This window comes from Typha angustifolia, chromosome 1 (genome assembly GCF_048772165.1).
Source record: "Typha angustifolia cultivar Huaian chromosome 1, ASM4877216v1, whole genome shotgun sequence".
Classification (NCBI taxonomy): domain Eukaryota; kingdom Viridiplantae; phylum Streptophyta; class Magnoliopsida; order Poales; family Typhaceae; genus Typha; species Typha angustifolia.
The window spans coordinates 9,830,377-9,894,387 of record NC_133239.1 but is presented as its reverse complement, the minus strand read 5'-3'; the positions used below and the strand labels follow the sequence as shown (position 1 = coordinate 9,894,387).

Genomic DNA, 64,011 nt, shown 5'->3' with positions numbered 1-64,011 from the left:
AGTCTAACAAGTAAGTGGCCTGATTGCAAATCTGTTTGAACTCCTCCAAGTAAGCTTGTACTGTCGATGACTAAGCCAGCTTAGTCAACATGGTCTGAAAGTCCTTGTATTAGGTTGAACCAAACCGAGCATAAATTGCATCCGTGAAGTCTTGCCAAGACTCGAACAATAGAGTTTGCTCAGTCGACTAGTACCACTTAATTGCCACGCCATCCGGATGAAATGATGCGAGCTAGATCTTCTAGTGGTTCGGTGTGCCATAGAATGTGAAGAATTGCTCCGCTAGATAGGTCCAGTCCAATGGGTCTCCTTCTAAAAATTTTGGAAAATTGACAATCCAAGCTTGAATATCAAAATGTGGCTTATCATCTCAGGCCAACTGACCTCATGATCAAGGCCGACCACATGGGTCATAGGCTCACGGGTCTAGCTCATGTCGTGCCCAGGCTACATGTAGGATTAGCTCAGTCCATTGGTGCGGGCTCACTAGATTGTTCTACCAGCCATCCTCAGGCTTATACTCGGGGCTTGGGGTCATGCACATAGGCCTCAACCTAGTTCGCATGAGGAAGTAGAACCAATTCGAGAAAATTTGGCTCCTCAATATTTGTGCACTTCATCTTCTTCATGCAAGTGCTCTAATCCTAACCCTAACCCTAAGGCTAAATTTACATTTTAGCTTAGAGGTGCTACCATAGGCCACTATAGCCATGGTGGCAGCTGGGCAGGGTAAGGGGCCAGTGACAATCATCATTTAGCGACCACGTGATGGCGAGCGGCGGCGGAAGGCCAAAATTGAACTTAGGCTCGAGTTGGTATCGTGGCAGCCAAGGCGTATTGCTGGCTAGTCCACCAACCTCTAGCAGCTATGGAAGGGACCCTCGGTTCCATTGTTGGAGAGCCGAGTCTGCAGGAAGCACCGACAAGGCCATCCCAACAAAGGGAAAGCTCCACCATGGTGGTAGCTATCAGATTCGACCGCCCGACGGCCACCACTAGCTAGTAGTTCACCCAAGGAAGCCAGTCATGGTCGTTGGTCGTTGACTCATCTAGAAGCACCAGACTTGTAGCCACCCACCACAAGTTTGTTGTAGCATAAACTACTCTCATCGACGTTCTTCCGATTAGTGATGGCGTGAATTGAGGCCTTGGCTAGGGTGCAGGTGGTCCAAGAAAGGTACCGGACGTGGCGACTTGGGCCGGGACCACCTAGATCGCCGCTGGTGAAAATCTAGGGTTTTTAGCCGTAGCTTCCACCACAGATAGGGAGGATGACCCCACGACCACTTCTAGTGGCTCGTTCGGCATTGTAGTGCTTGCTGGGATGGTCTATGGTGGTGGGGGCCTCCATCGAGGCTAGAGGAGGGATTGAGGTCGTGGTTTGGCTTGGCTTGTCCCCTCCTTCACAGCTTGAATATATTTCTCGTCGTAGGGGTTGAATTTCATTGTAGCCGACGGTGCTAGCTATGCGGGGTGATTGTGCTGGGCTAGGAGAATAGCCGTCAAGGCTTGGATCGCTTTCTCGATCCTCTTGGAGCTCTCCATAGCTTTCATCAATGATTTTATCAATGCCTTTGTCCACGTAAGTGGTTCGTCGTTGGCGGTTGCTAGTGGTGGTGGCACTAGGAAATCACCCATAGGAATCGAGGTGAGTTCCGAGTCCTCCATGACTGCTCTTTCGTCATTCATCTTCTTCGATCTCGTACTAACCATTAGTCGAGGAACATTGTCTCTGATACTAATGTACGAACCAAATCTAGACCGAATTGGACGTAAAAAAATTATGATATTTTTCTTATGATGGCAGCCTTGGAAGTTAGAATTCTAATAATTTTGGTTTTACGTAAATTTGAGATTGGGGTACAAAATTAAAATAAAAGAGTAAAGAAAGGTCAGAATGAGGTAGAATTTTAATTATCTAACGTTATAGTGATTGTTGGAGGGTGATGGATGACCAAAGATGATGGTGGACGACCGTAGAGTAGGGTGACTCATGCAGAAAGATGATGGCTATGATTTGGAAGCTTGGGAGATTCTACGGCTATAATATATTCCTACGAAGATAAAAACAATCTAATGACTGAAATAAAAGATAAAGACGAGATAATAAAATAACTAAACTAAATAATCGATTCCACGATAATTATCAACTCATGGTCATTCCTATTTATAAGAGTAGAATCTTAGTGGATCGATCCACGTGTAGACTACCTGTTTTATTTAAAATTCAAAATAATAAGTAAATCTAATTAAATAAATCGACTCGACTCGCCTCAACTAACTCGAGTAACTTAATCCATACGGTCAAATTGTATCATGAATCATACCTGTCTTGTAACATCACATTCATAGATGAAATACTCGACAGATTCTTCTTTTAATTTGCACATAGGACATAGGAGAATCAAGAATAAGTATGTTCCATACATAGATAATTGGAGGCTGAAGGGTTATAATGCATATTGTTAGACAATATTTGTAAGCAGATTTGAGATAAAAGTGACGACGATTAGAAGGGGTCCAAAACCCAAAAGGTATCTTCAATATTTTCTCTAAACATTGCAAGTCTAATATTAGATATGAGCATAATTGCAGCCTGTGTTTGATTAGATGGCTCCTCCTCCTCCCTCGTCGCCCAGCCACCACCACTGCTAACATCTCTACCTTCTACTCTGGCGTCCATCAAATTTAGGCACAGAGACTTTTGTGCAATCTTAGTTTTTTTTAATGTCTGAGCTCCTGCTTAGAAAGCTCTTTGCATTTGTGAATTTGCCTTCTTCTTTTTTTTGACTTAATTGATTGAGCTTGGGTCATTTCAAATACAAAGTCATACTTGATTTAGTCTGATCAAAGTAGGGTGTAATCAGCTTGGCTCGGATTAAGCTTAAATTAAAATTAATTTCGAGATCAATCTTAAATTAAAATTATTTCAATTTGAGTCTATTTTAAACTCGAGCTCAAACGAACAATTCAATTAGTAATTTCAAGTCTTATCAATTCAAGCTATTTTTGAGCCTAAGCAAACTTGAATTGATATAGACTTGAAACCACACTACTAGTCGAAGGAGACTAATAGTGCAAGGTGGAGCAGTGTGTCAGCATGGAAGAAAGTGTCGACAAGGGCTCGAGGTAGAGCAGCGTGTCGAGGTGCCACAGTGCGAAGTTAATTGGAGAACAATGGAAGAGTAGAGGCCGATGCCGTCCGCTAGCGGTAGGTTTGGAAATTGAGACTTGGGAGAGTTCTAACCTAGGGAGAGAAGCTAATGGTTCATACTACTCATATTTAATAGTGTATATATACTCATATTTAATAGTGTATATATACGTACATATAATTTTATTTCAAGTCGGTTCGAGATCAAACTAGGTTCAAATTTAATTTCGAGTCTGATTTTAATGCTAAACTCGACTCAACTTATTCTTGAGTCAAGCTTAATCAAGTCTTATTGTGCCGAACTAAGCCGGCTTGATTATTTTAACAGCCTAAATTAAAGCAATCTCGATGAGGCTTAAAATTTTTGACAACTCTGCCTACGATAAAAGGCATGAGTTTAATTCCTCCCATAAATATAGGAGCTAATATGTGATAACTTTTTACATTCTCATACTCAGCTGGACTTAGCTCCTCTGAACAATTAATCATGGATATATGATGTTGTTGTTCATTGCATGCAAATCAGCAAATTAAAAGCAGAGGAGGCAACGCCATTATTCTTGTGTAAAGAATTGCTACACAATATAAATAAGAGCTAGATAAGTTTGATGACCAATATCTACTATATATCCACCCATCCTTGTATGTTATACATTACAGTGGTCAAGTTAGAAGGATCTAGAGTTACAAATTCTCCATCTCGGACATAGGTGGTTTCTTTCAAAATTGTACATTCTTTCAAAGGAACATCAGGATTAGACACAGGAAAGTAGGCATCATAACCAGAGAAGACAAGTATGGAGAGCCAGAGATATCAACATTAGGCATGGTCGAGCTGAACCCTGGCGGATTTAACCCACCGAAACCACCGGTAAGGCCGGGCGGTGTCGGCATTGTTGTTGGTGTTGTCGTAGTTGGTGGTGGTGGTGATATTGTTGTTGTCATCTGCATCGGCGGCGGCGGTGGCGGCGGTGGCGGTGGCGGTGGCGGTGGCGGTGGCGACTGTGTGTTAGTTTTAGGTGCGTTAGTAGAACCTCCTGCAGTGCTGCAGCTAAGGAGTGTTAACACTTTCAATAGCATTACCTGGTAAAACTTGTTAATATATAGGCAAATAATGAGTGGAAAATTTAAGAAAAGGAAAGAACTCTCTCTATATATATATCTCTTGTCATCCACCTATCCAATAGATTTACCAAGATATAGTTACATCAGTTTATTTTTCGTATATATACCTTATTTTTTTTACGAATAATTTTATTTTTATCCTCTGAATTATTACTATTTTTATAATAATTTTTTGTAATATAATAACTCTATAACATAACGGAAGGGATCAAGTAAGATATTTCTAATGATTTATGAGTTATTATACTAAAGAAATGTAGAGATTATTTAAAAAATTTATGATAGTTCTGAGAGTAGAAAGAAAATTTGTGTGTTTATCCTTCCAAAATTAATTAACAGGTAAATTTTGACTTATATAAATAAAAGCCAGAAGTAGGAATAATAAATAAAGGATCCAACTAGGATTTATCCTGTATAGTGCTTTTGGTTGAAGGATTAAATAATAATGTGATAATATTTCTAGCTTATTTTAAGGGATAATATATCTCTCAGGATTACTAATCTTATATTATAATTTTAACCTACTGTTTAGTTTATATAAGACTATATATGTGATATTTAAAACTATTATTGATTATCTCAAATTTAAATTATATCATTAAATATCATTACATTACATTATATTAACTATAATTAGTCATGTTCAATTTAAAACAATCAGAATTAAAATAAAAAGAAATACAAAATAGTAGAATAAGTTATATAAAAATGTTTAATAGAAATTTTAACTTTTAATATAAAAATATTATATAAAGTACATAAATAAAAAAATAAAAATAAAATTTGTGTAATTAAGATTGTTAGTTATATATATATATATAAATTAAATTTATTTCCTCTTATTGGATAACTAATTCAATCTCATCTTTATTCCCTTAAATTAAACATACGCATGAATTATAACTTTAGATTTTCTATTTGAAACTAATAATAACTATCCTTATCATTAGCCTCCTACCATCGTCAAGAATAATTAAATCTTTATATATCTCATTAACGATTAACTAATGATTATAAATTAGTCTAAACTAAATAATATTTAAGTGCTGAAGTTTAATAATATATATAAGAGTAAAATAGAATCTAAGTCAATCCATGTAGAGAAAAAGGCATACCTTAGAGATGAAGGGAATGTGCATGTCCCATAACCTATAACAAATAAAAAAAAAGAAATTAAAAACCATAAATCAAAGTAAAAAGAAACTAAAAATTAATCCTAACATGAACTACAAGTAAAATAAAATAAAATAAAATAAAAAATAAAAAGCATTTGAAGGTACAATTCCACCTGGAAATGGAGAAGAATAAAGGAGTAGGGAGAGGGGTATTTCTGTCATTTGCACTCCGTCACCTTTGTGAGAGGGTATTATTGTCATTTTGGAGAATATGCTACTTAGAGTTCTCCTACGTCGGGTGTTAAAAGAGAAGCAAAGCTACGAAATTTACATTTTTGCCACTTTGCTTGTGATATAATATCATAGCATAATTAGCATTAAAGCATATAATTAGAGAGTTATTTTCACCAATCTAGTATACTTGATAACAAAGAATATTACTCTTTTTCTATGGTTCTCAAATTATTTATTAAAATACTATAATTGATGCTATATAAGCTCCACATCAGTGAGATAATAAATAGGCTTATTGAGATAGTATTTTATGTAGCAATATATTTTAAGGAGAAATTATTATTATAAAAGATCATACAACTTATTTCTCTAAAACTATAGTAATCTAGTAAATAATTTAAAAACTATAATAAAATGCAAATAAGTTTGGAAAATAACACAAGATTGATAAATAAAGAAACTATATAATAGACTCCTCTCTTCATCTCCTTCAAAAAATCTTCTCTTATACAATTCATCTCAATCTCCTTTCTTCTCCATTCTCTACTCCAAAATTCAAAGAACCTCCCACTTTAGTTTTTCTATTCATTCTTTAGAGAAAGAATCTCACTTTAGCTCCTTTTTTTTAATACAAAAAATATTATATAGAAATAAGAAAAATATTTCAATAATATAGAGAATGGAATAGAGAATCTTGGATTATTATTATTAAACATAGTTCTCTAAAATAAATAAATAAAATTTTAAATTAAAATTTTTAAATGTAGTAACATGTCAAGAAAAGCTGATGCAAATGCTATTCAGAGGGTAAATTAATTGTAAGCTTTTATTCTGAGTCATTTAATATATATATATATATATATATATATATACTCAAACAAAGTTCAGGGGCAAAATTGTAACTTGAATGAAGAAAGAAAGAGATAATGATACCAAGACTTTTCCAGTTATTGCCTATTTTTATATACATCCAAATTAACTTCTAACTGTATTAAAATAATTTATCAAATGACTATTTACTCTTAATTTTAGTTTTTTATTTCTCTACAATGAGAATAAAATAGTTTTTAGTTTTTAGAAGGCCTAAAATTAAATAGTAATTTATATATATTATTATTCTCATAGAAAAATCTAATCGATAGCGACCGTGACATGTAGGAGGTTGTCGTAATTAAGGGAGTTATTTTGTAAATAAATAAATGAAAATAAATTAGAGGTCTGTGAGTGAGCAATATTGGGTTCATATTTAATTATAAAAAAAGAAAACAAAAAAATACTGGAAAAAAGTTCAGTGGTAAAACCGTAATTTGAGTGAACATAAACACAGAGAGAGAGAGAGTGGGTAGGTAGTACAGAACTGGGGTCGGAGACGGTGACGGTGGCGGCGCCGGCGAAGTCGCAAGCGCCGGGGGCGGCTTTGGATCTCTGGAAGTAGCTGTTGAAGGCGTAGGAGGCATGGGCGGAGAGGGTGTCCGGGAGGTAGCAGAGCCCGCTCGGCTGGATGGGCGCACAGTCGGCGCCGCCGGGGCCGCACGCGTAGTCCAGCGCCGCTTGCAGCGCCGCCGTACTCTCGCCGCCCCGAGCGATGCACCACATCGCCCCCTCGCCCTCCCTTACAACCATCGCCGCCGCCACCACCACCAATCCCACGAAGAGCACCGCCGGTGATCCCATGCCAACGCGCACCGCCGAAGACGCCCCCACTCTCGACTCTCGAGTGAGGTTATGGAAGACGGAGGGAAGGAATAACGTTGGCTTTTTCTTTTTCTTTCCTTTTTCTTTTCTTTGGTCTAATTGGACGGAAATGCCCTTGGGTCTGGAGAGGTCTAGTACATGCATCGTACTGGCAGTAGATGGGATTAAGGGAAGGGTAGTTTGGGAAAAGAGGGAGGGTGGAGAGGATTGGATGGACGGCTGAGACACGCGGTGGGAGTAGCGAGACCGAGGGAGATGACACGTGGCATACGTGCATGGAGTTTCACTGATGGAGGATGGGTTAATTACACTTTGGTCCCTTGTGAACTATTATTTAACATTTTTAGTCGTCTAAAAAGTAAAATGGTTATTTTACAATCAACTACTTTATCTTTTTTTTTTAATAAAATAAAAGTAAAAAATAATCATTAGAGAACCTAAAAGTAATAATTACATGATATTTGTTTTACGAAAAGTTAAAATGAAAAATTAATGAAAAGGATATTAATTTGAAATAAATATGAAGGTCTATAAATTGGGTTAAGGAATTATTTCATTTATATTACTTTATTTGACTGTTTTCATTTATAATTTATATTTGACCTCTTAATTTTTTTTTAGGTACATAACTATATTAAAAATATTTTATTTGGCCCTTTCTTAGGTGGTCATTGTGTACCAAAAATAAAAGTTTAGGGGTCATTATGTATAAAAAAAAATTTTGGAGGTTATTAGTAGAAAAAATATGTTGGCATAAGATTTATTTGATTTTATAGCAGGAGTAAGAGTGTAATACATAAAAAAAATAATGAGTGTTAAATAGAAGTAAAAATATAATAAAAAATAATACTTAATATTTAAACAAAATAGTTAGTTAAATAGAAGCCGTATAAGGTATACTACTCATTGGATGTGTTTATAAGAATATTACAGTACATCTAAAGCATCTCTCTCTTGGCAATATCCCAAATTAAGGACTTTAGTGGTAGGTAGGGGTGTAATCCAGCCCAGATTAATCCAGCCGAGATTAAAAATAATTTCAGTTCAATCCAATTTTAAGCTAATTATTTCGATCTCCAGCTGAGCTTGAGCCTAAATAAGTCAATTAATAAATAATTTTAAATCTTAACTAATTTAAGTTAAATTTCGAGCACGATCAAAACTGATTTAAGCTTGAATCAAACTTAAAATATAAACTAACAGAAATATCTATGTATTATAAAAAAAATATGATAAAAATAAAATTTAGAACTAAACTCTATCAGATCAGAATCCAGTAAATCTTATAATATAACAAAATTATAAAATAATATAAAAAATATTATTTATAATATATATATATATTATAATTATTTCGAGTCTTACCAAGCTTGCTTGATTAATTTGACAGGGCTATTGGTAGGAAAGGATGCCCAATGTAGAAAATACATCTGCTGCAACTGATCAAACCTTCTTCTTTTCTCTCCTCCAGCACATTGATTCATTAAACTTCACCAAAACCCAAGCATCTGGAAGTAGGAACTGGGCCTTCCAGCTGAAACCAGCAGCAACAAGATGAAGTGGTCAGCCATAGGGAGGAAGTAAAAGGAAAGATGCTAAAAGGCAGGCCTCTTTTCTTCCAACCATCATCTCCAGAGGAGCCAAAGGTTCTCTTCTCATTACTTCTCTTGCACAAAAGACACAGCCTTTTTCCCTCTCCTCCATCAGCTGCTAGCTTTGGTACTGCAAGGCACATGGCAGTGTAGGTCAGCTTGTGTTTTAAAGAATGCCATCAAAATTTCAAATTGTCTTAAACAAGCTGCCACCCACCTGGCGACAATAGTATAACAGCTAATATTTCAACCAAATTGTACCAACTTCAAGGAGTGCCTCTTTGACTCTTCAAATTGATGGCACTACAATCAGCTGAGTGAAAACTATCTCTTTCACCTGTGGAATTACTTTTGTACTAGTTTAACTTATTTTAAACTTTCATAAAAGAAAACTTACATGGGTTTAAGTGATTGTGATGTTTAGTTACAATTATCAGATGATACTGTATAAATGTCTACTTCACATCCCTGTACAGGGGGTTAAAGTGCTGACATTTAAAAATAATATGCTAGATTGAAATCAAAATACTGGTAAACTGTAACTTACCCAACAATTTTAACCTACTGGGGGAGAGGGAGAAGGTGCAGAGTGGGCACATGCAACCAAACTGAGTTTGTCTACAGTGAGAGTTATTGGGTGATAGGCTTCCAGGAAATCTGAGTATAACTGTATATGAGAAATTGAATAAGGTTGTGATGCCTTCTATCCAGATCCAGTGATCCTCATGTCCCACTTATTTACTGGGAAACTTTTATAAGGAAAAGTGATCTGAATTCATCTTTTAAAAGTAAACCACTTGCACTCCACAAACTAAACACCTTCTCCTTTTAGCTGGCCTTCAGTCCTTAGGTGCTCAAGTATCTCACATTAACATATATGCACTCTCTACCCACAACTAAGATTCTCTATCTTCCTCTGCAACTTCCCCTGATCTCCTCCATTCACAAACAATGCCCATTGCCAACTCTGTCCTCATACTGACATTAACATCCTCACACTCTTTAACTTCTCAAGATGGGTCAAATATCCTTCACCTTAGCCTTCATCTCCCTCATTATACTCCCACTTGCTTCTCTTTCAACATCTCAGAGGCACTGCACATCTCCTGATCAGGTTAGAGCTGGCTACTGGTTCTCTAGCTCTAATCACTACTCCCCAGTTTCCAGCATCAACACCTCTCTTTACACTCATCTCTACTACTACTACATCACCATTGATCCTGTGGTCTCCACCGTCGCGCTCCCTCCACCTGATCAAGTTCCACTCTTCGCCACCTTCTCTGCAACCCTCAAGTCGAGCAATCCATCCCTCAAGACCCTCTTGTCCATTGCTACTGATGAACATCAAAGTAGTGCATCAAATGCTGCATTTTCCACCATGGCAGCTGATCCAAACCTTCGGGCAACATTCATCACTTCCACCATAGAATTAGCCAGGGCAAATGCGTTTGATGGATTGGATTTGGCGTGGCAGCTCCCGGCATCGTCTATCGACATGGCCAATTTTGGAATCTTGCTTGAAGAATGGAGAGCTCGTATCGATGAGGAAGCACAGAATGCATCACCGCCGCTCCTCCTAACAGCCACAGCATACTTTTCCAATCACCTGTTTGAGGGGCCAACGGACAATCTTGACTACCCAACAGATGCAATCTCAAAGAACCTTGATTGGCTCAATACTCTATCATTTGGTTTTCACAAGAACAGCAACATCACCACTGCTGATGCCCCACTTTCTGAAAAGGCCTCCCATTTCTCTGCAAGCTATGGCATTATATCTTGGCTGGATGCTGGAATCCCTCCATGCAAGTTGGTCATGGGTGTCCCACTATATGGAAGATCTTGGTTTCTAAAGAACAAAGTGAAGAATGGCATAGGTGCACCTGTTGTAGCCAGTGGACCTAAGCAGAAGATGAGCAACCAGACTGGGATGATGGCTTACTCTGAGATTGAAGAGCTTTTAACTGATACAAGTGTGGTTGTCACATACGATAACTCGACTGTATCTGCATATTTTTCCTCGAGCAATCTCTGGGTCAGCTTCAACAGTCTGCCTGTGGTGGAGGAGAAGATAAAATTTGCTCTGTACAATAGATTGCTGGGCTACTTCCTCTGGCCAATTAGTTTTGACAATTCAAACTGTACAGTATCAAAACAAGGTAAGAATCCTATAAATCTGAAACCGAGAGATGCTTCCTGTGCCTTTGGCATCTCTGCTAAGAACATCTGATTTCTCTTGCAGCATCAGATGTTTGGCTTAAGTATTATGATTCTCCATACTTCAAGGATGGTTATCTCTTCAGACAAGCAGCAGCTCCATTTGAACTGCCACCACTAGACGATTCCACCACCGCATCAGCAGCAGGATCTAGAGCAAAGCAAGCATCTTTAAAAGGTCTCAATCGTCACCTACATCTGTGTCTTCTGTTGTTTCTTTTCTTTTACCAAACAATTGTCTAAGTACCTCAAAAGTGTAAAAAGAAATCCATTTGATCGTAGGCATCTTGATTCAAAGCATATGGTGTGTTCAATATTTATCCTTTGTTATATTTGTTAGAGCAAAAATTTTCATTTTGACAATGCTGCAATATCACAGCTTCTCTGAGAAAAAGTTTATATATATATATATATATATATATATATATATATATATCAGTCAGCAATTTTACCAGTGAAGACGTAAGCTGGACAATTGCATCAGTGGATGTGCAAAATATGCACCAAGAGTAAAAACTGTGATAACTAAATATGGTAGCCTAACAAATTCCATGTAATAATTCTCGGGCAACTTTTGACGTCCATCAAGGATTGCGGCAAAAGGAATAATGCTTGTTCTTCTCTTTAAGACTTCAAAAGCTTGACCATATCGTGATGCCAGCCTCCTATCTCCATTCCAAACTCCAAAAAGATGATGAGCAATCAATCCAATGGAGGCCGCAGCTGCTACTGAATTACCAATCCAGAGAGTGTGAGCTAAGCACCAGATTACCTGGCCGACCATCTGAGAATGGAGTAGACTATATTTTAGTAAGTGTTGACTATATAAAATCAGCCAACTGAGGAAGTGTTGACTCAAATTTGTAAGAATAATATAACTTTGAACTTTAATTGCCAACATAGAAAAGGGAAACAGGGAATAATTAGAGGACCATATACCTGAGGATGTCTGGTGATTCGCATTATTCCAGTTTCCCACATATGCAGTTTAGGCTTGTCGACAGCTGCGACTTCTAATAGGTTAAATGTCGATGGGTACAATAAGAAAAAAGAGATGAATGATGAAAACCACACAAGCTCATGGATGCCAGGGATGCTCTGGACTTGCCATAGTTGAATACCATCATAACGGTGATTGATGAAGTAAACCTATAGCAATGGCCATAATTAATTGCCGAGAGGACAAATAGAAAAACCAAGCAGAAATTACATGCCATTTTCTCTACTATGTGCACAAAAATGAGGAGAAAACCTTACAATAGTACTAAATGCTAAAGGCAGGGAAATTCCTGCAAATAGAACACGGTAAGCCCGTTCCCCTATGAGTTTTTCACCAGCATCACGTAAACTTGCCATTCCACTATGAACAGTAGCGAAAATGAATATGAGGATCAACATTCCAACCTGCATAAAAAAGTCAGAAGAATCAGCATTTGAAGTTTTGAACATCCCAATAAAGCTGGAACAAATACAGCAAGATTTGTCTACTGCATAAAATAATTAGACTAGATAAGAAACAGTTTCCACCAAGAAACCGGTACACTTTCTCTGGAAAAAGGACACCAAGTTGGACTAGCATGGATATTTTAAGGTTCCATAAATATGGATTGTCTCCCACTATAAATGATGATGGTGCTCTATATAATGACAAGTAATTTTCGAATCTCTTCGGCATGAGAGCCAATTCATTGCTTGCGAATCAACCAACCATCTACCATCCTGATATCCAAGAATTGAAAACAGAGCAAAGAATTTAATTACTAAGCAATCCATTTTATGATGCTGTATCTCCTGATAAGGGCATTACGAGGAGAGAATTACAGGAAAAAAGAAGAAAAGAAAGACATCATTTCTACAGTTCTAGCCCATAATTTGAGATGATCAAGGTACAACCGTACATGTGACCAATCTGACGAAAGGGTTATGCCCTTGGTTGTCTACTAATAACAGAAATTGTTCTCTTGCAAGAGAAAGAGAAACAAACAGCTTAATTACCTGCACTTCATGGAGATGAAATTATTAAACTATTATATTATGTATCAATCAAAAGCTTCTCTAACAGTTGTTGCAAATAACTTTATACTGAAAGATTAGTGTTCTATGAAAGTTTATTTTGTAGGATCTTCATTTTTAGTTTTTGATAAATAAGACTAACATTAGTGTTCTATGAGTAACTTAATCATGGCTAGACTTGAATCAAATGAGTACATATTCTTTTCAGTGCAAGTGGATATTTATGTCAAGATGGATTGTCCCCCAACATTCCAATGTTTAGATGCGGATAGGGGTGGATTAACCTATTCTCAGTTCTCCACTAGTCATCCAGAGAACCGTAAATGACTGATTGGGTAAATAATCACCAATAGCTTAGGTGTGGACAATCTTCAACCTTCCACATTTACATGAATAAGACATTTTGCACCACACCTGAAATTGGTACTGCATCTTATATCAGAGTCATTCAAATTATTGCTACATTAGTTCACAACAAGCTTGACTACAAACTTGAGGCCAAACTTGACTTCATCAAAAATACCCTACAAACTTTTTACATCAATCTGAACAACTCAATTATGCAGTATGCACATTGCTCAATCTACTTGTTGCATAGAAAGAACATTTATTGTACCATAGTGCAACATCATCTTAGCCTCATGCATTATGCCAGACCTTATTGGTTCGAACAACTTATAAATGGCTGATCAGATAATTGTCCGATTGCAATGAGAATTGCAGAATGTGAAAGCAGTTAATTCCACATATATATTTTATTTTAAAATTTCTGTTTCTATCTGCAGTATCAGCTTTTCTGATCAAATAATTTTTATCTGATGGAGCTCCTAAAAATGACTATATGAACTACTAGAAGGCTCTGCCTTTTTGACATCCAAATCTTTTGCTTCCCACTTATCCTCCCTCTATCATGAATACATGAAAGCGGTGGAATAGTGGATATGACATGTCTATAGAAATTGTTAGTAGTACTAAATGACATGTGTGACTAATTTAAATAACCAACCCCAAATATGTTGGCCCATCAAGCTTCATCCTCATTGTCATACTATGTCTAAAGTAGTACAATTTTCTCCAAACTGCTAGTCATATTTTTAGATGTTAGCAGAAAATTTAACCATAGGAAACTTACAACTAACACATATATCAATTACTTATAAAGGATTTCATTTCAGATAGTCTGACTATAAGTTACTCCATACTGCCCTGCCTCTTCACAGTTAAATCTGAACCTGCTCAGGTAAGAGCATCAACAATAGTTTATTAGCACAGAAATTCAATACTGAGAAGATTAGTCACTTCTTACCCAAGACTATTGTTTCAGTTCACATCATCAATTTGTCAGGCTATGCAAATTTCAATATTTCACAAGCCCTCTCTCATGTTATAGATTAAAATTCTTTATCAGAATTCTGAATAAGTAAAAGTAGAAACTTCATGTTTAACCATCTGAATATAAACTTAAGCAGTTAAGCCATTATCAAGCAATTGCAGATGATTGTATAGTCATGCTTAGCTTAAATTAGAGGTCAACTCTTGTCAAAATTAATAAAAGAATATTGCTCAAAACAGAATGTACCACCAGACAACATGAGACAACTACTTCACATTCTGTTGAAAAAACCATCCACAGGATAGGTTTTCCATCCTTCCCTTTATTGCTCATGTCCAAAAGACTTTGCGATCATCTCTCCCAGAGATTATCATGGCTCTGGCAAACATTTGATGTTACTGTCCCATGAATAATTACATGTGATGATGTTGCAGTTAGTCATATATTCTTCTGCCTCACATCACTTGACCTTTGAACACTTGAAGTTGCACTAATTATCATTAATTTACATCTTTTACTCTATGAACTTAACTGTTTTAATAAAAAAAAAAGTGTTACCTGAAGTGGTTGGCTTATCACTGCACTGTCAGGTTCAGAGCAGACTAGATTAAAGAAAACAAACAACAAACAAAACTCACCAAGCATGATCCGTTCATATAACTATATAAAAGCCAATGTAATGCATCTTATCTTAGTTTCCAACACTCAATAAAATTCCCATAACAATGAGAGCAAGGATAACTCAACAATCTAATCGACATACAATTCAACAAATTAAATCCATCAAAGTCCCTAAAGATTGGAACTTTATGATAGAACTCACCTCGTGACTGCTCGAAACGCCCGAGACTGCATCCACAAATGCCGACCCGAATCCCGTGGAAGGATCAATCCACACAACATTCAACCCAAAGAGCACAGCGCCGAGAATTCCGGTGAAATAGACCCAAGAAGCGAGCTTTTGCTCCCCCAAATCGAACGCCGCCGAGTCCTCGCCGACGAGAGCGTCGTCGGCGACGGAATCCTCAGTTTCGGGATCACCTATGGACGTTCCTCTCGCGTGAATTCTACCGGAGACTAGAAGGGGTCTATCCGAGCTGGGCGCTACGTAATTCCTCCCAAGATTAGAGCTTTTGAAGGGCTTTGAGGTGCGGATAGCAGGGGGAGATCGGAAGGAGGAGATCGGGCGGTTGTGGAGTTTGGAGGGGAGAGAGAGAGATGAAGATAGGGAGAGGAGGAGCGAAGACGCCATTTCTTTTATTTTCTGAAGGAATTAGTGAGAGAAATACAAGAGAAGTGCAGAGAGCGAGCGAGAGAGGTAACGAGTAAAGATGAGGATTTTTTAAGGAATTATTTATTACTTTTTTAAAGAAAATGGATGCAAAATGGTATCTTGGTAGTGGGATGCTTTGCAAGGGGGGTTTTGGATGACTACTTATTTTATGTGGGTGAATTTTAATCGCCATATAATTGATGCATTAATTTTAATATGTATCTAATTAAGCACTAGATTGACCTGTGTAAGATTTGCTCGTATCGAATCCCAATTTGGCTCAATCAGGATGTGAAATTGACTCGATCGAGCCTAGCCGAGTTCGGGTCTAGTTCGACTAAGAGAATAAGAATAGGACTTTGGCGTATTTCATTATTCCTCCCTCTTAGTTTGAAAATACTAAAATACACTATGGAGATTAGAGAGTACCCTTTGCTTTTCAAGAAAAAACTAAATTAATTAGCTGCCCTAGTTATAGTAAGCACTATTGACGCTAGCAACCAAAATGTGCATCAAGGAGGCCGCCCAAGTGCAACTGAAAGCATATTTCTACTATAATTTGCGAGACTGTCAGTTAACTAATAATCCTCATTGTAGATATAAGCAATGAATAGGAAAATAAAAGAAGATAAAAAGGAAATGCAATTGTTAATGATCGCAGTGATAGCTCAAGGAGCCGGATATTAACCTTTCAAAATATTGACGAGAAGCAAAGAGTTGATTTCAAATATAAGATGGGTGATACCACAGTGACGAATGTAAAGGAGGGCCTCTCGGAGGCCGATTGCCTTTGTCGTAAGAGGAGAGTGGTAGACCTTATGCTGAATGCTCACAATAATTGAGGAACCTAGTAAGGTGTGCCAAATGAAGTCCACCCCACTAGGTTTGTTGAGAATAGAATAAGAGTCATTAGTATTGAGTTTGAGGAAACTAGAAGTAGATGGCTCCTCGCTGATGAGGCAAGGAGAGAGAGTAGGCCTGATAATAGAGGGGGAGAGAATCTCATAGTCTCGTAGGCTAGGATAAAAGATCTCTCCCAAACAACCATGAAGAGTTCCCAAGTTGAATTGAATGAAAACATTATTGCAATGTTTTTAGATGTGCTAAAACATTACGTTGATGGCCAAGAATAAGGAGCAACAATTAGCAAGCAGCAAGCTGGGCTCAAGGAGTTAGAATCCATCGATCCACACTAAGTATGACGACCCAATATCCCAAATTACTCTGAGTGTAGTTCACAAAGCCTGAGGAAAAGAGTAGAAAAAACATATATGGGATATTGATTCTTCGCAAAGACCACAAATGGGACAATCATGATTGGAACCTAGCCCTAACATAGCTAGATTTGTCCTTCGTGAGAGTACTTTCACTTAAGACATTATGTGCCTATTATTTTAAATCAGTTTGAGAACCATATATTAGACCCTAAATGAGACTGCCTAGTTGGTTGCACATTGTTCATGATATGGATGTCCACTTCTTTTCCGTTCACACTATAAATGACTAAAATTTGCCACAACTATAATATTATATTTCTACTTAATGAGTATAGCGTTTCTAGTTTGGTTTTGTCACCATGGTGAAACCTATTGCTAAAATGCATAGCATTCCCCAACTATAGGTAGAGGCAAGCATCCCACAACTAAGTTGAGTTTAGGTTGAGCTGCTCGGGTTGGATATTTGTCAAAGCACTCGCCAATCACTTTAGTTTGGTCGGGCTAGAATATTCTAGCCTGTTACCATCCATTAGCCTGGGGAATGTTGAGCTCGAATAGAATGTAATGAGCAAGGTGTATCTTAAATATTTTAGCAATATTACTATCCCTTCAGAATATGTTTATTACTTCTCATACAGAAATGTTAATATAGTACTTTTCGATTAACCAACTTTTTATGTGAGATTAAATAACCATAAAAAATAGGCGGGCAACAAGGGCTTTTAGAGCAAGCTACCAACTAGTGTAATGGGTCGGGTTATCGAGCTAGGTCGAGCAAGAAAAGACCTAACCTGTATCACTCATTGCTAAACCGCGCTAGGGCCAATGTTGGGCTTAGCCCAGCTCATTTCAGGCAGGTTTATATTGGGCTTAGGTGAGTTGAACCAGCTGGTCATATTAACTTATGCAATGATAACTATCAAGATATTACCACATGTGAATCACAATATTGCCATAGATTTTTTAACAAAATATTTAATATTATCTCAAGAGTCATTTAGTTACAGGATAAAATTGAAATAGAAATAAAATAGAAACTTATCACTAGATAAGAGAAGGTGGTATAAAATGAATATTTTTGTTTGGTTGAAAAAAGAAAAAAAAGTTTGTGCGGCGAAAGATCTTGAATTTGAATATACATGTAATGATGTATTGGATAACAATAAAGGATAAGAATGATATAAGAATAAATTTGGTTGTGATAATTAGAATAGAGAATAAAAAATAATTAAATTAACTTTTATTGCCCTATCCTTGGTTTAATATACATAGATCTTTATAATTTTATTTTACAACTATTATATTGCCTACTCATAGTTACTTTTGAAATCTCTGTCCAAGATTAATTTTAGTGATAAAATATACATACCAAGTATATTTTATTTTCATAGCATTATAATATTCTACATGAATATTAAAATGTGGCACAATACATACATCATCATATATAATATATAAATAAAAAATTATTTAATTGTAAATAAATAATTAGGTAAAAGAGGACAACCCACTCTCCCTTTGACAAGATTTTTCTAGGATAAAAGTGAGTTTCTCCCCTATAAACCCTCTTATCCTAGTTATCCAAATGCAAGTGACTTGATATGAACAGAAGTGTAATCAAGCCAAGCAATGTTTAAGCTTGGCTTGACATTAATTCCAAGTATGAATTGAGTATGTTTAATTTAAGTCTATTTTAAATCAAATTAGCCTGATTTAACTGTGATCAAACTTGACTTCAGCTAGATCCAAAAGTTTTCAATTGCAATAATGTAAAACTCTCTTTATATTATTATTATTATTATTTTCAATTCCTAACATTCAACCAAGCTGCTTATGTGAAAGAATAGTATTATGTCTGCTCTTCTTTTCTTTCTTTTATTTTGGATAAAAGTCTGTAAACATATTAATTTCATTAAAACTCAAAATTAGAATCCAAACTCGAAGGTTGATCAAGAGTGTAATCATATCCCTAAAAAAAAAATTTGATTAGCAAGAGATAGAAATAGCTGAGCCCTTATTTATTTTGAGTTTAGGATTCCTTTTTGAACTAGTTCAGAGATCTCCTAAATCGGTTAAGTAATAAACTATCTTTTTTATCTTTTTCATATCTAATTCTGTGTCAATTCTTCAACCTACTTTGACACAGAATGAGTTCAATATAGGGCATGAGGTTGGAATTCACAGTGAGCAACTCATCTGAACAGAGCCCTGCCATATCAATAGGTTTGTGTACTTGGTCCAGGCAATCCACCTTGATGTCAAGCTCAACTGAGAAATGGCAATCCAATAGCAAGTGCTCAACTACTCCCATCCTGGAGCTACAGATATATAATGCCACAGGAACGTTCTGACTCCAGGTATGGCGTCCTTCCAATGCCAAATTAACTTCCAAGGTTTCTATTTATAACATTTAAAGAATAGCTAGCTCATTTGCCATTGGATAGAGAAGTGAACACCAACTTCACTGAAAATACCCCTGTAGTAGCTGACTCGATACAGATGCAGAGAATGGCCTAACAGTGCCGGGCAAGGAAATGGTCTTAATAAAGTTACTGCTTTAATCTGAACTCGAAATGAGATCCTTAATCCAGAAAGGGGGAGCCATGAGCCAAGGAAGTTTCATTACCCGCTGGCCACAGGTAGACATGATCATCCGGTGGGCCGGGCCAGGTTCGGATTGAACTTTTCGGGCCAACCGGGCTTAAGTATTTGTCCATGGCTCGACCCACTAATCACTCGGGCCGAGCCGGGTTCGGGCCGGGCTAGAATAGTCTAGCCCATTACTGCCCATCGGCCCGTAAGAGATCAGGCTAGCTGATTGGGCCGGGTCGACCCGACCCACCAATCATTCGGCCTAACCCATATTTGAGCTATTTTTAGAATTTTTTTATACTATTAGCTTATTTTCTTAAAAAATATTTATGTTCCTCTATTTAAAAAAAATAATAATAAATTGAAAAAAAAATTAAATGTGTGCTTAAAAAAATGTAAAACGGCATAGTACAAAAATTTTAGTTGGTTTTTTACTGTAGTAGAACGGATAAATACTATAGCAGAACGGGTGAGCCTAGTTACGGGCCAAACGGGTGGGCTTCCGAGCTAGATCAGGCTAACAAAGGGCTAACCCGTGCTGCCTATGGGTAGTTCAAGCTCAAGCTGAGCCGGACCTAAACCGAGTTCGAGCCGAGCTTAGCTAAGTCCAAACCGGGCCGGATCAGGCCGGGCATAAGCGAGCTGAGCCGTTTGATCATGTCTAGCCACAGGCCACTTGGTGCAGTGATTTTAGAGGTGAAAATGGATCGGATATGGATCAGATAGTGCTCAATCCATATTCGGATCCATATAGTTTGAATACGGATGGACGAATAGCAAAATATTAAATTATATACTAACTAAACGGATAATTTTTGGATAGAGGATCGAATCTTAAGTGGACGTTGATAGAATTTTAAACAAATTATGATCTTTTATTTAGACATAATTAACATAAAAATATTAAGAGTTTCACAAAAAAATAATTTTTTTGTATATTAAATACATATAAAATTAAAAAAATTAATCTCTACAAATAATATATAACATATCATTAGTTATGATATTAATATTCACTATTTAAATAAGTAAACTAAAAATTATAAATCATTTAAAAAAAAATATACGAGTAAACGGATATCCAATATTCATATCCGAATCCATATATTATATCCAACTCGTATCCGAATCTGTATCTAAGTTTTTTCTTTTAAATTCTATTCGTATCCGAATCGGATAGAAATTTTTTATTTGAATCGAATTAGATAGTGGATCAGGTCAAAGTTAATCTGACCCGTTTACACCCCTAGGCAGCCGAGAAACATGTCCTTCGTGGCCGGCGTCTTCATCCTAAGTGCAGCAACGACATTGCTGCGATTGGGAGCCGTTTGATCAATGTCGATATCCAGCCTTGAGAAGTTGCAAGAAATGCCAATGAAAATGTTGATATCCCTCTTACAATGGCTTTGCCAAAGAGAAGAATACTACCATCCTCAGAACATAAGATGCGAGAAAGGGTGACTCCTCTTGTAGCTTTGATACCGCTAATTCTTCTGAGTTTCAAGTCCTTATCAATCATAAGAGAGAGAATGCTGAGGCCAAGCATGAAACATAAAAATATGAGAGAAATGGCACCTTTGTCTTAGGCTACAAGACAAGAGAATCATTTCTTATATTATCACTAGACATCAAACAAGAGAATATGACACTATATATATATATATATATATATATATATATATATATATTTCAAAAGTTCCAAATTAATGAAATCAAAGAAGACATCACAAGACCCCACATAGCCACATAGGACATAGAAGATGACATGACAAATAGATTTAAAAGGAACTTTTGGTAGATCCACAGCCTGTGGAAATAAGAGGAAGAAATAAGTGTTTGTTTCTTTTTCTTTTGCATGTATACCTTATTAAATTTCTTCCTGTGTGTTTACCTTCAAAACTTATTTTTTTAAGAATAATTACACCTAAACCTCCCGGAATATTGCTTATTTTCATATATCTACCCTCATATTTATTTTCATTGATGCATTGATGATTGACCCACTTAACTATGTAAAACCACTAAAATATCTTTTTCGTTAATATATGTGATTAATTTTAAATATTCTAAGGACTATTTTACTTTTATTTTAGAGGAAAAAAAAAGAAGATTAAGAGTAATATGACCGTTTAGTATTTTTTTTATTAATATTATCAAGGGGTGAGATATATTACATAGCTGTCGGGGGTGTAATTAGCTTTTTTTTTTTCTTTATGAGTATGCCTCAAAGCTATTAATCTTTAAAATTTTTATCAATTTAATTATCAAAAGATCAACTCGACATAAATATGTGTTTTTCTTTAGGGTTTTTCTATTTTTTTTTTCATCTATTATGTTACTAAGATTTTAGCATATATTTGTCAAAAAGTAACCTAAAAATATCCACATAAAAAGCGATTAATTTGAAGGATATACATGAAAACATGAAGTTTAGAAATATATATATATTCAAGTAAGTTACTTCAGAAGGTATACATACAAAATAAATAAATAAGAAGAATTGAGCTTTGGGAGTGGGTGTTACAAAAATCTATAGGATTTTTAATTGTGGGAAGAAAATATTTTACTTCTTTCAGTTTGGGCAAAATTCAAAGTGCATCATGGGCTCTCATTTATTACAGTTAACCTCTTGTAATTTTGACTTACAACATTTAGTTTTGTCTTGAAAGATAATGGTGAGAATGATTCTCTATTAAAGGTTGTGGAGTTTTTCATATTTTAGCTCTTCATCTTATCTCTTCTTATGATGTTCATAACCTCCAAAATTTAGAAATAAATGGGACTTTGGGTGAAAGAAGTAGAAAACTTATAGAATATCATATAATTAATTATTTTCAATTGATAATTATTAATTAAAAATGCTATATTTTTTATATTTGTTAGTGCTATTGTATAGGTATTAAGTTTGTGTTTACAAAACACTCTAAATCATATGTACAATCTTAGTTTATATGTTCATGGTCAAGGCATATTTCACTTAGATTAATAAAGTTTCGTAATAAAAAAATCAACGTCTTATAATTTAACAATAGAATAGTTATTCTTCAGAAGGCGGTCGAACGATAGAGCCACCATTCGGTTAGTTGCTAAGCAACGGTGAGGAACCCTAAGTTCAAAACCATAGTTCAAAGATTGATCGAATGGTGGAATTGGAAACCCTAATGGCATTGCTATGTTCTACTGGTGGCACTGGCCTAGAAATTTTCAAACAATATAAGGGCATTCTTAGGGGTTCATTATTTAGATCTCTCACCAAAAAGAAAACCCTATTAGCCTCCAAGAGAAGAGAAAAGTTGAGAAGCTTTGAAGACGATGACCTTGGGGAGTTGAATGTTGTTCTCACCACCACCAACACCTGAGTTGAACGAAGAATGCATGTAGCAAGGTTTTGCATACCATAGCGAATGCACTGTTGGGATCATCTAATAAAACATTGCATATAGGGTGCTTGTTCTCTTGATATTTGTAGTTGTATTTTCCTCCTAGAGAATAAACTATTGTAAGTAGTACATCCAATAGCACATAATAGTAGATAGCACCTGGGATAGAGTAGAAACTCACAATGATAAAATTGAATAACTAATCAATTACAAATAGGCAAAAACTATATAAGAGGTTTTCTATAGGGAAAGTTAATAGTGCAGCCAACCGACGAGCGAAAGCTAAAACAATTCATTCTCTCTCAATATAGAGAGAGTTTTGTGATAGTCTTACTATATCTTTCTAATTAGAAAAAAGAAACTACACAAAAATTATTGTTAAGAAAATCCAAGAGCACTTTAAATGTTCGTCTAACTACAAGAGGGTAAAATATAAAAAATTTCCCTTCTTCCTTATTTTTATAAACCTAAATCACTATATGAGTACAATTTCTAATGGATTGGTTATGTGATGGTAAACCCATGGCTAGCCTTTGTGCACAGTGCACATGGAGGGGGCAATGCATCCAGAAGATGGTCAAAATGAGATTCCTGGGGACCCCTTTTCCCTTAGAAAACCTCTTCAATGAGACACACTGTAAAACAAATTGCAATAAAGGGAGAGTGGGCTCCTCATTCCAAAACAATGCCATGAGAATCCACATGCACAGGATTAGCATCAAACTTTCACCCCATCTACATCTTTATAAATTAGGAGGTACTACCCTACTACAATTACCTCAAGTAATTCCCACCAACTTTACCCTTGCTTTGAGGAAAGATGTAGGGCAATTTTCTATTTGAGAGTGAATCTGAATGCTATGCAAATTGCCCTAAAAATATAACTCATTTGAAAAGGAGAGAAAGAGAGAGAGAGAGAGAGAGAGTGTGTGTGTGTGTGTGTGTGTATGTGTAAGAAAATGAGCACATAAAATGGCCCCCCTTAGTGAATATCTCACTTTTCAAATAAACCATATATGCAACAAAATAATTAAAGTCTTGGTTTAATGCTCCTATCCACTCCCACCAACCTTAGCATTTCTGTGCAGCTCAAGCAAAATCAAGGAAGAGTGACTATGAACATGGTTATAAGAAAATCCAATTGCAATGATGGAAGAGATAAACATTTAGGGACATGTAATCTTTCTCCACAATTGAGAAGTCCAACACAATGAACAGTGAGACTAAAATCCTAAGAAGAAAGATACAGAAGTGCTAGAGATGGCAACCAAAGCAGTTACATGTCTTTGGGGTGAATGAGCAGAAGCCAAAGGGCCTGTTTGGTATGTTGCAGTTGATGGCATAGCAACAAGGAGAAGGCAAGCAAAGTCTTCTTGGCCCTCCACAGCAAGTGCAGAGTGCGCATATCTGAAAGCTCCCCAGCCGCCGCCGGCCTTCGTCGATAAGCGTCGACATCGGCCTCATGATCGGCGCCGGTGCCGCCTCCTGTTCAAAATTCGGTTAGCCCCACGTTGGTACATATCACAGTGAGTGCATAAGTAGATGCTAACAGTGGAGAAGAAGACCCACTTGAGCTACAGTTGATGTGATGGTAGGAGGGAAAGCCATCAGAAGGAGGAGGAGAGTTAGTGTGTGAGTGAGATGCAGCATAGAGGTACTGGAAGCCATCTAAGAGAGTGAGAGGAGGTTAGAGATGGAGGAATGAGAGGATGAACTACTAAACTACTAGACTACTCTCTTGAGCAGTGTCCTTTTGCAGAGATCGGCAGAAGGGTAATGAGTTAATGACCAAGGGTGGCAGATGGCTATCTCTTGTATTCTTGTGTTAGGAGAACATGGAAGGTATTGGATGTGTGCATGACTGCTGCTACTACTAGTATTACTAGTTAGCCAGCATATTCTGATGGGAAGGGACCACAAAGGGAGGATGGGGGGAAACACCCAGGTCTGAGGAGATCTGACCTGAATCATATGAACTAGGTTCCATTGGACCAACACTCAGATCTTGTTTGTATTCTTGATTAGATTAATCACCGCAATCGATCTCCTCTTTTAAAGATAATTATACTTAACCCATATGAACAATCACGGTTTTTTTATATACACTCACCGACCTTTTTTAATATCAAACATAAAACTACAGAAATAAAATAAAATATACCCATAAACTTCTCAAGTAAGAAAAAAAGTAACTATACGAACTCTTGAACTAAGAATTTTCAGCGGAGAGTCAATGTGTGAAAAATGAAAGTTAAATAAGTATGTAAAACAGCGATAATTCATAAGAGAGCTAATTAACAATTTTTTCTCTTATAGTAGTGCACCTAAAACCTTCGAAAGGCCCCTTTTATTAGTTAGCCCTTAGATTTTTTTCTATGTGAGTATTGCATGATAAATTTCGGGTCCTCGAAGAACTAGTTTACTCTTATTTTAGGTGAAATAAAGAGAGAAAAATCAGAATAAAATGGTATTCTAATCTTTTCCATTTAACACCATAAGCGGGGTAAGAGATTTTTCATAATTAAGATGGTTAACATATATCTTAAAAAAGAATGAGAGGTGCATATAAAAATAAGTAATAGTTTAAGGGTTTTTAGCATAACTATATATATATATTTCATATTGAGGAGTTTGGGTTTGGCATCTTCACGAGTAGTCCAAACCTGACTGCGATTATTAATACCTTGCCTTTACTCTGGTAGATGGATTAGGAGTTGGTGAGCTCTTATAATTGAATTAGAAAATTAAGGCAATTTTTTTGGGAGGAATAGGAATCTCTATCTCTCCTGATCTCCCTTATCCTATTGCATAGTTTTTTGTACTAATTTGTACAACTCAATGATATTTTGAGATAAATAAGTCGCCAAAATGGTCCACCCATCAAAGTTATTACTAAATGTGGTATAGTTTAGTCGGCTCAGCTATTATGTCATAAATCGATCAAAAAATTACTATATAATTTAGTGCTTTTATGAACAGTGAAAATACCAAACAGTTTAGTGGTTCACATATAAAGTATTTTATAAAAGTAAAATGCTTAACAGATAGAAAACTCATCGTACTATATGAAACGGATGAATTATTTATTAACTAGTCTTTTAGGCAACTCATGATACGAGCAACTGACCAAATGATATCAAAAAATTTCTAAGGAGGTCTATTTAGGTCAAAAAGTCAAAAATTATTCTATCTTAGATAGTAGACTTATTGTACACAAGAGAGGTAGTGTTGGAAAATAAGAAAGCTAATAGAAGATAAAAAAGTGAATTGGGAATTTCAATCTGGAATATTGGAAGATACGTACAAAATACTTTTCAAAGGTTTAAACTAGGAGAAAGAGCATCAAATCCTTTGACTTTTGCATAGAAATCCTAGTCATGGAGGATACATTTAGGTCTGTCTGTCATCTGCGCAACTGTAAATGAGTGGAGTGGCATTAGAGAAGCTTTGGATATGGGGAGACTTGTCAAGGATGAGATTGATTGCATTGTTTTTGGTGGAATAACCAAAGACATGAAACTATAACAGGCATGCACTATATGACTATAATGAAATGTGTTTAATATAAATATTTATTAACTTTGAGTTAAATTTTAAGTGGAGATGACGCATTATTAATGATGAATTAATGGTGGAATTAATTTACCTCAAGAAGTACTTTATTATCATATATTCACTTATTCAAATTTATGAAGAGAAGTGAATAAAAATTAGCTCTAAAGTGGGTATCATGATAATGAAAAATAAAAAAAAGTAAGTTTAGTATTATATTTGATATTTGTAAAATGTTAGTATAGTATATAAGTGCTAAACCCCTTATGGGCTTTAGGCCCCAAAAGAAGTACCTATTTTGTAGATAAATAATATTATGTTACTTAACTCACACGCGGGTGCCACCGGCACTGCTCGGTTCGGTTCAAGTGCGCGGGTCAAGCCCAATTTTAATTTTATATGATACATGTTCGAATCTAGTCTGGTACGGGTTGGTTCGGTTGGATGAACTCGCCCGAAGTCAAAATAGTGTTCCTTCAATTAGAACAGTTAGTTGGTTGAACTCAAGGTGGTGCATCCCTTCACTTTGAAACTGTTATTCCGTTCAGACCCAAAATGGTGCATCCATTTGTGACCAGTCACATCCCTTCATCGAGCATGTTTAATCCTATAAATAGACTGTCAGTCTGCATTATTTTTACATTAAATTTTGATTCATTCCTTCCAAGTTTGGTTTGAATCTTAAGTTTGCATTTAAGAGAGAGTATAGCACGGTCTAGGTTCGACAAGACATTCAAATAGCTGCTTCCTTTCAAGTGCAAAACAGTTATTGTATCCTGGGAAACCGACGTCTACTATTCTAAAAGCAATCTGTTGAGGGCGAATTGGTCTTAAGGAGATAGCATCCAACACTAGACTCAACTATATAGATTTTACATTCTGTAATCTGTAAGTTTATTTAATTAATTTATTTATTTTGGATCGAATTTCTTATGACTTTTGGAATCAGATTGTTATCGCCAACAATCTTAAGACCAATTCTGGTTATTAATCCAATTCCTGTCACTATTCTTTTTTTGTGATCGAATTTTTATTTTTCTTTCATTCTTTTAGCTGGTTGAAATAGTAAAGAGTACTATTACCTTATCACTCCTTTAGTGACTACAATTCATGGAGAAAAGCTTGAGAAGTTCTGTGGTGCAGAATTCAAGAGATGACAGTAGAAAATATTGTTTTATCTGACCACCTTAAACTTGGCTAAATTTTTACACAAAAATGTGCCTGAACTCCAAAAGGAGAAAATTGACAGACAAGTAGTTGCTATAGTGGATGGTGGAAGCATGCTGACTTCCTTTACTAAAACTATATCCTCAACGGATTGGACAACTCGTTATACAACGTGTATAGTCTAGTAAAAATGTCTAAAGAATTATGGGAATCATTAAACAAGAAGTACAAGACAGAAGATGCCAGTGCAAAGAAATTTTTGAGTGCAAGATGGTTGACACTAAACCAGTGATTAACCAGGTACATGATCTTCAAGTAATAATTTATGAGATCTATACTGAAGTAATGGTGATTAATGAATCATTCCAAGTAGCGGTTATTATTAAAAAATTGCCACTATCTTGGAGGGATTTTAAAAATTACCTAAAACACAAGCGTAAGAAAATGACACTTGAAGAACTTATTATCAAATTAAAGATAAAAGAAGATAATCGTACTACTGAAAAGAAAATTGGAAGTCAGTATGTGTCAAAGGCAAATATTGTGGAGTCCACAAAGGACAAAAAAAGGAAGCACATCGTCGAAGGCTCTGAAGGTGGCGATGCAAAAAAGTTCAAGGGCAAATGCTATGTCTATGACAAGTAAGGGCATCGTGCTCAGGATTGTCGTTTGCACAAAAAGAAAGAGAAATCTAAGATAAAGAAGCCACAAGCCAATGTAACTAAAGTGTAATACCTTCATTCTAATATCGATTGCTGCACCTCTCCGTTGTTGTCTCCGAAGTAAACCTAATTAGTGGTAATTCTAAAGAATGGTAGGTAGACACTGTGATTATTTGACATATTTGTGCCAATAGGTAGATATTTTATCTAATCAAACCGTGACAGATGAAAAATTTTACATAGACAATTCAATGACTTCCAAGGTGAAAGGAATAGGGAAGGTCATGTTAAAATTAACTTCAAGAAAAGAGCTTACTCTCAATAATGTGATGCATGTGCCTGACATTTGAAAGAATTTGATTTCAGGATCATTTTTGAGTAAGAAAAGTTTTAAGCTAGCATTTGAGTCTAATAAGTTTATACTTATAAAAAATAGTATGTATGTACGAATTTAGTTGTCTAATGGTCTCTTTAAGATGAATGTAATGACTATGACTCCAAATAAAGATGAATCTTCTTCTTCTTCTTCTTACTTTCTTGAGTCTTGTGAAATTTGGCACAGTAGATTAAGACATATTAATTATGATATATTGCGTAGATTAATTAATCTTAACATGTTGCCTAATTTTCAAATTGATTTGAATAATAATTGTGAAATATGTATGGAAGCCAAATTAGCTAAAGCTTCGTCTCATTCTCTCATTCCCATCAAACAAAGTACATAATCTCTAGAATTTATACATACTAATGTCTGTGATTTAAAATTTATTCAAACTAGAGGAAAAATGAATTTTATTACTTTTATTGTATATTCATTTATCTGTTCAACGTTTTATGTATATTCTCTTTCCTTAATAAAGTGTTGATTTTTTTACTATTTTCAATAAAAACGATGATAAGATTACTTAAAAGATGAAATATTGGACTCATCTAAAGAAAACATATTGGACTCATCTAAAAGTAAAACGCTTAATAGATCAGCATTTTATTTATAACTACAGTGAAATAGACTCTTTCACTATTAAGTTAGGGTGTGATTTGTTTGGGGCTAATTTAGTCAAAAACTAGGTATGTTCTTAGATCGTTATAGTCTCCACCAAAAGTTATTGTTTCCTACAATTAATTGTACCAAAAGTCTTATCCCGTTGAATTATTGAAGTAAGGGTTATGTTAGATTATCTTGAGAAAGGTACTGCAAATATGACTATTGTTTTAGATGAATAAAAAGTTCCATTTTGAGACATTGGTAATTGGTATATAATGAAGACATTTCATCTTTTGATGGAAGCTTTACTTACCAATAAGAGTTCATTCAATCACACATGAAAATACTGCTAACACCTAACAAGAAATATTGCATTATAATTCCAGGTATAATGTGATTCAAAGATCAAGGAAGTTTAGCCACAATAGAAGCTTGCCACTGCCTAATATATAGTAGTGATTGGATTGTAAAGGATTCAGTTAGCAGCTCACAGAACATTTGTATCTCAAATCTGTAACTTTAGACACAAGTGAGCAACAAAATCTGTGATAGTAACTTGAACTACATGCCTACCTGAAATATATAAGAACATACATTATTGCAGTAGATACAATAAATTCAATACGCCTATTTAGCGGTGTCGGCGAAAGATGAATGCCATGCAGTGATGTTATTTATCTGCCACCAAATGCTTAGCAACTACGAAATTTAACCACCTTCGAGCATGCCAACAAGATAAAACTATATTTTTGGATTACAATAGCAGTGACATACAGTTACAATGGATTAGAAACTACGAATCCAGACATATTATTGACCTGAAAATTGTGACAGTTATCTAATCAGTAGAAAATGTCTTATCAACACTAACCAGCCCCAATAAGGGCCTTAGATATATCAGGTTAATGAGAAGCACGATTTATAGATTAATTATATATGAAAGAGAAAAAAAAATGGGGCAAGATATCACGATGGGGTTCTCCCTTGCAAGGATCAAGAGGCCGACGTATCAGCATCTCCATCTTCCGAGAGTGATGAACCTCCAGTGCCTCTCTCATGCTCCTCGTCACTTTGAAGCTGCGTTTCTGGCTTCTTTCGTCGTCCCATGCCAAGCTTCCGTTGATGTTCTGAGAACCAATATAAATTCAAACCATTTAAAGGTACTTTCACTTGCGATGTGTTTTAGTATTTTATATAGACAGATATAAGATGTCAATTTACTCTTGGTGGTGATGGCGCTGCGAGTCATTGCCAGGAAATCCTCCCACTTGTAGTTACGGAGTTCTTGTTTCTCCTCCTCAGGGAGTTCAAAGTTGGGTTCCCTCCCACACATAAAAGCCGCTCTTGTACATGAAAATGTAAATTATATTTCAACATAGTGGTAGTTCAAAGAAGTTATAAACAAATAATACTAGTATGATCGGTTGATATTCTTCATCATAGGAGGGGAGAAGAACAACTTCTTTTAGCTAATACATATGAAGGTAATAATTTAAAATTCTTTCCACAATGCAATGAACCAGTCAGATGATTCTATATTAGTCCTCAAATCACATTAAGTTTGATTTAACCCTGTAAAGAAGCACAGGCTCTCTACCATCTCACTTCTGTCAAATATTATAGTCTCAGTAAAGTAATACCACTTCCATGCATGCCAGTGAAACAAACAAGAGTATTTGCATGCATCGTTTTGTTATGATGCAAATCCACTTTGATGAGCAACTCATAGACTTAATCAGGAAACAAATGGTTATTAACTTAAAAGTACTTGCAGGCAAACTTGATGCTTTATAGGTCAACTTGAGAACTTATCTTTAATAAATGGGTTAAGTGTAAATAGATTGTCTGGAAAGGATTATGGTGCAGGTGCATCATTTTCTCATGTTTTGTGATGTGTTCATATTCTCAAAACAAGAATAGGATAGCAGCACTTCACAATTTGGCACCCACTAAATTACCATGTTAACATAAGCAAGGAGTGCGAAAGTTAAAACATTAGTGAAGATTGAGGCACACATACACCCTACTGTTATTTTTCTGCATCACACAGTTTGGCACCCACTAGTATTGAATATTATTACAAGAAGCAAAGGAAATAGCAAAGATAACTTAGACAGGAACACCACACTGATATTTTTCTGCTTTTATCCATATATCTGAAGCCCCAAAGTTAAACATTAGCAAAGATTTAGCATTTGTACCTAAAATATTTCTCATATTTCACTGACTATTCACAGAACCAAAGATTTTTAAGGATGATTTGACAAAAAGAAAATTATCTTCAGAATGCAAAATACCCTACTTGCTTAAGTGAACTGGACATGTTGGCCAGTTAGATGCACATAATTTACAGTAAATGTCATGCTCTTGAAGATGAGGCAAAACATTGTCAGAGGGATGATGGAAGCAGACTGTATAATTCCAATATTCTTAGGTCAGAATAAATGAAAAGCAGCTAACTAACCAAATAGGGTGAGTACCTGTCATACAATCGAGCTGCTTCTTCCTGTGATGCTACAGTACCCAAGTGAATTTGTTTCTTGTCAACTTTGATAGCTGCTTGCCATTTCATATTTTTGAAATACACACCCCTCATTAGACATGGTTCTTGGTCCTCATAGTGCTTTCTCCTGTGTCGCTTTCTACGCTTGATTTCTTTACCTGCAGAATAAACAGATTGAAAGAAAAGAAAGAAAAGAATGCAGTGTTTCAGAACAAAAGGAACAATTTATCATTTATCAACCATAAAATGCCATAGCCAAGGAAATAGAAAAAACTTCTGATAAACAACCAGAGCCTAGAAGAGCAAATATTTCTTCCTTGTCTTTTCATCAACAGATGGAGATACTTTATAGAAACACAGGCTATAATTATAAGATTAATATACCAACTTATAATATGCATCAAGGTTTTAAGAGCTGCTGGCATATCCATGAGGCCTGCCACAAAAGTACAGGCTGGTTGGAATGGTAACGCCTGAAAAGGTACATATCTCGACCTGCCTACCAATGTGACACAAGACTATGCAGATTACTTTGCATACTGCTGATACGTTATTGGCACAGTACATGCCAATCAACATTAACAGTACAGCTTTAAATGCAAGCTTTGCATAATGCTTTTGGTATTAAGCAAGAATAGCCAAATCAGTTCATTTTTCAACAGATAAGTCAAGCTTATTGAGCTCCGACAAGACAGAGGTTATAAATTGCAAAGCGTTTGTTGTTTCTCCAAGAATATAACTTGTCATGACATCATTGCCTAACCAAGCTTCTCAAAACAAAATTGCAAGATTTAATTTAAATGTCTAAAAATTTTTTTAGCCTGAAGATGGTTCCATGTACCCAACACAGAGTTGGGAAAAATGTGGATAAATTTGACAAAAATCATAGGATGAATTAACATACATAACAGAATTGTCATTTCTGCATACTAAATTATTGTCTCCCATGAATGACTATCAGTAGAATGCAACTATTTTAAAATTCCATTATTAAATTTCTACATCCTGTATCATGAGAGCTTAAACATCACATCTCCAAAAATACGCAGCAGGCAGTAACTGCGTGACAATTTAGAATTTATGCCTCGTAGAAAAGTAAGTAATTGAGTATGAATTTCAACCTTCAGAATAGAAGTAACCTGGATAGTAATGATCTGGTTCTTCCTTCACCAAGCTGGAACCAGATGCACTCGAGGATCCAGGAAGTACTTCAGAATTGTTTATCTACCAAATGTAACAAGTCACATCATCAAAATCCCATTACGAGATTATCAAATTTCAGTATAGATAAGATGATAAATCTCAGTACAGTCTATAAATGGAAAGAAGCCTCGACACTAACAGGAATGCAATCTTGCACAAAAATAAATAAAACAACCAACACAAATACATGCTGTGACCAGTGAGGTATAAAACTTGGAACAGTAGGCAATTAGGCATTATGCATAAGAAAACACAGAGCATACTGACTGTATGTGCAAACAGTATCACATTTAGGAAATTGAACAAAAGACATGGTGGAGCAAGGTGGACAAAACATGGAAGAGCACAAAATGAAAACTAATTTATAGGATCAGAAAGTTTTGTGGTCTGCAATTGCCTGATGAAATTAGCATGTGTGACAAAAAATTTGAAGTATCTAGTTTCAATTTCACAAATTAATTTTCTCCTATGGTATATTGTACGAGTAATTTACAAAAATAAGTGTAAAGTTCTGTAACGTGCACCAAGAGGAAGCATAATTAGTAGTTTAGTAGTTATATCATATACATGGAAAATAAAAAGGCAAAAGCACAAAAAGAAAAGAAAAGGAACTTGTTGCACCATTAGAATTACATGAATTCTTTGAAGTTTAGTGGTGCCTCAAGCACACCTCTGATTCCTCAGCAAGTCAGCATAGTAATGGAAAACCATATCATAGATTAACAGCTCTATAAGGGAAAAAAGTTTTAAGTATAAGAACTACACCAAAATGCAAATTCCAGCTGAAGCAAAAGCACTCCAGAGCACCGGAGATACCTTCTTGAAAATTTTCTTCATATTTCCTAATTGTATATTCATATAAAAGAGAGATGGCTGACTTTTGTTTCCAGATGTTTTAGTATGTATAAAATGCAGTCCTATGATGACCACAATTTGTGTCATAAAATAGATGCAAGTAAAGACAGGATTACCCCAGTTTGCCAGATATCAGATCTCAGCAACTGGGTTACATGAAGTTGGCTGGTACTAAAGATTGAGAACATTAAATGTTACAGGATTATGTGATTTTCTGATAGTTACTCTCATAGTGGTAGAAATGGAACAAACATGATCTGAGGCCAACCCAATTTATCATATTCACATCCTGAATATCATACATCAACAGCTGCCATGTAATATTCTATTTAGTGCCCAAACATATAGTGCATGAATATGTGAATTGATATTTCTGGCTCAAATTTAAAATCCATATTGCAGTAGATAAATATTGATCAGGGCATTGCATACTTCAAACCCAAATAAAACCAAATGTAACCCCTATCCATCAATGCATTTATCCAGCACTCTAAAGTTGATGCAACCAAGCTGACAGTACATCATTCAGTGATACATAATACTTTCAGGATCAATGAGAAAATAGCAATTGTGATTGTGAAGTAATATCAAAAGTCCATTTTTAATCAAATTTATTCATTCGATGGATATCTAGGAAACATGAACACTTCAACATGCCGTTTCCATGTCCAAATTGACACTAGACACGTGCCAAACACTCTTGGACACGTATTAGCATTATTGCTTGTGACTTGTTAAATTATCTTTGTCGTATTGTGCGCACTTTGATTTTCTCTCATGAATAGATTATGCATACCTATCTATATACGTTATAAGTTAGCAAAATGTTTATTTACATATATCAATATTATATATATATATATATATATATATATATTATACATATATCAATAATAATATATATATTTGTTTTATTTTGTCCTATTTCTTAAAGACGTTCCATATCCCCTTGTCTGTATCGTGTCATATCAGTGCCGCCCTTCTTAGATAAATATGCTAAGACTGCAGTTCTATCGGAGATTATATAACAGTGGTGCAAGAGTGCAAGAGAGAGTGCAAAAACACATACAGGGAAGAAGTGGAAATATATGAACCAAGATAGATCTGAGTTTCTAAAATGGGTACACTAGGAGAACTTCTGGCAATGATATGTAAAAATAATGTCCCTAGAATCTCACTTTACTATAGATAATGTAAAGACAAGTCTCCATATATAAATAGAGAAACTCAGCAAGTTCCATAGCAAGATTGTTTTATCCATTTTTGACGAATAAGTAGAGATATTATGGAGAAAATCTATGAAAATAGGTTTAAGCAGTGCAATTTTAGATCCCTCATGTAGAAAATACAGCAAAATTATGAAGAGTAAAAAATTGTTAAATAGCTATGGGCCAGCTTTATTGCAATAGCATCACCCATCAAATATGAGTAGTTGGGAATCCATGAGTAAACTAGAAAGGAGAAAACATTTTTAACCTATGTGGCCCAAAAGACTCCCTGAGTATAGAGAAATTTACGAAAGGTGATCCACTGAATAGTATACACAATATACAATTGAACTATCATCAATTTCACTTATTTAACTATTTAAATCAATTTTTTTGGATTATCTATTTTCAAGCAAATAAAGTTGCCAATTTCAATTTTCCACTTTTGGCTAAATAAGCCACTCTCAAATTCGATTGACACAAGGAGTTAGGCATGGGAAGGATGGTAATTCATCAGGAGGACAAAATTTGGAATGTAAATTGAAGGTGATAAAAACTAAAGGTCTTTGATGCAAAAGGCATGATTTTGAAATAATCTGAATGAAAAAGTATACTCCTTGCAGATGGCACCTGACAGAAAACTATGGGGCTACAATTTTTAATGGAACTATGAAGCTCGCATACATTTTGTTACTACAAGAAAAATCAAGGTGAAAATTTTCCAACTAACATTTATGCACAGGATGAAAATTAAAAGCCAACATAATGGCAAATACTCATCTTGGAGAAATATCCTCGAAGCCTAACAAAAGCAGAGGCACCATATCATCATTGATGAATGATGATACTCCATGTATAATCAAATATCAATATATATATATACATATATATGGACTTAAATTGACTAAAACTTTTGTACATCCAGGACTCTCAAATGCTATCTTTTATGAATATTATGTTCACAATGAAGTTATGAAACAATAGCTTGATCAATAAACAAAGAAAAATATTTGGCGGCGTGACTGTTAAAAATAAACAAAGAATGACATTGACCCAATTCTTACTGGTGTCTGAAGGTCTAGATTAACTGGAGGCAGTGGATGCACGCTGAATGACTTAATATTCAAAGAAGGATTTTCCACAGCTTTTCCATTCTCGGTAGGCTTGGGATTATCAACTAGAAAGGAACTTTTCCCTGAAAATAATGAAGTTAAATATCTTCTGCAAATATTAAGAAGCCTAACAGTAATGTTGTAAAACTTCATGTGAATAAGAAATGACAATAGTACAATATAATGCTTAGAAAGCAGATGCAAAAAAAGCAGAAGAAGCAAACCTATCAAGTTGGCAAAAGTATCTCCAAGGAAAAAAAAAATGGAGTTAGTGATGATTAAGAGATTCCCTTTTGTTACATATGATCAATTAAAAATCAAATTGTCACATGAAAATTAATGAACAATTGTCCACAGAATGCTGAACTACACTAAATCAGCATGTAGAAGATGAAAAAACACACGAAAAATGTAAATTTTCCTCATTCCATGAAAAAAAATGGGTCAGGAATATCATAATTAACAAGTATTACCAGAACAGAGCCCCAGATATCTGCGTCTCCTTATGCTAACCATGAGTGACTGCAATCTTCAGTTGAAAACAATAGAATAACTCAATAAAAGAGAACAAGAAAAATGTATATTACAGTGGAAAGTCAAAATCAATGGCAAAAAAAGTATTAGCGACCGTCACATAGAGAATCAGAAGTATATCATGAAAGCCAATAAGACCGAACCTAATAAGTACAATCATAAAAACAGTCAACCGAATTTCAAGGGACAAAAAATAAGGAATCTACACTCTAGTAGAATAACAAGCTTTCATGTTGAAAACTTGACCTTCAAAGAGGATCACACATATGCAAACAATCGCAGATGGGCCATCACAACCAAACACGGCCGTGCCAAATGCACGCCCTTGCCTGCTGGTGGCACTCTTTGGCGCGTCCTACGTGTCAGTGGCACAACTCTAATATATTTTTAGGGTCTTTATACATAAGTTTGGTTTAAAATATATATATATATTAAAGCCTACATTAGAGTCTTTATCCTTAGATAATATTATAAATAATATATTTTATTAAAAATATTGCAAAAATTAAGTAGAAACATGATTGAGCATATAATATGATTGAATACATTAATTAATTAACAATAACTTAATAATTAAAAGAAAAACCTAGTTGAACGTAGGTAATCCAACGTGTAACTATATCAATTTCAACCCAATTTGAATGAATTTGACAAATTAATTTTGTATTTTTTATTATTTAGGGAAAAGAAAACCTAATCATGCTAAAATTTTAGCTCAAAATTCTAAAAATTGGATTCAAATCAATTTATATGGAGTTAATCTAATATGTTCATATACCAATTTAGACCCGATTAATTGAATTTGACATATTAATTTTGGATATTTTGAAATTTTGGGGAAACTTTTGGGGGAAATTTTCTCTTTGATTCATATATTTTAAAGAGTACCTTTTTAATAGATCTAGCACCAAAATGTTAGATCTATATAGAACGATCCTTATAATAAATCTAGCAAAATTGAGATAGAGCCTAGATTTATCATTTGTATACCATAATTAGCTTTTGAAGTACAAAGCAAAAAAATATTAAAAAACCCGTGCCAACCATCATGAGTTGGCACAGCTCAGCACACCTCGGCACAGGGCTATGCGACTGGCATAGCCCATGCCGCGGTACTCTATTGGCACAGAAAATGCCCATTGGTACAAGGCATGCCAATCGACACAACTATCCTTGACATAACCACACAAGACCATTTAATGAAAATAACAAGTTATGTCATAAATAGGCTTTTTAGATGATTTGTTAATTCCCTTTAACAATCGACCTGGAATTACAAGTATTAGTATAAGTACTTATTTTCTATGTATGCAAAATATAGTAGGATTACTCAGCAGTCGAAAACATGTTCAACCACTAAATGTGGGCCATGATCAATAGAAGGAATGAAGGATCTAGTAAACTTTTTAAAAAGTGGGTCTTCGAATTTATTTTGTACAATCCTTAAGCACATGTAAAGTTAGAAATTTGTTAAAACTTCATCTAAGTTTCTAAAGTAAAGTTCCCAGTGCAACTATAAATATGAAGGTAAATATAGATATGTGCATGCATATGCACACAAACAACTTATATAACACACATATAGATATGTACTATGTAGTAACACACATACATTACATATAAACAAAGATAATCATAAATTATATATATATACCTCTAAATACATATAAAATTCACATGTATATAGAGAAAATGAAAAGAAAAGGAATTATAACTTCAAGAACTTAGTCTGACCAATAAGTCAAAGAATGAGGCCTCTGCTTCGGTTAATTAAAGACATAATACAGGTTTAATGTATCTGTACGCACATTATCTTCCACAAAGAAAGTTGCATATTGAAAATCTCTGTAGGAGAATCTAAAACGTTGTACCTTTATAATGTATATATCAGGTAGCGTGGCAGAGTACTAATCTTGCGAAACAGATAGATACTCCTAGGCTAGACATAATGAAACTTAGAAGAAGTTAGATGTCATTCTTAACTCAATTATAGTTTAACTGCATCAAGATGCAATCTGCTGAAACTTGGGAGATTATGAGGAATGGCAGACTAAATTCACCAAAAGATGAAAAGAAGAAATTGGAACAATAACATGAAGAAGCAAGAAAAGATGCTGATAACAAGCAGTCCTATGTATACTAATATACACACAGACAAGAACATAAATGACTGGCTATCTGGTTGACAACGCAAGTTTGCATTAACCCTATGACTGTGGACTCCACCGAAGAAAGAAGAACAACAGGAATAACAGAAGATGCAAGAAGGAAAAGCAGTAAAGGAAAGATAAATTTGAATGATGCAGGCGCTGCTGCTGCATTCTGACTAGCCGAGAAAGGGGACCATATATTCCCAAGTTCTTTCCGACAGATTTTAAATAGAAATGAACAAGCATCTGCCATCATTGACCTCAAAAATCAAATCCCAAATTTACAATTTTCACATCCTCAGAAAAACAAAATAACCAAAACCATACCAGCTCACTAATGCAACATTGCGAATTAGATATGTCACCACTATGACCCTGTGATTGTCTCTCTGGACCTTCCTATAGATAAATAGAAAGATAAGTCCCAAACTCCTTTACCACCTTAATCTGAACCAGAGAGTGATAGACCAATCATTTAACCACTGAAATCCACGGTAACATTATGGAGCAGAAAAGAAACAACAATTCCCAGCATCACAAAATCTCCAACAATCGCACTCCTAAGCCTGTAAACCCAATCCCCATCTAAAATTGCAGAAACAAAGACATAATCCGAACACCCCAAAACCATCCAGGAAACAAAATTCTCCACCTCCACTCTGAACAAAAGCCAACCCACCACCCAATCAGCCACCTCCAATCCAAAGCACCCAACCTTTCCACCCTCCATCCAAGACCGAAAACAAAAGCCACACCAACCAACCACCCTCAACCCCAGAGACCAACTTCGCCAAAAACAAAACAAAAACCAAGATAAATGCACACACAGACAACCAAAACAAGCAAAACAAGAAGAACCCATAAAAATAAAAAAGAAAAAAAAGAAAAGAAAAATAAGCAAAGCAAGACCCAGTCCATACCAGGAGCCACCCCCGGCGGCCGTCGAAGACAGGGGTATTTAAGGAAGACCACCCAAGGTTGATGGACACCTCGGGGGCATATCAAGAAGGGGGAGGGGAGAAGTTGGCGAAGGATGCAAGAGGAGGGTGGTTCACATCTACCACCTTTCTCTAATTTACTAATTTATTTTTCCTTCTCTCTATTTTCCTTCTTTTCTTTCTTTCTTTCTTTTTATTTTTTTTATTTTTTTAATCTCCTCTTAAAGACGACTCCCTTGCTATCTATCTATCTATCTATCTATCACCTCTTCTTCTCTTCGAAGAGATTGGGGAACGTATGGTATGCTGTGTGTTGTTTTCTCTATTCACCCTCGTAGATTCCCATTTCTACCCCCAACAACTGAGGATTATATCCGAAATACCGACGTGATTCGTGGACTTCTCATAGGAGAAAAGAATACGATTAAATCCCAAAAAAGTCCCCGCTTTTGTTTGCAGGGGGGAAAAATCGTCGTCTCCCTTGTCGTTTCCTCGCAATCTAATGGAATTCCCATATAAATAAATATTCTTAAAGATAATTTAAAAGATTAACGAGGACTCAAAATTGGCGAATTTATTTGACCCAAATCTCCCCCAGAACCCTAGGGAGGGGTAGAACCGGCAATCCAGGGGGGAGAAAAACACGTGGGGGAGGTGGTGGGGGGTGGGGGGTAAATACGGGAAGGTGTAGGGGTAGTTTGGTAATTTATACGGGGCGGGTTTTAATTGGCTTCGGGTTTGGGAAGACGGCAGGCACCGACGGGGTGGTGGTTGGATCGAAAGGTGGCGATAAGGCGTGCGGATAACGTCCGCACCCTCGACTAACCTGCGCCTCTTGAACACCTTCTCCGTTAAACGGCACCAACTTTGATCCTTCCATCCCAGCCGTCCATTTGGCCGGTGTTAGGTTGACCATGGCTTATGCACACAATGTAATCATTTAATATAGAGGAATAGAGAATTGATGTTAACATAGCATAAAGATACTATGGATAAAAATATGGTTTTTTTGTATATATGCCCTTAGAAAATCTCTTATTTACTTATAAGCCTCTTTAAAGTTGATATTTACATATATATATATATATATATATAGCACTCAAAATATGCTATCTCTATATGTATACTCTTTAAAACCTTTTTTTTTGTTCTTCAAGGATATTTTTATTCTTTTTCTTATTCAATTGTTGAGACTTAATTTGAAGAGTAACAAGGAGAACATATATATATATAATATATATATATTTTTAAGAAATATTCATACAAATGTTAACTTTATAGGAGCATATAAGAATGTATGAGATTTTAAACTCATAAATTGACCAATAGCTAATTTGTTATATCAAAAATCTTAGAAAATTCTCTGCCAATCGAAAGTCATATTATGTTTATTTTCCTTTTCAAACTTATGTAATCTAGAAATTTCTTATATTTTAATCTAATAGAATTTTTTATTTTCATAAAAAGAATTCCAAAATTCTAAACCTTGCAAGTTAATGGGATTGATTTATGATATTTTTTTTACGCCCTTTTAAGTGATAAAATATATTACAAGAACTTTCCACTTATAACATTCATATAAATAGTGGGCATAAAAAAAGAAGCCTAGAAGCTTTTTAGGGCTAAACAAAAAAGTTGCCTTCTAGTAACTAAAATAACTTCTTGTCTAGGAGGCGAAGGAAATTCTTCCTTTGTCCACCCAAAGGCCCTTTCTCTTCTCTTCCCTTCTCTTTACTTTACATTTTTCCTTTTTTATCCTCTATTCCTGTGCTTGCCAGTAAAGTGTGGCGAGGTTTGGATGCTCATGCACTATACTTCATCTTGTCGATATGTACCTTTCTCCTTTCCTCCTCCATCTCCTCCCCAAGCGCTTGAGCATGATCTCCTTACTGTCACTCGTTCAAATGGAAAGGCATAGGAGATGTTTGAGGCTCCCCACCTTCAACTACCTCTACTCCATACTAGCTAGAGACTAAAGAAGTAGAGGACGGTTGGAGGGTGACCACCTCTTTTTTTTTTCTACCATATATACAAGTGTGCTTCTTAGATGAGTTTTGGGTAACTATGTTTAGAAATTTTATATAATTCATAAGTATTATGAAGGTTGATAAAAAAAATAAGTAAAAAAAATAATAAAATAAAAAAAGTTTTCTTGAGGTGTTAAGGGGTGATGTTTGAACTTGCAATAAATATTTTTGAAGTTTAAGTCATCTCATTCAAAATAACATTACAAAACTTATCAAATCTAAAGGATTTCATAAAAAAAATTTGGATACATTTTTGTGTTATCTCTACGAGGTATTTAAGAGTTAAGAAAACTTAATTCTAGTGATTATTTTTATTACTTTTTAGGAAAACTTTTAGATATCTATGACGACTTTGAAAGTAAATATATATAAAATTTGGAAGAATTATGTCTTGAGAGTCATTGAGACAAAATGATCAATCTCAAGAGTTACTAAGATCAAGGAACTAATCACAAGAAGCAATATATTATAGGATATAACAAATAAGGTTATTACAAATTGAGTCGTGGTAATTGGTGGGTGATCTACGAGCTTCTTGTAACTAGTACATGTTTAAGTGATTGATTTTGATCCGAGTCTAAATTCATAGTTTTTTTCAGATTAGGATTTTTTCATGTAAAATTTTGTGTCTGTAATTATTTTACATGCTTTAATTTTCATATTATTTTATTGGTGGTGTGAAGATAGATCTATCTCCTAGGTCTTTTATATTATTTTTAGTTTTTCATAGAGTTTTTCTCTAAAGATTCTTTCTAACATTACTAATCAAATGGTAGTTTAGAAAACCTTCTATCCTCTCCATTATTTAGAGATTATCTATATTACTTTTATATTATGGTATGATGATGAATACAGAGTTATATGCTCAGAAAAGTGAGTCATAATATTGCTATTAGCCATCAAGTCATTTTCCTCTTGTATTCATGCTAAAGCTAGTTTATTTGTAGATCTTTTGTGTCTATCAAATTTAGTGTCATATTTTACTTATCATAACATCTGTTTCATCTAAGTTATAATGATTGCTTAATTGTCTTTTTAGTTGATGAAAATACCCTTACCTTATCAAATAAAATATTACTTTTTTTTTCTCCAACTTTCCACATCCAACTTTCTCCATTAAAAAAATATTTATTTTTCAATCCAAGATACAACGTCCCACCCTTTTTTTTAACTAGTTATGTCCAACATTCTCCATTCATAGGTATCAATTTTTTCTAACTAGTTATACATACATTCCTTCTCCAACAAATACCTATGCATGGCCAGAGAAAATCGCAACATTTCTCCTCTTATCATAATCACACATGGCAACATAACATATTCAAGTAGTAGTACCAATAGTTAAAAAAGATTGTAATCATCTATCAAAGTGGTTTACCATTGTGGAATGAGAGCTATACTTCGAACAAGTTTCACTGTAAATAATCTCAATAGGAAATTTCTTGGATGTGCATATTTCAAGGTAAAAATTTTTAGTTATGATAGTTTGGCTCTTAGATCTTCATCAAAAATCTTAATTGATGTGCATAGATCAATTTCTTATAAATTCGTTTGTTGGATTGATCCCCTCTATGTCATATAAGAAAAGAGTCTGCATAAGTAGATTTTTAGCACCAAATAATTGTAATCAGACAAGTTAAATTTTGCATGAAATATAACCAGAATATATATGTTGCATACTATATAGAACTAGAAAAAAAGAAATCTACCAAATAAATCATATTAAAAATAATGTGCAAAAGTGCATCATTTATGAAATAACATCCAAAATACATCCCATTAGGTGCTCAATTGGATTACACCACCTAAAGTATATTAACAATTATCCAAAAAACATCATTCAACAACATCCAAAATATAAAAGTATGACATCCAGTAATATTCAAAATACAAAAGTATGTTATCCAACAATATTAGAGGTATAATATGTTATTCTTACAACTCAAGGATCATTGTCTACCATTGGCAAATGTATTTCTAAATAATGCTAATTTAACTGTATTAGATACATAGCATTTAAGATTCTTAAAGGGTATTAAGTAAAATTTTTAAATAATTACTTATCTTTGGTTAACTCTAAAAGAGGTAGAAAATACTATACCTTCCAATCTGATGCTATTTCTTGAAGGATATAGAAGAAGTTTAATAAAATATTGCACTCCTTATACATGTGATTGGAACAAGTTTTTACTTCAGTAATATCGTCTCCTCAAACTCTAGAAGGTGATATTGTTGAAGATGCTTAAGGTGGTATTGTTATTGTTGTAGCTAGCATTTTGCATGTCCTTAAATTATGCCTAACTTACTTATACTTCATATACCTAATTATGGTGTGTTATCTTTTAAGAGTTTTAGAATTTTTAGATATATTAGTTTCATTCTCCTCTTTTCTTCGCAACCTTTTAGATCTTTCAAGTGGCCTTTGAAGTTTTAATAATAATATTTGATCACATTTTATATGTCCTCATATAGGTAAATATGGAATAGGGTAATTACATGATTGTAAGTTCTAATAAATATATTTTTGTAATAGTAAGAACGGAGATAATATTTTGGTTGACTTTTACTAAAAAAGTACAAGCAATTGCATAGGAACAAGGAATGTTAATTAACTCTAACTTGTTATATGTGCACATGTGTCATTGCAGGTCAACAATATAAGTCCTAAGAGTTAAGGTGTTGTTTATAACCTCAAATACTTTATTCCTTGTATAAATTACATGACAATGACTTGCACTTGCTTTTCTTTTCTTTAATTTCTTTTGAATTTTATGACATAATTTCGTCTTAAACTTGTTTCCTACTTCAAGTTGCTAATGGAATCATGACATAAACTTTCTCCTAGCATCTCCATCGTAATAACAATATGCTTATCCTAAGCATCGTTAATATGAGCATCGGATGATCATCCAATTGTTCACAATCCTATTACACCTCACTCTTGTACAAAATATACACCCTACCAAATAGCATGAAGATTTTTTTTATTAGCTAATCCTATACATTCTAGTTATTATTTTTCAGATGCTGCTCCCAATTCAAGTACATATATTCTTTCCCTTTAAAATTTGTATTGAAGTTTGCATACATATGATGCATGTAATATTTATGCTCTATGTTAGACATATGTACCTCAAATATTTAGACCAAGCCTTGCAAACAGTACAAAAAATATATAACATGTAATAGTAATTATGTAATTGTAAAGCTAAATTTACATATAACTAATAGCATGTAAATATTTAACGAAAATGTGACAGTAAACATATAATCTAAATGTAAAACTAAATTAGACATGTAAACATATATTTTGTCTGCAACTAATAAAACACCACCCTTTTTCTTCAAGTCTCTCAATTAGTGAGATTAAGTTATTTAAAAATTAAGTGTAGTTATCTTTACATTTTGTCTAAATGACTATAACTGTAATAGAAAATATTTGATTATTTCTATCTCTTCTAATTGCGTGAATAAGATGGCAAACATAATGTCGTTTCAAATGGCATATATCAAAGCCTATTATAGTTCTACAACCATTAATAAAATATTAGGTTTGTACAACATATGATACAAACAATTTTTGGCATACAACGACATTTTTAGCACACCCCTATCAATCTTGGATATTATAACACTCCCTAGATTCTTTACCCTTATCATTTCACAATAATTTATCAATCTCATATATTGTATAGAAAAATCTCCTCGAGTAACCCTAATGACCTTCTTCTTAGCCCTATATACTTGATTAGCAAAAACATCCAACATCTATCTCTTATAATTGTCCTTATAATAGACTTACACTTTAATCTAGGTTATCTACTAATTTGTTCAAAAATTTGTTTGAAAGTTAAGTATTTGTAGCATTCTTATTTTTATACACCCTACCACAAGTATGTGGATATGTGAATCTTTCAACTATTTAATTTAAATTACTTGCCATATAGGAGATGCATGTAATCTAAAACTATTTCTAGTTGTTTTATTTTTTGACTTAAGTGGGAGATGAAAAAAAGGAGAAAGAGAAGCTAGATCAGATTCTAAGAAAAGACAGATAAGGGGAGAGAAATGCGGGGGCGGGGGCGGGGGCAGAGAAATTAGATTAGATTAGGTTCAAGATAACACGACTCCATAACTTAAACAGAGGCTAGTTGACTAAATCTATCTTAGCCCAATCAGCTAAGATCTAAGAACTCAATAACATATTTGACATAGACTGAACCATATATGGATCCAAAAGATCCAAATGAGAGATAATAGGAAATGACTAATATAATAAGTAAATGACTCGATCAACTTACGAACTTGAACTATCTAAGGCTCAAACTCGACCTAGATCGAAATATGTGCTGGGGATAACGGAGAAGAATGAAGTTGAGACTTAAGGATAGCTGTTACAAAATAGAAAATCCAAAATGACAAAGAAGGAATTAGGGTACAAGGCAATTAACAAAGAATATAGAATTTATTAAGCTTTTTATAATAAATTAATAGGATGAGATACTATTAAGAGTTCAGGAGGTTTTTTTATAATAGTATGTAAAAAAAAATGATAGTTTAGGATTTAAAATGAAATTATCCCCTTGCTGATATTAAGCTTTAAACTAGGGAATCTACATCACATATCACATTTGACCAAAAATAAAATAAAAAAAATGATTGGGTCTTCAAATTTTAATTAGGGAATCAAGTTATGAAATTTAATTAGCAGCTGAGTTTATATATTTTTGATTGTTTACCCTCTCATAAAGACAAGTATGATAATTAATTCACACTTGCATAATTAAAATATTAAGAAAAAGTGGGAAAAAAGGTGTTTGATTGGTAGGTTGAAGTTGAGGTCAACCCTCAACCTCCCCTCCTACCCATACCACTTTTTTGCATCCAACCCCCCGGAATCACAAATATCAACCACACAAGGACACTAGAATAGAAACTCAACTCGCTTCATTGTCTCCTCTTCCGCTGCACCTCACCTCCAACCCCCTTATCCTACACCCAACCCACCACTTCCTTTTAGACTTTTATTCGTTTTGACCAAACTAGCCTTCTTCTAAAACTTTTTTACAAGAATGGACTACCCTCAAATTTATTTACCAAATCAGTCTAATTCACTGTAGCTCTAACAAAAATGCTGATCACTTCAACATTTTGGTTTGATTCTAAAACGCTGCAGCATTTTAGGTATATAAATATTTTTAACTTAGTCTTTTAATAATTTAGGAAAAAAATTATCTAATGATAAAAACGCATTACAAACCAGATCTAGACTGATTTGGATGTAATAAAATTATGAAAATTTAGGTAATAGTAGCCTCATGAGTTAGGATTCTAACATCTCTAGTTTCACTTAAATCGAAGGTTAGGATGAAAAGTTAAAAATAAAATAATGGAGCAAGGTCGAAGGAGGGCAGGATAATAATTATTTGATGTTATGGCGGTAGGTAGGATATGGCTAGAGTTTGGAAGGTCGGAATACTTCTACGCCTATAATCTACTCCTACAAAGATAAAGCGATCTAACGATTACGATAAAAGATAAAGAGGAAAATAGTAACTTGGCTAACCTTAAATTCATTCCATTCAATGATTATTATCAACACAACTCCTATTTATAGTAGTAAAAATTCTTAGCGGATCGGATCCGTATGCGGATTATCTAATTTATTGAAATTCAAATAATAAAATAAAGCTAACTAATTAACTTGATTAAATCAGCTTTCCTTATATTTTTCGGATTAATCCTTTGTTTCGCCAAAGATAGATTCCGAATGGAGACGTGTTAGCTGTTTTGATATTATTCTAATATTTGTAGAATATTCTGAGAATATTTTTCTAAAATTACGTAGAGCTGAATTTAGCTAATTAAATAAAATCCTAACCTACTAAAGCTTTAACTAAACTAAATAGCAAATAAGATAATTAGACTCAATCTATTGAGCCTAATCTCCCCTTGATGTGATCCGATCTGACCCGGTTCACATCAAAACGCTGAGCTGATTATAGTTCAGCATTTTTTTAGGGCTACAATAAATTAGACCTCATTTGGTAAATAAATTTGAGGGTAGTCCATTTTGGTAAAAAATTAGAAAAATAGGTCTATTAAAAATGAATAAGGTCAAGTCTTATAAATTCTCCTATTTTTATTATAAGGGTGTTGAATATAATAATCAAAAGATAGGGTTTTAAAATATAAATTTCCCTGTTATACTATTAAATTATATAATAAAGTCTTCGCTACAAACACTTTATAATTGTTTACTGGTTGGAAGTTGGAACCTCGGGGTTTAATTATAACTCAAAATTAGGAGGGCTAGGATGTCAAATATGCTCGCGTAGTTAAACTGTCGGTTCTCCTTCGAGTAAAAACCCTAGCGGCAGACGCGATGATCGACGACGTGAACTCCCCTCTCTTCCGCTCCTTCCTCATCCAGAAGGGTGGCGCCTCCGATTAGCGGTAGGTTTGTCGTCCTGACAAATTATTTGCTTACTTCTTGCCGTTTGATCCGAACAAAGTCATATGGATGGTCGTGTTAGTTTAGTTTCGTGCTAAAATATGGAATCAGCTGCTGGTTATTCTCATGACTGTAATGCTGTGATTCTGTTATGTGATTTGGGTTGTGTTTTTGGATTTCATGAAGTTTTTTTTTTTTTTTCATTTCTTTCCTGAAATCTATTACTTGATTGGTAACATTTGACTTGGCATGATTAATGCACCATATAAGAGCGATATGATCATCTCGGAGACCTGAACACTTAGCTCTTTCTTTCTTTGTTTCTTAAATAAAATTGCTTATTCATATAAATGTTATTATCTGTTAAAAAGGCTAAATTCTATCAATAGAGTATGGTTTGCAACTGCAATGTTGTCCTCTTGATGTGGGGGTATAGAGGTTTCTAATATGTCATGGACTTAGAAAGATATAAAGATAATGTTTATCATTAGTGGTGTTCTTTATTCTTATACACAAGCTACTTGTACAAGACCTTTTCAGTTGTTAAGATATTGTGATGCTGTGCTTTTTTTTTTTTTTTAAGCTGGCGGATATTTGGGTTCCTCGATAGAGTAACTTAGTCATGGTCAGTAATTCACTGCACTTGTAAATTTCAAGCAAAGTGAGGAGTAAGTTTGTTAATTGAGTGCTACCATAAAGTCTCTCCATTTTGAGTTAGTTTCATGAATTTTCAATTTCATTTACTGATGAGTGATTCTTGCAGCATATCCCATTGTAAATTCCATTAGTTAATATCTAGGTATGGTACTAAACAATTTTTTCCTCGTGGATAATTTCTTTTGACATTTTGTTTTCCTTATATCACCTTGCATCATACGTGGCATGCCAGGTGCCATACAATATGCATGTGAAATGGGTTCTCCAATCATTTAGGGCAGTCTGTTTTTTTTTAAAAATTTTATTCTAGAGATTTCACGGCCAAATTCAAACTTTCAAAGAGACAAAAGAAGTTACATACTAACCTTTTTGGTTTGCATCTTCTCTTCTCTTCTTTCCCTTATTCTTCTTTTCTTTTCTTTCTTTATTCTTCCAGTACAACATGTCTTATTTCAGCTCCAATATTTACTTTTTAAAGATAACAAAAGCATTGCATGATTATCCATTATCTATGCTCCAAAGATAAAAAAAATCATCAAGTTTACTTCAGTGCAATACCAACATGCCTGTGGTAAAGCAATGGAGGAATGCATGGAGCAGTAGGCAAGGCATCTGCAAAAAATTTAAGATTGAAAAAGAGCATGCTTAAGAACTAACAAATTCTTTTTTAATTATTATTGAAATCACGATGCAAGAAATAATCCCTATTATGAGGCCAGGGGTATCATAAGGAATCAAGTATTAATTGCTTCAATCAAGGTATAATTGCCAAATGTCTGTTTTATTAAGTCAAGAATTGATGTTTGTTGAAGCACAAGGACCATCTTTTTTAAGTATATTGGGTCAAAAGAACAAGCTTTGTTACCTTGAAAGACATGGTTTTAGTTGATCAAGGAATTTCAAAATCTGTAGTAACAAAGTATTCAAAAGAGTTTAAAAATAAGTGTAGCTGCTCAGAGAATGGGCGGTAGCTCAATGGTAAGCATGGTAGCCACTTCACATAAGGACCATGTTAAATCTTCCCTTTATTCTGAATTTTATGATAAGAAAACTGAGAAAAGGTAAATAAAAGTTTTACCTTCTCAAGATGATAGCAAATGGGAATGTTTAGATAACTCAGCCTTTTAGCGAGTAGAATTTTGTCAGCCTTTTTTAGTATAGTAACTCTTGAGAGTTCTGCTGACATGGTCCATGAGAAATCTTTGCATGGTGCAAGCCAATTGATGGTTTTTGTAAGTGTCAGCACCATCAGATCAATGACGAACACCCTCATGTTGTTATAAGATATCAAAGTGCCGGTTAGGTTATTAGGTTTACTAATTTAATTGAGTCAATTAGAAATTTTGGCGCATTTTTAGAACTCATCTAGTTATTTACTTTTGGACTGTAGAATACTGTTTTGAGTGAAATTTGATTTTTTAGGTTTTATTTACTTTATTCTTGTATTTGGTATTTCTAAAACTACTAGGATTTTGCTTTTCTAGGAAATTTTAGGTTTCTGTTTATGGAGGTCTTTGTTGGTATCTAAGTTTCCTTTTCTTGTAAAGGCCTAGGGAGTTGAATACAAAATAGTCTAACAGTAAGAGACATTATGTTTTGGTATGAGTCAGGAAGCCATGTAAGCAAAAGATCTGATTTAGTTTTGTTCTTCAGCTTGATTTTCTGCTTTTGTTTTGTAATATACAGTATAAATGTTACTTTTTTTTTTTTTTTTTTCTTGAGTGCTTGATGCAGTACTTTTTGTCCCTATCTATTATTTCTCTTCAAAAATCTATTTGTTGGTAGATCTTGTTATTGCTCCAGGATCAGTGTCATAGAAGTTAGGGGAAGTGTAGATTATGAACTAATTACAATCCAAGACTTTGATGTCCTTAATTCTCATTCTTGGTTTATTATGACGTTGACGTCCTAAAAGATCCTTAAGGTATATATATGATTTAGTACTCCAACTATAATTCTATGTTGTCAAATAGAATCCCCAATTTTAACTTGGATGCTCCTGAAGGATGGCAAGCCCCAACATATATCACGGATTTAGCCATTGACTACTGGTTCAGTATCCGTATCCAAGGACGAGTATTTGAAACCTCAGGGATCTTCACTAGTTGTATTGCACTAAAATTATAGTAATGGACGGTCAAGCCTATTGCCCCCCTTTTTGGTATAATTTCTTATTCTCAGGTCTGGCCCTTGAGTGTTTAGTACTAATCTTTTTGGATGAGGAGGAAATTTATCTCCTAATTTTTGTCATTGTCAAACAGGGCCTTGAAGAGGACAGAATAAAATATCTAGTTTGGCTGCCTTGTTGGATTTACTAATTGAGGAACATTGAAAGCACCATCCTGACAGTTTACCTACTAGATGGTGATGAAAAATTGAAAACCAAGTCAGCTCTGTTATGCTGCTCATCCTTTTTCAAGTGATCTATATAGTTTATAACTTTATATATCCCTCCCCCGCCCTCCCCTTTTAATTTTTAACTCTTAACTTTTGTTGGTGATATGATTTTTATTGAGACAACCCATAAGACAGGAGAAAAATAATCTTAAGCATGCATTGGCAGCAAGCTGATCACTACCTTTGCTATCTCAAGCTTTACCTTATCACTTGCTAAATCACCTGCATCCCACAAAAGTGGCTACATAGCAGCAAACAGTCAAGAATAGGCCCCAACAGTGCCTCGTCCATGTTGATGGCTCCTAATGGCGAGAGTTGCTAGATGATTAGAGGGCACACAATTAAGTCAGAGGTGAAAAGATAAAAATCAGTAATTTCTTAGTATGATAGCATTAGTAGCTAGGATGACATTATTGGTACTAATTGTGACAAGAGGAAGGTTGATGCATGTTAGTGTGGATAAGATTGAGGTAGACTATAGGAGCGAGGGGTATCGTGGGACAAGTTTACTAGAGGAGTATAAACAAGGAAGCACGGATACAGATATGGAATATGGATACAATGTGGATATGGGTATATGGTAAATCCTAAAAAAAGTATGATATGTCTAGAAGATGGGAATAGATAAATTAATAAAAAATATATATTTATATTCTAATGACAATCTATACATATATAATTATATATATGCCAACAGTAAAAGATAACCTAGATATTGAGGATAAAAGGACATATGGGACATAAAACAGAGGCAAACATAAGTATTCTACTAAGCATTCTAGCTGTGTTTAAGACAACCTTTCTACTAAGCATTCCACTAAGTATTTTAACAATAATTTAACATAAATGGAGGGATAGATACACAAGAAGAAAACAAAATAGATAAGGAACTGATGCAATTCTTAAAAAACAAGAAAAATGCTTCTAAGAAATCTGCCTGTGTGGGATTGATACCGATGGTGGTTTGGTAGTGGAGAGGATTAAAAAGGGATGTCAAGGGAGTGGAAGCCATGGGAAGAGAGGAGGAGGGAGAAGTGGAGGAGGGATTGATACCTTCTAAGAAGCCCATCGACATTGATGGAGGAAGTAGGCATCGCCGAGAAAGGAAGAGTGGCGTTGAGGAAATAAGTAAGGGTTGCCGAGAGAGGAAGAAAGGTGTCACTGATGTCGTTGGAGGAATGTCATTGAGAGAGGAGGAAGCAAGGGCACTGGCTTCGAGGGAGGACTTTCGTTGAGGACGGGAGGAAGCTACGCCATGGTAGGTTTAGGAATTAGAATTTCACAGTTAATCGTGCCCTATTCTTTCTTCCCTCACTCACTGGCCCATTGTTTAACCAACAAAATTAAAAATATGTCCGAAATGTATCCAGCCATATCCTGAGCACATCCAGCCGTATCCTACCCATATCCGGTATTACAATTGATTTATTTTTATCCTGGATATTCCAGATATGCATTAGAAGGCATATCTGGTCCATATCCATTTACATTATGTATCAGATATGGATAAGCGACTGTTTTTCCCATATCCGAGCTTTAGAGAGTATCAGACCTGGAAAGGTGGGAATCTTTTCTGGTTTCAACTTATGGTTTGAAGTTCTGCTCGAGTCAGAACAGTAATGGTTGAAACTTATTGCAAATTAGGGCCAAGACTCATAGATCAAGGCCAAATCTGGCAAGATTATTGAGTTGGCTTTTGTTGCAGATCACTATTGACTAAAGTTGTCCACCCATATGATGTATGCACTATGCCCTTGACTGCCTACATACCGCGGACTTTTTTCACTGGGTGTTGGTGCACCCACATAGGAAGTAGGGTTGACTTAGTTTTTTAGTTTGCTTAGTAGAGTTGATAGAAAACGATGTGCAAGTCAGCCCTCAGAACCATTCATTTTCTTGTTTCCATTTTACTTCCACTTTGTCAACTTATTATTCCTTTTCTCTGTTACCTGTGTTTCTGTTAAGTTTCTAACAAGTGTCTTGAATCTGAACCTAGAACTTACATTACATTTATAAATTACTCATTTATCCCTATCAGGTTTTATGATCAAATTTGTTGCAGAACTTAGATATTAAAGTCCAACCTTCTATCTGTTAAAAAACCCATTGATTGCCTTACTGCTGTGCTGTCAAGTGGCTGTTATAGTGCTGGCCCTTGGCCATAGTTAGTTACAGAAAATGCTGGGATTTGGGGCATATATTAGAAAAGTTGTTCTGAATCCTGAGGATAAGTCTCCCTTTATTTCTTTGCTAAGAGCTTTTTAGATAATAGATACACAGAATTCAATATAGAATATAATTATGAGGTAACTACATAACCTAGCTTTGGGTCAAAGAAAGGACAGGCTGGAGCAATTTGAATGCATATTTATTTGAGGTGGCCAGCAGGCCACTGTCACAGAGCTGCACCTTGGCCATGGTAAGTACACCAAACATTGATGGATCTTGAGCATATATGAAGTATGCTATTTACAATTTCAAGAACAATTATTTAGGTGGGTCTCCTTGGGTTTTGGATCATGTTGAATATGTTAGTTGCTGCATTTCTAAAGATGAGTATGGAAGTTAGTGTCTTGAGTTTGATGCGGTAATGAAGCTAAGATTGCTGTAAGTAATAGCTGCCGTTGTTTTGTAGCTCTAAAACATGCTAATGTTGTTACTGTCTTCCATTGCCACCTCCGCTTATATTGCTGGTGCGTAATTTTTGCTGAATATAGGAAATCTGAAGAACAAAAGCCTGAGGAGCAGAGGCCCAAGTTCAGTGAGAACAAGCCTGTTATGACAGAGTGACAACTTCTTGATCATTCCATAGGACCTAATGCTTGCACCTGATGTTCTTGTAACCTCTTGTTCTTGATTAATCTAGTATTCTAGTATCAGTTTGATTATGACAGCCGGTTAGCATTGTCACTCAATATTGAACTATGATGCACGGTGGATGTCTGATGTGGATATAGACTTGAAAGTCTATTGGCATATTATTGTTCTGCTGTTTTAGTTGATCATCCTATCCCCATAAGCTAAAATAAGAATTTGATTTTCCCATGAAAATATGTCACAAGAAAACAGAAGAATGGATGCTAGTCTTTTGAGGCATCTGTTCTTGGTTGGTAGCAGAGGTTTGGGCCCCCCCATGCATTTGGGTTGATTCCACCATCTTTGTTTAGCAAAAAGGGGTGGATTTGGATGGTGGGAGCCCCCAGCTTCTCCCACAGTATGAGGATATGAAAGCTTGACTACTTTCATATGCTGCATGGAATCCAAAGTCTCTTCACTCTTGCAGGTACCAATCACTCGGCTCTCTGACCTTTCTCACATTATTCTGTGTCCTTGTCGGTGCCTTTCCATGTACAACTATTACTGCCAAAAGCCATTGATTTACATCCATCAAGAGCAAACTTAGCCCCACATGTTTTACTGGGAAGGATTAACTCTCAAATCTCAGCAGCTGTAATTTTTTTTTTGACACAGCATTTATTGCCATTTTGCAGAATTCAAGCGCAATAGGAGGAAACTTGTCAGTCTTACTGCACAAAATTACTTTGATCTCTGATAAGTCTGCGACAATGCAAAATTATCACTGCCCTGCATTGTGGAGGTGAGATTGTGCAAGTTATTGTCGCTTTTCTTGTGTTCTTAGCCGTCGTACTCAATTATTAGGTTGGTGATGCTTTCCCACAATTGCATGTTTATCCCCCCACTATTCTCCACAGAAACTTTTTACTACAGAAAGTGTATTATTTTGACAGAAAAAGGACATAGAGATCTCTGGATTATCTATCTTCTCTTTTATATTTGGTCACGGACTCGTGCTCCTATCCTGAAACTGTAACCCTCACTATCAAGGATGATGGGGTCTAATTGCTTGAGATAATCTTTTGAGAGAAGTGGAAACTTAACGGTGTTCCAGTTGAATCGGTGAATTTGTACGATGAGCTCCGTTAATCATTAGAGCAATATTCTGTTGGCCTATTTGCTTAAATAATTAGTTACCTACAAATTACAGGTGGTCGTCTTGTACATTGGGATGCCTTCTTTTCTCATGAAGTACCGAGTTCTAGAGTGAGAATGAAAGGTGGTAGTTGTAGTGGAGTTGGGGATCTAACAGACCCAATCAAATCGAAGGCAGGAACATGTAGGGTTACAAAGAAAGAAAAAGTAAAGCTACTACTACCTATGAAGGGCACTCGTAATTGAGTGGTTTAAATCACATTGTCACCATGGTTTCCTACTGTCACTTCCATGCCTTCTATTCCCTTGCATGCTTAGTCACCCATGTTTCCTCAATCTATGCGTTAATTGATATAATGTATGGCAAAGTTACACAAAAATTATAGGGTGAACAAAGGGTAAAGAAAACCAAAAGATGAAAATAAAAGGGTAGTAGTAGTAGTACACAAAACATTGGCCTTCTGGAAAGGTTGTTTGATTCATCCTCTCCCCCACAAATCACGCTTCTTTTGCAAGCAATTCACGTTTCATATTCCTCCTCACTTCTCTCTATAGAAAGAAAGGAAGTCACACAAAGAGTGCCAATTAATTACCCTCCCCTTTCTCCCTTCCTTTCTCTTCTTCCCCTCCCTTATCTTTCCACCCCCATTCCCCACCCACACTCCACACCAAAGCATGTTGAGGATCTGAGAAGAAGAAGAAGAAGAAGAAGACATGACCCAGCTGTGCAACTCTGACACCCCTCTCCTATCCCTTCTCTTGGATGACACCTTCTCTTTCTTCTCCTTCTTGATCTCCCACCCCCTCCACCTTGCCTACCTCCTCTTCTTCTCTCCTTACCTCCTCTCCTTGGCCTCTTTCCTCTACCCTCTCCTCCTCTCCACCTCCCTCCTCCTCCTCCTTGCCCTCCTAACCATCTCCCCTTACCTCGATGACCACCCTCCCAAACCACCTGAGTTCTTGGGCAAGACATGCACCATTGTGTTTGACATCCTTAACCCCAAGCCTGAACAAGACAAGAACACCACCACTCTTTGGCTTCTAGACCAGTTGGTCTCCATGGTTGATGAACTCTGCACGCATTCAGTAGAGCAGAGCAAAACCATGGTGGCTTTGAACTCTGAGGAGCGCCAAGTTGATCAAGACGCTAATGCTGGAGAGAGTAGAGTGGAGAATACCTCGATAAGGAGGCGAGAGCACATGCGGAGCGCCTCCGAGGGGCTTTACAGGGATGGATCAATGAGGAAGGAGAAGGAGTGGAAGAGGACACTGGCATGCAAGCTCTACGAGGAGCGAATGACGGCTCAGCTCTGCGAGGAGCAGACAGCAGTCGAGGGGGCGGAGGAGATGGACATGCTATGGGAGGCCTATGAGATCAATGGCAGCAATGCATGCAATTCTAAGAGGAAGGATAAGGCGGAGAAGAGAGGTGATCATACTAGAGAAGAAGCAGTAGAAGAAGAGGAAGAAGAAGGTGAAGTTGGAGAGTTGTGTTGCTTACAAGCATTGAGGTTATCTACAAACAAGATGAGCTTTGGTGTTGGGAGGCCTAATCTGACAAAGATCACTAAGGTCTTGAAAGGGATGAGAATGTTTTCGCAGGTCGGCCGCCGCCGCAGTAGCAGAAAGGGATGAAGACTTCAGTTCATGGCATAGATAGAGATGAGAGGAGGTTTCAGTCAATTTGAGCATGAAACAGAGAAGTCTGGAGGTGTAAGTTTGTGATCCTTATGTCTATAAAAGGTTTTAGTTACTACCTTGTTCCTGTTAATGAAAAATACTCACTGTTTAATAATAGCTACTTGGTGTAGATCTTTCGGGAGTTATTCCAATATGTAACAAGCTATTTTGATGCTTGTTAGTGTTTATTAATAATATTAAACTTGTGGCTGTAGATGAGTCATTTATCATGTAGGTCTAACTGAGTAGGAAGTTAAAATGTGAAAGAACTCTTGTTGATAGAGATGCATATGGATCAAAAACTGAATCAAAAAGTGCATCTTTTAAGTTCAGTTTTCATCCTTATCATGCTTTAGTTGGTACAAAGACCTTTGTTGACAAATGAGTAGTCAAAATTCTCTTTTTCTTAAATCATTAAAGCTCTTCAAACCTCCTTTACATTAGAGACCACCAACAACTAAAGATTTGACTGTTAAGTTATAAATAATATTATCACCTCATGAAGTAGGATTCTATTTTTTTTCCTCTATGCATATAAAAAACTTAAGCAGCTTTGGATTATGTCTTAATTTGTGATGATTTGTGCTACAGAAAGAAGTAGCCACTGTGATTTCCTCCAGTTTCGGTTGCTTTTGTTTTCCTCACTCTTTCTCCATGCCTTCATTTCTTCTACCACACATCTCTCATTCTTTTTGGTATGAATGAGAGCTCCAGAAAAACACAGCATTATTATGATGCTGGCTTTTGCAGGGAGGAGGTCGCCTGAAGCCTGAGATGCATGAAGTTGCTGCACAGTAATACTTGGCAACCTCTGATTAGGCCATGGCAGTTCAAAGTACAAAAAAGGAAATGTTCTTCAACTGATTTCTGAGCCAATCAGAGTTCTATAAATCAGACATAATATTCTATGTTTTCTCTCTCTCTCTCTCAAAAAAAAAGAAAAAGAAAAAAGAAATGGACATAATTCAACTAAAAATTAGATCATTGTATTACTGAGTTCTAAATAATTCTAAAGGAAATTTACATACACACACTTTGATCTTCTACATTTTCACTATTTATAAATCGAACGCTATAATTTAGTGAACATCTTGAGTTAGTTTTGAATTGATACTGTAAGAATATTGCATTATTTAAAATAATATTTTATTTTTAAAATGAGTAAAATGTCTAAATGCCTAAAGTGTAACTTAGTTAAGGATATTTTTGTAATTTTTTAGTATAGTAATTAAATCCAGATGTTTAGTTAAATTTAACTAATAGATCTAACAGTAAGGTGCTTTATGCACATATTCAATAAATTATAGGGCTCAATTTATAAATAGTAAAAATGTTGGGTATAAACTATAATTTCTCTAAAAGACGGGGTATTATATGCAAATATCTCGAAAAATATAAAATATAAAAGCTTGTATTTGTTCCATTATTTAGCCTTTTTAACTAATATTTAGGTTTAAGTTCATCAAACCATGACTGAGCAATTTCATATCTTAATTACACTTATAAACAAATATAATAATTTTATTTTTAGGACTAAAATACCCTTATAATTTTCCACGTATAATTACATTTCCGTTTTGATAACAAATCAAACCCGCTTGGTTGTCTAAGTTCACGGGTTCACCGAGACTTAGTGGCGAGTTGCCTATATTAAATTTAGGGTTAAATATATATTACTTATTGTATTAATGTCCAAGATTATTTTACTCTTCTATACATTAGAAAGTTATAAATTAGACTCTATACTTACGATTAAAGTGAAACTATTAGTTTTTTCATCAAACTTAACTGAATACCATTAAAATGACCAAAATATACATGTCGTGTTTGTTGCATATTTTGATATTATGAGCAGAATTACTAAATAACCATAGTACTCAGTTAAATTAACAGTCTTACTTTAATTATAAGTACATAATTTAATTTGAGACTTTTTAAGCACATGAAAGTAAAGTGATTTTGGGTATAAGTACAATACGGTAAAATATATTTAACCCTTAAATTTATTTTTTCCACGTAGTGTTTCCTAAGAATTTGACCTTGCAACCTCTTTTGTTGCATGTTGAATTAGATATAGGAAGATGTTTTAATTAATATAGAAAACTTTAGAGGGTATTTGGGTAATTTAATCAGTAGAGTTATATAAATTATATATTAGGACTAATTGTAGTTAGTTATGCCAATACTTTTAAAAATAATAAAAATATAGGATATCGTTTAAAAATTTCTCTTTAGGGTTAAATATATTTTACCATCATATACTTATGCGTAAAATTACTTTACGCCTCTGTACTTCAAAACGCCTCAAACCAACCATTAGTCTTTCCGCTAAACTTAACTGAACGCCCAAAAAATGATAAAAAAAATCTCCACCGTGTTTGTTAGACAAGACATGCATATTTATAAGATAACACCGTTAAATGATCAAAATAGTCGTAACGCTCATCTAAATTTAACAGAAAAATTAACGGTTTCACTTTAGTTACGAGTACAAAGACTATCTAAATTTTTTAAAGTACAGATGGGTAAAATAATTTTAGGCGTAACTAGGAAGCAGTAAAATAAAATGTATTTAACCCCTGATCTTATTTTGTCTATGGCAAAGCATCTTAGGAGAACTATTATTACATGCTCTTTGTCCTTAGCAGCAGCTAGGTTCGCTACTTGGTCTACAACCAGCTGGCGAATCTAATTCTAGAATAACATTCCAAAAGGACATGAGACAATTTGATAATGAGTTAGAATATAATCTATTAAATGAGTCTAATCAATAGTAGCATCATCATATGTTAATAGGACTTCAACTGTAAACCCAGTTCCAAAATGTAGATGATATGTACAACAATTTAAAAAGAAAGAGTGATGCATAGAATTGAGATGAATTTCTTTTTGAGTCTATTCTTGATAACATCATATTATATGATAGCTTGATTTGGAGAGTAATTTAAGCAGATAATGACTTACCATCCAAAGTTGATACCTCTCTCAATGGTTTTAATTTTATTTTTTCACTCCAACTTTAGAATCTTGTAACACCAAAGTCATTAAATTCATGATTTCTAAGTCTAAGTCTTTTATCTCATAAAAATATTATAATTTTTTATGTTCAAATCGTTCTAGATTTAGTTCGTAACAGCGTTCGAATGAATGACTATTTCTGATGCGCAACTCTTTTGTTAGCATTGCTACAAACATTGTGAAACTATTCAAACACCTTCTTTCTCCACTGTTTGAGAGTAATTTAAGGAGATAATGACTTACCATCGATAGTTGATACCTTTTTCCACTGTTTTAATTTTACTTTTTTACTCGACTTTAGACTTGTGACACGAAAGCCACTAAATCCGTGATTTCTAAGTCTTTCTCTTATAAAAATATTATAATTTTCTTACGTTCAAATCGTTCTAGGTCTAGTTCGTAACAGCGTTCGAACCCTTTTGTTTACATTGCTACAAACATTGTGAATAACACTTTAAAGATGACCATCATAGTGCCTAAACTATCATAAAATCAATTGAATGCTCTTCTAATGTTCCAAAGAAGTCTTTTAACTCCTTCCAACTCTGGTAAAGGATGAAAAATATAAAAATTCTTGTCTTAGATAGTATAGTTTTTACAAAGTATTCTAAAGACATAAAAGTAGATTTTTTATACGTGAATTACCAATATAAAAATCTACCATGCAGCATAATTTGGATACATGGGATTAATTTGAGCAGTAACTTATAAGATAATTTTTTGGTTTTTTTTTTATATGCATATGTCTCAAAAATTCTTTATTTGCTTATATATCTCTCTAAAATTGATATATACATGTGTACTCTTTAAAACACTTATAAAATAATGGTTGTTTGGTTTCCTGTATTTGAAAATACATATGCATTAAGAAATATATGTTTCTCTAGATATTATGTCTAGAGAAATAAATAGATTGTTTGGTTGATTATATTTTATAATGCTGTATTTATTAAATATATATTTGATTTATTGTATTTTATAATAATGTATTTGGTAAATAAGTATTTACTTGTTGTATTTTATAATATTATTTTGATATTATAATTATAAGTATTTAGTTGTATTTCTTAGAACCAAAAGACTGTAACTATATTCTCAATTAAAGAAAGTCAAATTTAAGTAGAAATGAGAGAAGAGGGATGAATTTAGTTAAGCTAGATGCAGCCTTTTAGCATCCACTTGAATCAAATGGGTGCCAAAAAATTTGCATGAGTCTAACCAGTGTTTTGAAATACAGTTTTTTAAATTTAAAATACTAAACCAAACAATAGTTTCTAAATTAGGCATTGTATCTATTAATGCAGTGTTTATAAAACTTCCGACCGGTTTTTGTTTTGTTTCTCATGTATGCTCTTTAAAGCTCTTATTTTTTTTAATTGCATAATATCCCTTGAATTAATTAACCATAAAATTAAAAGAAATATTAGATATAGAAATATTAAAATATCCTTATTATAATTCATAAATTTCTCTTAGTTAAATATAATTTTGTATTTTTTCTATTAAATTATTGAGATTTAACTTAAAGAGTAACTGGCTAGATATTCATGCAAATATAAACGTTAGATAGTCGTACAAACAAATAAAGATTTTTTTTTTAAATATATACATGTATAAATCTAAAATTTTTATATAGGGATTACAAGTTTTGAGTATGATTTAGAATGTAATTAGTTATATTCTAATTTATTGACTAATTCTTTGTTTCTGTAAGAATTGAAAAGGTGCATCAAAATCTATCTATTTGGAGATTAATTTAAACATTTTAGGAATAATTAGAGCCTAACTTAATCTGGACCCCTAATTAGGTTTTTAGTTGTTTAGAGATCTTATCGAAACCCTAAAGCATGTTATAAATGCCTCCTTTTTATTCTCAACACCCTTGAAGCTAGGTAGATCTCGAGTTAGGCGGCTCTATTAGTATAGTATTACTTCACAGTTATTTAGAAAGATAACTTAAATATCTTCAAATTTTATTATTATTATTATGGCTTTAGATTATCTCGACTCTCGGTGTTGAAAGTGAGTTTTTGAACACTGAAATAAACTACTCCCTAAACTTATTACTAAATGTGGTTTAATTTACTGTAGCTCAAATAAAAATGTTAAACTAATCAATATGTTATCTCTAAGCAAAAATACTAATTAATTCAACGTTTTATGTATAAAATTCTTTTAACTTAATCTTTTAGCAACTAAAGAAAAGAATTACCTAATGATAAAAATGTTAAACTGATTAGCGTTTTTAAAAATACTGATTAGTTAACAGCAAGCGTACAATCAATCGGAGTATGGAAGTTCAGTGAAGCTATATGTAGTACTTCTGTTAAGACAATAATGAATTAGACCCCATTTGGTAATAAGTTTCATGACTGTTGACGGATATATTGATTTGCAATTTCTTCATTCAATTTGCAATGTCCAGACTGATTTGCATATCAAGATCTCTCCCTATATCTGATAATAAAGGTCTGCAGCAGAATTGCTAAAGTAGCAGATTTATTATAACATTTAATCTATAAGTCCAACCTTAAATGAAATTCGATAGACATGTTCTTGATATAGAGAAGAATCATGTTTACAAAATCCCAAAGATTCAAAAGACCTAGGTAGAGATACATGCGTTTGGATATTTTCCTATGTCTGATAATAAATTTTAAGGCATAAATTCTGGAGTAGTAAGTTTGAAAGAATTATTACTTTTAATCTATAACAGCAAACTTAATGAAAGCTTACAGACAATGTTCCTGACATAGAGTAAGATCATATTCAGAAAATCCCATAAATTATAAACTCTCTGATTGATCTGCACACCAAAGTCTTGTCTTGTGTCAAGCTGTTTACACCCATAACAATAGGAGGATTAGAAAATGTCTTTTCTTTTTCTTTTTCTGGAGTTACATCTCCCGGGTATATTTAATTGAGATTTATTACGTTTCATTTATACTTATATCATTAGTAAATTGTGTTTTACTAATGATATATCTTCAACTCCACCCAGAAGGGGCTGAGTCCATCAAGAAGAGCTGGTATGCTGGCCTTATTAGATACTTAATTGGTTTTGTTGTTTTTATAGAGTTCAAGTTCTACTTTGTAGATCAAACTCTATTGGCAGAATTGAGATTTTAAACTGGAATGGTACATCAAGTATGAAGAAATTCTTGCATGCTTTTTAGGATGCCATTGAAATATTCTATGTTATGCTGACTACATTTTTCACTAATTAATTTTACTACAATGTTTTAGATCTTTTTAATTGTTTTATTAGATTTGCAATGTTTTACTACATTGATATGTTCCAATTTGCTAGTAGCATTATATATTTCCAATGTTTTACTACATTGTTAGATCTGCTGGTTAGATACTTAGATCTACTTATTAGCATATTTTACTGTAAGCGTACTAGGATCTACTGTAACTTTGTAATATGTTAGCATGTTTCTTGCAATATGTTAGAATCTGCTCTACTAGAATTTGCTGTAACTTTGCAATCTGTTTCAAGAAGAATTGATGAATATTGTGTGGTGCAAAATACTCAAATGGGTGAGGGAAGCGGAAGCAAAACCCTTCACCTTCAAACAAATCTAAATGGAATAGCAATAATTTGGGGCAAACCAAATATTAGCAAAACTAATATCAATATCAATGTGAGAACTCCAAATGCAAGATGCTAGTAGTAGAGAACTTCAAATACCCAAGGTAATCACAAATATGAACACCAAATCAATGCAAACCATAAAGAGAAAAGAGGGATAGACACGATTTACGTGGTTCGGCGATGTGCCTACGTCCACGGGCGGAGCAATCTTCAATTCATTATACAAATCTTCAAATATAAAGAGATTACAACTCTAATCTCTCTCTAAACAATGGTAGCTCTCCTTTACAAGCTTTTCTTTCTTGCAAAATGCCCACACTAAACCCTAAAACAAAACATTTCTATTTATAGGGTCGGTTCAGATTGGGTTTTTCCGCATCGCGTTCGAACGCCCTCGGGGCGCGTTCGAACGCGCCCATA

General features: G+C 34.6%; 5 protein-coding genes across 11 annotated transcripts; 2 read left to right on the top strand and 3 right to left on the bottom strand.

Moving 5' to 3' along the window:
• Positions 1-3,743: 3,743 nt before the first annotated feature.
• On the bottom strand, positions 3,744-7,662 carry LOC140766008 (uncharacterized). The gene is made up of 3 exons (XM_073105385.1): positions 6,987-7,662; positions 5,395-5,428; positions 3,744-4,199 (listed from the first exon to the last, which is right to left on the bottom strand). The coding sequence occupies exons 1-3, from the start codon at positions 7,465-7,467 to the stop codon at positions 3,893-3,895; spliced, it is 822 nt and encodes a 273-aa protein (XP_072961486.1). The 5' UTR covers positions 7,468-7,662; the 3' UTR covers positions 3,744-3,892.
• Positions 7,663-9,282: 1,620 nt separating this feature from the next.
• On the top strand, positions 9,283-11,480 carry LOC140765988 (nod factor hydrolase protein 1-like). Of its 2 annotated transcripts, none has more exons than XM_073105361.1 (2): positions 9,283-11,074; positions 11,164-11,480. In XM_073105361.1, the coding sequence occupies exons 1-2, from the start codon at positions 9,931-9,933 to the stop codon at positions 11,373-11,375; spliced, it is 1,356 nt and encodes a 451-aa protein (XP_072961462.1). In that variant the 5' UTR covers positions 9,283-9,930; the 3' UTR covers positions 11,376-11,480. The 2 variants fall into 2 exon arrangements, with proteins under 2 accessions (XP_072961462.1, XP_072961456.1); XM_073105355.1 differs by having other exon boundaries at positions 9,287-11,074; positions 11,158-11,480.
• Positions 11,481-11,514: 34 nt separating this feature from the next.
• Positions 11,515-15,798, bottom strand: LOC140766001 (15-cis-zeta-carotene isomerase, chloroplastic). Its single transcript, XM_073105373.1, has 4 exons — positions 15,302-15,798; positions 12,390-12,536; positions 12,072-12,281; positions 11,515-11,916 (listed from the first exon to the last, which is right to left on the bottom strand). The coding sequence occupies exons 1-4, from the start codon at positions 15,728-15,730 to the stop codon at positions 11,581-11,583; spliced, it is 1,122 nt and encodes a 373-aa protein (XP_072961474.1). The 5' UTR covers positions 15,731-15,798; the 3' UTR covers positions 11,515-11,580.
• Positions 15,799-30,031: 14,233 nt separating this feature from the next.
• On the bottom strand, positions 30,032-40,058 carry LOC140765122 (ethylene-responsive transcription factor-like protein At4g13040). Of its 2 annotated transcripts, none has more exons than XM_073104054.1 (7): positions 39,792-40,058; positions 36,661-36,716; positions 36,140-36,270; positions 32,931-33,033; positions 31,787-31,967; positions 30,528-30,649; positions 30,032-30,433 (listed from the first exon to the last, which is right to left on the bottom strand). In XM_073104054.1, exons 2-7 carry the CDS (start codon positions 36,701-36,703, stop codon positions 30,300-30,302), a joined length of 714 nt encoding a protein of 237 aa, XP_072960155.1. In that variant the 5' UTR covers positions 36,704-36,716; positions 39,792-40,058; the 3' UTR covers positions 30,032-30,299. The 2 variants fall into 2 exon arrangements, with proteins under 2 accessions (XP_072960155.1, XP_072960163.1); XM_073104062.1 differs by having other exon boundaries at positions 32,949-33,033; positions 39,792-40,056.
• An 8,057-nt stretch (positions 40,059-48,115) lies between these two features.
• Positions 48,116-57,209, top strand: LOC140762827 (uncharacterized). Of its 5 annotated transcripts, none has more exons than XM_073100796.1 (5): positions 48,116-48,292; positions 53,690-53,763; positions 53,840-53,951; positions 54,062-54,627; positions 54,836-57,209. In XM_073100796.1, exon 5 carries the CDS (start codon positions 56,010-56,012, stop codon positions 56,928-56,930), a length of 921 nt encoding a protein of 306 aa, XP_072956897.1. In that variant the 5' UTR covers positions 48,116-48,292; positions 53,690-53,763; positions 53,840-53,951; positions 54,062-54,627; positions 54,836-56,009; the 3' UTR covers positions 56,931-57,209. The 5 variants fall into 5 exon arrangements, with proteins under 5 accessions (XP_072956897.1, XP_072956891.1, XP_072956886.1 ...); XM_073100790.1 differs by having other exon boundaries at positions 53,681-53,763; XM_073100785.1 differs by lacking the exons at positions 53,690-53,763; positions 53,840-53,951 and having other exon boundaries at positions 54,836-55,270; positions 55,351-57,209.
• Positions 57,210-64,011: the final 6,802 nt, after the last annotated feature.

Bases quoted from the DNA above. Each gene is read 5' to 3' on its own strand.
- LOC140766008 (XM_073105385.1), bottom strand. From the start codon at position 7,467: ATGCATGTACTAGACCTCTCCAGACCCAAGGGCATTTCCGTCCAATTA. The intron at 5,429-6,986 runs GTTCTGTACTAC...TATTTGTTATAG, and splicing joins CGTCACCGTCTCCGACCCCA to GTTATGGGACATGCACATTC. The intron at 4,200-5,394 runs GTATGCCTTTTT...CCTTAGCTGCAG, and splicing joins ACATTCCCTTCATCTCTAAG to CACTGCAGGAGGTTCTACTA.
- LOC140765988 (XM_073105355.1), top strand. From the start codon at position 9,931: ATGGGTCAAATATCCTTCACCTTAGCCTTCATCTCCCTCATTATACTC. The intron at 11,075-11,157 runs GTAAGAATCCTA...TTTCTCTTGCAG, and splicing joins CTGTACAGTATCAAAACAAG to CATCAGATGTTTGGCTTAAG.
- LOC140766001 (XM_073105373.1), bottom strand. From the start codon at position 15,730: ATGGCGTCTTCGCTCCTCCTCTCCCTATCTTCATCTCTCTCTCTCCCC. The intron at 12,282-12,389 runs GTAAGGTTTTCT...CCATTGCTATAG, and splicing joins CTTTAGCATTTAGTACTATT to GTTTACTTCATCAATCACCG. The intron at 11,917-12,071 runs GTATATGGTCCT...CTCCATTCTCAG, and splicing joins GAATCACCAGACATCCTCAG to ATGGTCGGCCAGGTAATCTG.
- LOC140765122 (XM_073104054.1), bottom strand. From the start codon at position 36,703: ATGGTTAGCATAAGGAGACGCAGATATCTGGGGCTCTGTTCTG. The intron at 33,034-36,139 runs GTAAGAATTGGG...TACATTTGGTAG, and splicing joins ATCTAGACCTTCAGACACCA to ATAAACAATTCTGAAGTACT. The intron at 31,968-32,930 runs GTTGAAATTCAT...TTTATTCTGCAG, and splicing joins AGGTTACTTCTATTCTGAAG to GTAAAGAAATCAAGCGTAGA.
- LOC140762827 (XM_073100815.1), top strand. From the start codon at position 56,010: ATGACCCAGCTGTGCAACTCTGACACCCCTCTCCTATCCCTTCTCTTG.